At 42.5% G+C, this 66,244-nt stretch overlaps 1 long non-coding RNA gene across 3 annotated transcripts; it reads right to left on the reverse strand.

Moving 5' to 3' along the window:
* Positions 1–5,865: 5,865 nt before the first annotated feature.
* Positions 5,866–53,257, reverse strand: LOC120884849 (uncharacterized). 3 transcript variants are annotated; one of them, XR_013428809.1, is made up of 5 exons: positions 52,781–53,257; positions 17,711–17,847; positions 15,136–15,939; positions 11,388–14,700; positions 5,866–10,955 (listed from the first exon to the last, which is right to left on the reverse strand). It is a non-coding gene; the product is annotated as an uncharacterized LOC120884849 (long non-coding RNA). The 3 variants fall into 3 exon arrangements; XR_013428808.1 differs by having other exon boundaries at positions 5,866–10,303; positions 10,886–10,955; positions 11,388–15,939; XR_013428807.1 differs by having other exon boundaries at positions 11,388–15,939.
* Positions 53,258–66,244: the final 12,987 nt, after the last annotated feature.

Genomic DNA, 66,244 nt, shown 5'->3' on the forward strand with positions numbered 1-66,244 from the left:
ACATGACAGTGGAATGCATTTTGACATATTATGCATACATGGAGTGTAAGTTCCCATTCTTGGGGTTGTACATGATGTGGAGTGTTATGGTTTGGACATGAGGTGTCCCCCAAAAGCTCACATGTGAGACAATACAAGGAGGTTCAGAGAATAAACAATGGTTTTATAAGAGCCTTAATCCAATCAGTAAATTAACCACCTGATGGGGTTAATTGAATGGTAGCTGAAGGCAGGAGGGTGTGTCTGGAGGAGGTGGGGCATTAGGGGCATGGCTTTGTGGTATATATTTGTATCTGGCAAGGGGAGACCTCTATCTATCTATCTATCTATCTATCTCTCTATCCATCCATTCATCTATCTTTCATCTATCTATTATCTACCTACCTACCTACCTACCTACCTATCTATCTCCTCCCTCATCACCATGTGAGCTGCTTCTCTCCACCACAGTGTTCTGCTCTGATGCTCCGCCTCGGCTGGAGCCCTGCAGAACGGAGCTGGCCTTCCATGGACCAAGACTTCTGAAACTCTGAGGCCCTGAGTTAACTTTTCCTCTTCCAACGTTGTTCTTATCAGGTCTTTCAGTCATAGCAGCAAAAATGCTGACTGAAACACTGAGTTACACTGGCCGTGTATTGTTAGGGTCTGTGAACAAGTCAGGACGGCGCCTGGCATTTTGTCAGAGGGACTGGTTTGTGAGGTGGCGCCAGCGAGCCATTAAGTGTGGAGATTCCTTATTGGTTGACTGCTGTATCTAGTTTATGTTAATTAGATAAGCGGTGTGGAATGTATATATACCCCTCCTGTCCTACAATAAACGGCTCCCACTCCTGCTGTATCAATCTACACAAGTTGCTACACAATCTACACAAGTCACCCCCCGATTATTTTGCTGCAGCAGGACTGCGGCAGTGTATTCCTATATGAACATAGGGAAAGTTATGTCCAATTCATTTTGTCTTTCCTATTCCCATCCCTTTGGCTTCTTTTACTCAGTACTATTTTTGTAAAATTTGCCCATATAATTTCTCAAATCTGGAGTTCACTCATTCTCCATATCATATAATACTTCATGATACAAATATACCACACTTAATCTATCTTTTCTACAACTGTTGAAATACTGTAGTCAGTCTTCTCCAGTTTGGGGTTACTTTGAGTGATGTTGCTAAGGACATTCTTGTAAATGTCTGTAGGTACCCAAGTACCTGAATTTCTGTTAGGAAATTCCACCCAGAAGTAGAACACGAGAGATAGCACTACTAGTTTCTCAGCTTTATTATTGACATCTAGACTCCTCCACCAGTGTGTGAGAGTCTATTGAGTGGTCTGTCTTTTAATTTTTGATTTGAACTCTTTTGAGTACAAGTCAGTTGATTATATGAGTTTCAAATATCATCTATAATATACTTTGACTTGCATCTTGATCAGCATCTCTGGTAAACAGAGGTTCTTAATTTTTTTTTTTTCCACCAGAGATTGAACTCAGGGGCACTTAACCACTGAGCCACATCCCCAGCCCTTTTTTTGTATTTTATTTAGAGACAGGGTCTCACTGAGTTGCTTAGGGCCTTGCTAAGTTGCTGAGGCTGGCTTTGAACTTGAAATCCTCCTGCCTCAGCCTCCTGAGCCATTGGGATTACAGGTGTGCACCACTGTGCCTGGCTGAGGTTCTTAATTTTAACGTAGTCCTGCTTATCAATCTTCTTTCTGGATTAGTGTTTTTATTATATTGTGTATAGAATGTTTCTCTTCCCTTAGGTCATGAAATTATTTTCCTATTTCCTCTACAAGCTTTATTATTATTATTATTATTATTATTATTTTTTTAAAGAGAGAGTGAGAGAGAGGGGGGCACAGAGAGAGAGAGAGAATTTTAATATTTATTTATTTTTTCTTAGTTCTCGGCGGACACAACATCTTTGTTGGATGTGGTGCTGCTGAGGATCGAACCTGGGCCACACGCATGCTAGGCAAGCGCGCTACCGCTTGAGCCACATCCCCAGCCCCCTTTATTATTATTAAATACTTTTTTGATTATTATTTGCCTTTCACATTTAAATCTATGATTTATCTGAGATTTTTTTAAAATATAGAGTGAAGGTAGGGACCAAGTATCATTTTATTCCACATGGATATCTGAATTAGTTAAGTTTCTCCAAAGAATAGAACCAATAGGAGATATATATGTTTCTCCTATTGTTTCTTTATGCTTAAGTGTGCATATGTGTGTGTGTATATATTTCTAGAGAGAGAAGCAATATATATGTGTGTGTGTGTGTATATATATATATATATATATATATATAGAGAGAGAGAGAGAGAGAGAGAGAGAGAGATTACACGTATACATATACATGTATGTAGACATATATGTGGATGCACACACATATGCATTTATCACATGGGCTTACATAATCAGAGGCTGGATAATCCCAGCCATCTTTAGGCTGAAGAGCTGGTTCCCATGATATGACCCCAGTCTAAGACTGAGGGTCTGGAAGGCCCCTGACGGTCGCTGTATGAGTCTAAATTCAGAGACTGAAGTATCTGGAGCCTGACATCTACAGCCAATAGCAGCAACAAAAACCCTCCCTCTGGAGAAGGATCTGGGGTGCACAGGTGGGGGCTTCCCCTTCTGCTTAGTGTTCCATCTGGGGTCCCCAGCCAGACTGGGAGGTGCTGCCCACATTCAGGGCAGGTCTTCCCCACTCAGTTTGTTGACCCACGTGGCAATCCTAACAGAAGGCACCCTCACGGACACACCCAGAAGAGTGCTTTATCCACCCGGGAGAGTGGTTCAGGCATCTCTCAGTCCAGTCAAGTTGACAGCCAGGATTAACCATCACAACAACCCATTTCCCCAGCACAGCTTATTCAGGTGATTCAGCCGCTTTCTGCAAGGCCAAGCTGGTCGTCTGTATGTGTGCTAAGTCCAGTCTTTTGAATTTTCTGTTCTATTCCTCTGTTTATTCTGATGTTATACGACTGCAATTATTGCACTTTTACAATAAATCTTGATATTTGATAGAGAAATCTTCTTTTTGTTTTTCTTTTTCAAAGGTGTCTTAACCTTTTATTAGCTTTTTTATTTTCATACAAATATTTAAAACAAATGCATCAGCTTTTTATTTAAGCAAGAAATGCCTGATTGATTATAATTGTCTAGATGTCAGTTGGACAAAAGTAACCTCTTTACAATTGAGGCTATCATATCATGAATTCGACTATTTATCCCTTTTTTGGTCTTCTTCAATTTTTCCCAATAATATCTTATGACTTTTGTGTATCTTTTCTTAAATTTATTGCTAAGTGTTAAATTTTCTTTTTTAGAGAGAGGGAGGGAGAGAGAGAGAGAGAGAGAGAGAGAGAGAGAGAGGGAATTTTTTTTTAATATTTATTTTTTATTTTAGTTTTCTGCGGACACATCTTTGTTTGTATGTGGTGCTGAGGATCGAACCCGGGCTGCACGCATGCCAGGCGAGCGCGCTACCGCTTGAGCCATATCCCCAGCCCAGTGTTAAATATTTTTGATGTTATAAATACTATTTAAAAAATTCTAAATTTTTCTGTTTATTGCTGATATAAACAGAATTAATTTATGTATGATGATTTTGTATCTAGTAATCCTGGTAATTATATTTATTAATACTAATAATGAATAGACTTTTTGTGTGTGTGTGTGGGGGGCTGGGGATTGAGCCCAGGGTTGTGCATATGAGGCCAGCACTCTACCAACTGAGCTAAATCCCCAGCCCCACCAACCATTCGGATTTTTAACTGTATACCATCCTTATCATCTGTGATTAATGAAAATTTCATTTCTTCATTTTTAATGAATATACTGGCTTCTATTTTCTTGCTTTACCACAGTGATGAGGACATCTAGTACAATATTAAATAGAAGTGGAAAGGACTCTCCTTACCTTTCAGGATCTCGAAAGGAAAACATCCCTGTTTGACCATTAACCATGATGTTCACTATTTTGTAGATACCTGTATCAGACTTGACCCCATCAAACCCAATCAGAAAACACACAGTAATTTAAATGCAGTTTAAATGTTTTATATAAAGCATGATTGAACCATGGTAGGAAGATGACTATCAAGGTGTAAAGAGAATGTTAAAGGTTTCCCTAGGAAATACAAACTGGAAAGGGGACTCCCTCCCTTGGAGACAATGTCATTGCTGCACTCCACGGGATGTCAATGGCAGCATTGCTCAAGCTAGGATCACAGCGAATGGAAGAGGAAACAGGACTCAGGTGATCCCAGGCCAGCAGGTGAGCGTACAGAAGGTGCTAGGCTGCCACTGAGGCTGGGAGGCCAGGGAAGGGCTTTGCAAGGGTCATGGGGAGGTAGTTGTGGAACTAAGATGAGGCCACACCATTGCTGAAGATTTCTTGCTCTGGACCCAGAACTGAAACAGAGTACCCCTACCCCAAATGTCCCCACATGCTTACACTTCAGACAGCCTTTGCAGCAGGAGATTAAAAAGCAATATACCACACAGTGGAGCTGGGAAGAGAAGGCCACCTTCTCTTGCAGGTACCAAAGAGTGAATCTGGAACTGAGAGGGAATAAATTGATAACTGGCACAATATCCTTCATCAGATTAAAGAAGTAAAGAAGTTCTCCTCTGATCCTAAGTTGCTAAAAAATATTTTTCATAAGTGATTTTGAGTTTTATCAAATAATATTTCTACATCCTATTGAGAAGACCATTAAGTTTTTTTCTGTCTTTAAATGGGGTCAGGCATGTTACAAAATTTTTCATTAAGGTAAAGTATATATAAAATAAAATTTGTCGTGCTGGGGATGTGGCTCAAGCGGTAGCTTGCCTGGCATGCGTGCGGCCCGGGTTCGATCCTCAGCACCACATACCAACAAAGATGTTGTGTCTGCCGAAACTAAAAAATAAATAAATATTAAAAAATTAAAATTTGTCATGTTTGGGTGCATGTTTGTGAACTTCAAGTGTATTACATTGAGCAGCATCAATTACACACATACTGTCACTATTATCTAGTTCCTCAGTGTTTTCAATTTTCCAGAACAGAAACATTCTCTCTAGGCAATAACTCCTCATTGCTGCTTCTGCTAAGCATGATTGATAATCATGATTGATAATCTTAATCCTATTCGTAAATTTCCCTATTCCTAATTCTAGAATCAAATATGATATGACATGTGAAATATCTAATGGAATCTATTTGTCATAATCAGAGTCATATAATATTTACCCTTTTGTATCTGTCTTATTACACTTAACATAATATTTTCAAAGTTCATCTATGCTGTAGCATAATTTGGAACTTTATTTTTTGTGTGTGTGACCAAATAATATCTCCTTGTATATCCACATTTTGTTTATCCATTGAGGTAGTATACTTTACACTTATCCACTGGGGAGGTTAATTTTATTTTATTTTATTATTTTTTATTTTATTTTATTTTATTTTTTTTTTAAAGAGAGAGTGAGAGAGGGGGACAGAGAGAGAGAGAGAATTTTAACATTTATTTATTTTTTCTTAATTCTCGGCGGACACAACATCTTTGTTGGTATGTGGTGCTGCTGAGGATCGAACCCGGGCCGCACGCATGCTAGGCGAGCGCGCTACCGCTTGAGCCACATCCCAGCCCCTATTTTATTTTATTTTATTAGTTGTTCAAAACATTACAAAGCTCTTGACATATCATATTTCATACATTTGATTCAAGTGGGTTATGAACTCCCATTTTTACCCCGTATACAGATTGCAGAATCACATCGGTTACACATCCACGTTTTTACATATTGCCATACTAGTGACTATTGTATTCTGCTGTCTTTCCTATCCTCTACTATCCCCCTCCCCTCCCCTCCCATCTTCTCTCTCTACCCCATCTGCTGTAATTCATTTCTCTCCCTTGATTTTTTTTTCCCTTTGGGGAGGTAAATTTTATATGTCAACTTGACTGAGCCATGGGATGCCCAGATATCTGGTTAAACATTATTTCCATGTGGGTTGGCAAGAGTATTTAAACTAGCATTTAAATCAATAGGCTGAGAAAAGCAAGTTGTTTTCCCAAATGTGGTTGGGCATCATCCAATCTGTGGAACATCACAATGGAACAAAAAGGCAGAGGAAGATTGGGGTCACTCTCCTTTAGCCTGACCGCTGGAACTGAGATATGGATCTTCCCTGGACTTGGGCACTCTTGGTTTTCAGGCTTTTAGACACATACTGAATTCTATACCCTCCTCCTTCCAGCTCACAGGCCTCCAGCTACATCCCTGGCTCTCCCAGGGCTTCCTCTTGCAGACGGCAGATATGGAACTGCTCAGCTTCGTAACTGCGTGAACGGATTCCTTATCATCTCAGTGTCTGTATTTCTCCCCCACCACACACACACTATTCCTTGTTTCTCTCAGAACGTTTACTGTGGTTCATCTGTTGGTGACACGTAGGGTCATCTTTTGGCTATTGTGGCTAACCCCTCCCTCTGTGAATATTCCTGGACAAGGAAGTGAGTCCCTGCTTTCATTCTTTCAGATACACACCTGGGAGTGGAATTGCTTATGGCATGTGCTAATTCTGTGCTCAACCTTTTGAGGAGCCGCTGCCATCTCTTCCAGATGCTGAACACACCGTACCTTCAGTGACCAAAAGATAGGCTTGCTTATATCACCATTTTTTTAAAGATTTTTTTTAGATTGTTGATGGACCTTTATTTTATTGACTTATTTTGATATGCGGTGCTGAGAATCGAACCCAGTGCCTCACACAGGTGAGGCAAGCGCTCTCCCACGGAGCCACAACCCCAGCCTTCGGTTATGTTATTAAAAGACAAAGTGAACTGGACTTGGAAGAGTTAGAAAGCAGTTATCCCTCAAATCCCATAATGCTGCTCAGATGCCTCTGCGGGAACTGGCCGACGCCTCAAGGGGAGAGGAATGGCAATGTCAGGCTTCTCTCTCCAGATGATCGCCTTCAGAAACGACCCGGCGTTCTTCTTACCACCATCTCACAGCTGCTGCTGGTGTTTTGTTTAGCTTTAGTCCCTGGGAGCCTTGGGCCGCGTTACCTGTAGAGGGAGTCTGGTGGGGTTTTCACCTGTTGGTGGCGGCCTCTCCATTTCCATGTGGGGGAGCCACGGTGGTCCCTGGGCATTCGTGGAGATCCCCGCCAACCTCAGCTCCTCAGCCTGAACTCAGGATTCTCCTTCACCGCACACCCTCTCCCTGCCTCAGTCGCGTTGGGGTTATGTATTTATGTTTATTATTAAGTTGCTTTGGGATCTTCCTTCAAAAGGAAGAGAGAGCTCCTCTCTGGTTACCTGCTTCACATGCTACCTCCTGTGGCCTCCCATCCCTTCTCACCTGGCGTCACCGGCGGGGCCAGTCTGTCTTCCATCTCTCCTGGTCCGTGGATCTTTCCAGTCTGCTCACAAACATCCCCGGCCATCCCTCCTCCCAAACAAGCCTGACCTGAATCTCCTACCATCTTATCTCATCTTCCCTCCTTCTTTCCATTGCTATCCTTTCCTGAAAAGAAGACCCGTGGTTTCCGTTCCCAGGTCCACCCCACTCTGCTGACCTGCCTCTGTCAACCGTCACCAAGGACATCAGAGGCAGGAAGTTGAATTTTCCGAGTCATGTCTTTCACGGTGATTTCTTTGGAGTGCAGGAAACCACAGCCTCAAGTCTCCTTTTCCCCTGAGTCTAGGTTGTTCTTCTGTTTGCCTGACCCCTTTGCCTCTCTGCCTGTTACGTCTCTGCCACGCTGGCTGCCGGCTCTTCCTCACATTCCATATAGGAAAAATGGAATTTCAGGGTTTCCACGGCGTCTTTGGGTTGATGGATGGTTTTGTGGCGGGAACCCTGAGCATCTCACAGGTGGGCCCGAGGCATGTCCCAGAGCCGAGAAAGTGAAAAAGGGAACAAATTGATCTGCTGAAAAATGCAAGATGCTCTTTCAGGGACGGGCTGGGAGAGTTCCTGCAGGTTCTGTGGTCTTTAGGAGAAGGCTGGTCTTCCTTAATGAATATTAATGATCCTGAGGATCATTAATTGTCCTTGAGAGGGGGGTGTGAGCTTCTGTTGTCTTCTTATCTCTGTGACAGTTGCCAGGCCTCTCCTCACCTCCACAGGCCAGTCCTGAGCAGAGACTGAACCTGGGGTGGGAAGGCCCTCCTCAGCCTGCTCTCCTGAAGCCACCTGCACTGTCGTTCCAGACTGACCAACTCCCATCCGGGATACGTCCTAGGAGTCACTGTGTCCTTGGGTTGTACACCAGTATGAAGTGAGGGTAGCCCACGGTCAGAGGACCCACTGAATTCAGAACAGAGGTGAGACGTGAAGGTTTGCACAGGAAAAAATAAAATGCAAGTGCACCCTGAGAAAGGGCTGATGTTCTTCCTCTTCTCCGGGAGTCTGGGATGTAATCATTATATTTAGCAACACAGACATCAGCTTTCTTCTTTCCTACACTGTAATTTCCTCCCCTTAGCCACAAAGCCTTAACACAGCTCTTAACAGGATCCCAGCCTTTTTGAATAGTTGTGTGGATGAATCGGGGGCAGCCCCGTGAGAAGACCTGCCCATACTGCAGCACCCCTCCCCCACCCCAGGTGTGTCCTGGGGGGGAGCCTTAAGAGACCCAGAGATGCAGGTAATAACAGGCAGCGCCAGCCACCCAGGTGGTGCCAAGAGAGGCTGGAGGAGAACACGATGATTGAGTGAGAACCATACTCAGCTCTTCCTTTCCCCAATTGCACTAGAGTCATCATCCTAGTCTATTTTCTGTTGCTATAACAAAATACCTGAACCTGGATGATTTATGAAGAAGGGTTGTAATTAGTTCACAATTCTGGAGGGCAAAGGTCACGTCGCCAGCCTTTTCTTAGCCTCTGGCGAGGGCCTCGGGGTAGATGGCATTCTGTGGCAGAAGCTTGTACAAGAAAGGCAAGCAGGTGTGCGTGAAAGAGGAAGAATAAGGTACTCATTTTATAACCACTCGTTCTCACTGTAAATAATACAGTCCTTTGAGACCCAGCTCACTCCCAAGAAACCTAGCCCACTTTCTGGGGAAACCGTTCATGAGGATGGAGCCCCAATAACCTAATTGTCTCTTAAAGGTACAACCACCTCCACACTGTTTCTCTGGGAATCATATTTCAGTACAAGTTCCAGTGTACGTGGGGACAAACACAGCAGACAGAATTCCCAAATTCTGTCTTGAACTCTCTTTTCTGTTCTCCTTTCTACCACGTCATCTTCTTCCATGGGCTTCTGTACACACATGGAACTATCTTCTCCCTCACTCTCTTATCCGTTCCAAATTTTCATCTCGTGACTATAACTTTTCTAATGAGCTCTCTTTTCTACCCAGGGACTGTAGGGACGCACCATCCATACAGCGAGCTCCCCACGATCAAGGGGAACGTCGCGTCTTGGCTTTCCGTCCACAGCCCTCCTCTCCTGACCGGCATCTCCCCGTCTCTCTTATTCTCCTTCTCATGGTAGGCAGAGCCATTTCTAGTCGCTCAGGCTTGGAATGCGATCTTCTCCTTGGCACCCTGGACCCCTCCATGCCCTCCTGTCAATTCCTGGCTGACTCCGGCTTTTGACTCAAGTTCTCGGTGACGGCCACCTTCTGAACGTGGCTGGCCCCTCACTTTATGCGCTGAGTCCTGTGACACCCTCCTGGGTTTGGGCCTCTTTCCCAGGAATCTGTGTCTCATCACTTGGTTTCATAGCTCCATGATCATCTGTTCAAGTCACTCCTTGGTTAAAAGCGTTTAATGATCCTGTCACCTGCCCAAGAATGGCTTCAGGGCCCAGCTGGCACCGCACATGTCCACAGCCTGGACCTCCCACCTTCCCAGCTTCATGTCCCACTTCTCCCAGGAAGGGCCTTGCCTTGAGCAAAGCGGATCCTGCTTGCTGCCCTTCTCCCTCCCTGTGCCTCCTCACCGTGTTCTTCCTGTCTGGTTCCTTCTCTGCCCCCTTTGACCTTAGACACATCTCTCAGCCTCCACCTCCAAGGCTGGCGGAAATGGAGGCCACTCCTTCTCTGTCTCAGCCTCCAGCTTCTGGTTTACTGACGGTTGGTTGTGGTGTGCTTGTCTTCTTTTCTGCACCTAAAATGAAAGTCTGGGGAGAGTGCAGATGGGCTTTGTCTCTCGTGTATCCCCCCAGGACCCGTGGAAGACTTCGCATGTGATTAGCGTGAGCTGGAAGAAGCAGTTGCATGAAGGACGAATCAAAAGGGAAGTGCTGATGAGGAAGCGATTGTAGAAGTGGGGAGGAGGTCGCCTCCTATCTTCAATGGGAACAAAAAGGAATTTCAGAGTTGTTCAGAGCAATATGTATACATTAATTTTGACCTCTGTATTCTTGGACTTGAACGCACAGGTCCATGGAAAATGTCCAAATGGCTTTTCCCTGAACAATTTTTTGTTTTTCTTGCTGATTATGTAAGAAGGTCAGATGTGAATGCAAAATGAATCTAGCTTTCCAATCAGAGATAGGTCTTCTGCAAATACTATTAAATTTTGTTATTTTTCAAGCTATTGGTGCATCTGGCTTAATCTACAAAGAACTATTAGCAAACATGATTTTTAATGTGATCAGATTTTTTTCCCACAGTGATGTAAATTGGGTTCTCTAAAAATGAAAGTAGAGGAAAATGACATCATCCAAAGCAGAGACGAGTCTTTGCCTTTTAATTTTACAGCACCAATACAGTTATTCCGCTCTGCTCAAATGGAGTTGTAAGCAACATAGAGCGGGCACCAAATAGCACGTTAGAATCTCTTAAAATAATTGAGTTTTGTTTGTTTTGGTTGATGAAAGTACATTTTAGTTCCAGAAAGCAATGGTTTTCTACTTAACACTAACCTTGAGAGTGTTTTGATGTCAGTAAGTATACGGCTAGATGTTTTTGCAATTTTGCCAAATTGCTTGGAATCTAGAGGAAAAAGAAAATCCATGAAACAAAATTTTAATTGATGAATTAATATTAAATGCTGCAAATTATCTTTGCCTTTTCGTTTTAATGAAAGGAGAGTAAGCACTGAAATATTCAGATTCAAAGCCTTGCATGGCACAGATTCCAAGCTGGCCAGGTATCTGTCCCATGTCTGTCATGCACACGCACACAGAATGCTCTTACGTAAACACGCGCGCGCACACACACACACACACACACACACACACACACACACACACTTCTGATCACCTTATACTTTTGGAGGACAATCTTGGACTTTGCCAAGAAAAATGAGACAATCTGTGGGATGATCTGACTTTTCTGAGACTGAAGAAAAGCATGATCCTGGAAATCTCCTCATGAGCCGACAATCTGCCCCGACTGGAAGACGGAGCCAATAGCACTGCTCACCTCCCAGGACCTGCAGCCTTTCTGTTTTGGTGACAATGGACAAGTAAGAGAAGAGGAGGGATGTGGCTCTTTCAGGGAAGATCATCCATTCAATGAAGCAAATACTGGGCATCAGTGGTGGGCCTGCCTCCCAGACGGTCAAGGGCCCAGCTGCTCCACTCTGCAACCTGCCATGGTTCACGCCAAGGCCATGTCCCCCTGGACTGCTCTCAGTCGGGCACTAAGGCAGGCCTCTTCCTGGAGCGGGGCTTCTTTTTGCAGCCTGGTTGCCTGGGACTTCCCCAACCTTCCCTCTTGCTCCTCTTCGTCTGATGCTCTCCGTACCCTTCTTAGCTTCCTTCCTACTTTCTCTCCCACAGGCAATCCCCCTCACGAAGGCCTCCTGTATTTAATCCCGTCTACGTCTCTAATGACCGGGATTGACACAGCATCTCATGTGAGCGAAGTCCTCTTCTGTGATAGATTTGATGAACAAAGCTGTCAGTCATTTGGGATGGAAGAACAGCCCACTCGCATTCCTCTTTCCTTCTTCTTGGAGAACTGAAGGGTGGGTTCACAGGGGTGAGTGGATACAATGTGATACTTAGCATGAGCTCAACGAATACTTTTTGAGGTATATATTCAGTTTGTCAATGACTCTGTCAATTAAGACATCTTAAGAATCTTGATATCAGTAAAAGCATCTTTTTTTAAAAAAAATTTCTTACCTACATGACAATAGTGGAATGCATTACAATCATAATTATCCGTTCACAGCACAGTGAAAGCATCTTTAAGCAATGATTTATTTGGGTGGTGGATGCAAACTAACTCGTCAAGAGTAACCACCACATACCCAAAACAGCACACTGGGGATTCAGAACAAGATGGGCACATTTTGACCTCTACTCCTAAGGAACATTTAATCTAATTAGGAGGACAAGATTTATGATCACAAAACTATATGTAAGAATGAAAGAACTGAATGGGACCTGGTGAAAATATAGAAAGGAGACAGCTACCAGAATGTTTCTATACTTTTAGTCTAAATTTCCATCTGGAAAAATATTCCATCTGGATTTGGTTTGCAAAGATTACTCCCCACCTAGAGACTTTTATAGCTCTTGGTGAGTGTGGCCCTTGTCTGTTATGATAAAGATGACCTCTCTCTGACTGGCTTTCTGCCACTGTGGAGAACTGACTTAGACAGTAAAAGCCTGCATTAGTCTTTTCCCCTGTCTCTGCCAAGCATAAGCAAAACTCTTGCTTCATGTGGAAAGCAGGCTCCAGGAAGTTATCATTTAATATAAATTGTTTTGGAGATGAAGAAATGGAAAAGTGATGAAGATAAGTTATTTGTCCAAAATTGCTGTCTTAGCCTATTTTCTGCTGCTATCACAAAATACCACAGACTGGTAATTTATAAAGAAAAGAAGTTATTAGTTTACAGTTCTGCAGACTGGAAGTCCACCAGTCAGTGTCTACAATTATGAAGAGCCTGTGCTGTTACAATACGGTAGAAAAGTGGAAAGACAAGCGAGTACATGCAAAAAAAGGAGGATACATCCCTGATATGTATTCTGGTCCCATAGAACTGCACTAATAGGTCATAATTACCCAATCACCTCTTAAATGTCCCACTATCTCTCATCATGATTATACCAGGGAACAAGTTCAATATGCATTTTGGAGGGGACAAACCATAGCAATTTAGAAATATTTGGTTAGAAACAGCAATTGATATCAGTTACTCCAAACAAATAAACAGAATTTATTATCAGGATTTAGGGGTATTCCATGGACTCCAAAGGGAAAGATTCTCTCTTGGCATCTCTCACCTACCACTTCATGGTGTTTGACTGGTGTTTTGGGCTGTTTAGAGAGCATCTGTATTCACTTCCAATTCTAGTTGTGAAAAAACTGGGTGACTCTCTTTGGTCCCTAATCCAAGTTTTTGGAGGAAATAATCTGATTGGTCCTAGTCTGAAACAGTTTTCCAACTTAGTTGAATTAGCTATTGCTGGAATCATGGGCTCATATAACATAAACTTAACTACATACCGGGATGAGGACACAGAAATTGGCAGAATTATTGTGAATTATTCTGGCACCCCCAAAAAATATCTGCTTAAAATTATAATTTATCAGCCAGGCACCGTGGCACACTCCTATAATCCCAGCAGCTTGGAGAATCATGAGTTCAAAGCCATCCTCAGCAAAAGCGAGGCACTAAGCAACTCAGTGAGACCCTGTCTCTAAATAAAATACAAAATAGGGCTGGGATGTGGCTCAATGATTGAGTGCCTCTGAGTTAATCTCTGGTTCCCCGCCATTAAATTATAACTTTTCAGCACATTGGTTCTAGAGCTGTGCAAAACATGGACACATCCATACATGCAACACACACACACACACACACACTTACACACACATATACACATATACACGTGTATGCATGCATGCCCACATACACACCGTACACATGGGTGCACATGTTTACATAAAGGGTGATTGTCAGGTGGTATGTACAAAGCAGGATAGATAATGGATCCCTCTGGGTCATGGTACAGATATTTTCCTCTGACTTTTTTTTTAAATATATTTTTTCTACTTATTGATGAACCTTTATTTTTATTTTTTTATATATGCGGTGCTGAGAATCGAACCCAGTGCCTCACACATGCTAGGGGAGCGCTTGACCACAGAGCCACAGCCCCAGCCCCTGATGTTTTTTTTTTTTTTAATCTTGAAAATAGCTAGCAATTTTATCACTTTCAAGATAAATAAATAGAATCCTAATTTACATTTCATACCTGATTCCGTAATGTTTCAACAGGTTTAATAAGGTCCCAAAAGTCTAAGGAAATTTTCTCTAGAGTATTGGAACACATTGTCCCTCCTCCAGTTTCCTGGCTTTAGGACTAATAAAGACAATGAAGTAGTCTGAAGATCTAACATGAGCCTTTTTCACCATTTCTGGGGTGCTCCTTTATGTAGAAGGCCAGGTTAAAAAGGAAGCTGCGAAACAGCAACAGTGATCAGAACAGAGATAAAGAGCAGGGAGATTAGCGCCGAGATAAGACAGGAAAACAACAGAATCAAGGAAACCAAAAGTTGGTTCAGTGAAAAGAGCAACCCGATTGACAAACCTTAAAATAGATTAAGACAAAGGAAGAAAGAGAAGATGCAAATAACTGAAGTCAGAAATAAAAACAAGGCCATTACAGGGGGCTGGGGATGTAGCTCAAGTGGTAGCACGCTCGCCTGGCATGCTTGTTGCCCGGGTTCGATCCTCAGCACCACAAACAAACAAAGATGTTGTGTCCGCCGAAAACTAAAAAAAATAAAATAAAATAAAAATTAAAAAATAAGGTAATTACAACTAATTATGAGAATATAACAGCTAGAACACCAACAAACTAGATAATCTAGACAAACACCCAGAAACATACAAATTATCAAAACTGATTCAAGAAGACAGAAAAATCAGCAAGCCTGTAATAGGGAGATTGAATCAGTAATCAAAATCTTCCCAATAAAGTAAACCCTGGACCAGATGGCTTCCCTGGTGAATCCTACCGCACATTTAAATGGAATGAACACTAATCCTACTCAAACTCTTTAAAACAGAACCATTTCTAACCCATTGTACAAGGTGAGAACTGGTGTGCTGTCAAAGCCAGGCAAAGATACCACAAGAAAACTACAGACCAGTCAGTACTCCTTATGAACACAGACACCAAAAAATCCCGGGAGGGGGAAATCATACCTATAGAGGAAGAAAGCAGATGAGGAATTACCAGCCAATCTCCCTGTGCTGCGCTTGGTCCTGTGATTCTTTCCCAGCATCCTGCATGGCTCCCTCCCCAGAGCCTGCACCATGCTGTTTGGACATTCAGCCTCCAAAACTGTCAGCTTTCTTTCAAAAAAGAGATGAAGGAAGGAAAGAGGGAGGCGGGGTGAGAGAAAGGGAAGAGTGATTTTTTTAAATGGGTTTGCGTTATTTTTATAGGGCAATAAGGCAACTTTAAAATGAGGTAGAGCTAGTGACTGCACATTGTGAGTATACTAAAGACCACTGAATGTATACTTTAAGACGATTAGTAGTATGTTATGTGTCTCTTATGTGAATAATGCCAAGTTAAAGAACGTGTAGAATTGTGAGTTATCATGCCCATTTTTAGAATATGTAAATGCACACATATAAGTGTATGGACAACATAGATTAATCCTCAGATAATCAAAGGTGGATTACTTCAGACTTGGTCATTTACAGCCGTGCCGAAGGACATAAGCTGCCAATGTAGTCCCCTAGAGTAAGAGGTGCTCTGAGCCATTTTCTTCTGTCCTGTCATGATCGAAGCCTCTTAGGAGTCCATTAGCCGTTTTCCTTGTGCAAGGAAGAGGCTGGTGACTGAGACCGACCGGTAGCTCTCTTCTGGCTGTGTTTACTCTTCTGCAGTTGGCAAAGAACCTTCTATTGGATTTGCTGCAGCGCTTCTTTTTTGAAGCCTGGTGGTTTTGTTTCACAGATGCTCTGACACAAGCTAAGTCGCCGAAGAAAAGTCAGCACCTGCAAGAACAGAATTCTCTGGAAAGAAGGACAACTCACTGATGAGATCATCACCCTGGGCAGGGGCTCCGGTGTGGAGCTCAGTGGTAGCACACTAGCCTAGCACGCATGAGGCTCTGGGTTCAGTCCCCAAAAGTAAGCAAACAAATACAAGCCCAGGCAGTTCTTCCAAACCCTCACGGCATCTTATTTTTTAAAAAAACATTTTTATTAATGTATTGTATTCATACATAATAGCGGGTTCATTCTGACATACATAGAATACAATTTGCTCACTTTAGTCCCCAGTACTTTACCTTTCCTTCCTCTTTTCCCTCCCTTTGTTCTCCTTCCTCTACTGGTCTTCCTTCTATTTATTTATATCTTTTTTTTTTTTTAATTAGGGCTTTATAGATATACATAAAGGTAAAATTCACCGTGGTATAGTCATCTATGTACAAAGCATAATTTGACCAATCACATCCCTGTTTCTCCATTTTCTTGTCCCCCTTTCGCTCTCCCTCTCTACCCTTTCTCTACTCCACTTATCTCCTTTCTGTTTTCATGGAATCCCACTTTTCCCCGTTGTTTTGCTCTCTCTTCCACGTATGAGGCCAAGAAATGGCAAGAACCGGCGATGATGACTTCTCCAATTGGCATAAGCTATTCACATCCTAATTTAAAACCAACTCCTAGAACGCTGAAACTTAAAGCTTGCCACGTCCACCAGGTTGCACTCAATAATGGTTCTCAAGAACTTGCCTCTGCGGGCTAAAGCAACTTCCTTGCTTGAGACAGTTCCCAGATACTGAATTTGCTTGAATCTAGTGTATCTGCTGGACTTGGTGACCCTGACAGCCCAGACCCTATTTTATGGTCAGGATAATCCCCTGAATCAATCAAGCAAGGAAATACACACCTGCCTGCAGGCATCCTCCCCGCCCTCCCCTCCCGTCCATCCTCTGTTTTTTTTTTATCTTTATCTTAAGTAATTTTATAAAAGAAGAAAAAAAGAAATGCTAAGCGATTTACAATAGTCCAGGAATTGTTTAAACAATAAATAGTTTCGCATAGTTGTGATGTATTAATATTTTTTGTTCTACTTTCTTACTTAATGTTCCATTCACAATTTTTTTTTTTAAATGGACTTTCACTTCACCTCAGTGGTAAAGGGGATCTGACAGGGCAACCTTTCCCCCAGAACAATAACAATGGGTTACTAAAATGGATGTTTGAAATAATGGAGATCAATGATCAAACAAATTTGGGAGACAATAAGTGAAATCTAGTATTACACAGTATTTTGTAGCAGACTCAATATGCATTTGCATTGTAAGTGTTTGAAACAAAAATTTGAAAAACTTCCCAAATTTATTTGATGAAGGTATTATTTTTTGTGTGGACTGAAAAGAAAATAAGAAAGTGGGAGACGGGCAATGAAGAAATGAAAGGCAGAGACTTGAGAGTTTATTTGTCAGAGCTGACAAATAAAGGGACATCCCTTAAAATTTTTTGTTGTTGGACCTTTATTTTATTTATTTATATGCGGTGCTGAGAATCCAACCCAGTGCCTCACACCAGCTAGGCAAGTGCTCTACCACTGAGCCACAACCCCAGCCCTCCAAAAAGAATTTTGCAGCCATTCCTACCATTGCGTATTTTAAGTTGACATTTAAAACTTTCACATGAGTTTAGATGGATGCAAAAATTGAACATCAAAAACAAAAACTGTTGCATCATTCCTTTAAAAGTTTACAAAGGAATTTCAAAATTATAATAATTTAATACTTACCAATATCCATTTTAAAAATGAACAAAGGTAGAGTTTCCTTGAAATTGTGTTTCCAATTCACTTTTTCCATGGCTTTTTTCTTCCTGTTACACAAAAGCTCGGTACTTGTCTTTGATGTCCATAACGAGGACACGGTTCTGAGGAAAGGAAATGGAAGTTTTATTGCTTTGCTTGCAAAGGAGAGAAACAGGGGCCTCCTGTCCCAGAGACTGTGAATCTGCCCATCAGGGGGAACAGGGAATTTTTAAAGAGGTGATTCAAAGTCTACATTCCATGAATACTGTCTGGAGTTGTAATTTATTTGTTAATTTGAAAGATAGTCATTTCTGAGATATTCTGGTGCCATCCCCAAGTCTGAATTACTTCATTCTTGTGGTGGGAGTGTGTCCAAGGACAGATAACTCTGCCTAGGATGGGGAAGAAAGGTAATCTTGTTTTCCCTGAGTTTAGGGAGGGGAAGGGATTATGAAGGGGGAGGGAGAGAGAGGAAGAGAAACATGTCATTTTAAAAAATAAGTCACAATGGCAGAGCAACAAGGGCTATAGATTCAAAGTATAAAGTTGAGCACTTTTATATTCATAATATATCGTTACTCTTGAAAGTGTTTTATTGATTATCCCACCATACAAAGTGAATCTATGGAAACTGGAATTTTACCATTTCAATGAAACCATAGTTCATAAATATTAGATTTTTTTCCAGATTGAATTTTTATTATAATTATTATTTAAAACATTTATTATAATTATGGTATAATTTATATAAAATATAAATCTTTTATTGATATAATATTTCATATTATATAAAATAATCATGATATTAAAATAATTATTATTTTGGTACATAACTGATCACAACACAAATATATTACCAATTTTAATATGTAACAAAACATAAAAGGCAAAATTTTATTGGAAATTAATCCCTAAATCAGACTAATTATGATCAAACATTTCCTATGCATTTAATGAAAACTAGAAAGCGCCAAAAGTTTAGTAACAGCTAGCATCGTATTTACAGCTGTTAGGAGGTAACAATTGTTATTTTATAAGACAAAACAAAGTCAAAGTTGTACCTACTTGAGTAAATATTTCATAATACTTGTAAAAGCAGTTTTTAACCATCACTTTGAACAAAAAGATACATCAAATCTGAAAGAAATTGTTCTGACAATCTTGTGTGTGGGTTTTAATCAATAAATCATAAAAACTTTGGCAGTCCCAGAAAACACGGTCATATTGAATGTCACTGGTGACATGAACCTCAACTTCTTCAACTATTTGAAGGTACGTTTCTTTCCAGGTATGCCACATTCTAGGGATCAGGATGGATAAAGTCCAGGAAGAATACCTTATATTTAATTACAAACATAAACTCTTTCTGATAATCATTATTTCTGAGGACTGCTGTCTCTTGCTTCGCTCTCAAAGGATTAATTCTGGAGAGGAAATTCTGCTCTAGTGGTAGTAAGGAGCATGCACCAGGACTCAGCGATGCACTTTCTAATCGAGGGAATTGCCATATCAGATAAAAACTATTTGCCATTTTACCTCCCTTGGGTGTCTCCATCTATAAAGTGATCATATGGGCCTATATGAGTCTGGCTGAAGATGCCATAATTCATATAAACAATTTCACTTCATGAGCATGTGCAGCACTTCCTATCTTTTTAACAGTGGTAACAATTTTTTTGTGTGTGTGGTATGATTCCCAAAGCTTTGGAATATTGAGTTAGAAGTTAGGAAACAAATTTGTTGCCCTTATTATACATAGTGACACTATTATACATAGTGACACGCTGTTGTCCAGAAAGATGGAACCAACTTTGAACTGACCACACTGGGTATTTACTCCTATTTGTTGGCTTTGCGGGTACTTGAGGGTCTCATGAAATTTCATATTTACATTTCTAAAGCTTCTGCTGTGCATTGAGTCATTGCCTTTGCTTCTGTGTCAACCCTCTGCCGGCTTTGATCCCGTATCCGTGAAACCCAGGTATTGATGTTCATATTTGCATTCACTCCTGGTGTTTCCCCCTCCCTCTGCACACAGGTTGTTGGCTTGCCATTGGTGCACCAGGGCCAAGGGTCTCATTATCAAAGGAGAGGCTGCCAGGGCACAGCTGCTGTGTCCTTGAGCCTCTTTGAAGTCTAAACAGAAAACATTTCAGTGCTTATTTAGCACAAGGTTAGTTCTTTCTGTGTTGTGGATAAGCAGAGTTAACTCCTGCCCTTTGCATCTTATCAGTCCTTCCTGGGACCACTTACGCAATGTTCCATGTTTGAGAAGTCACCCAAATTCTCAGCGCCTGTGAATTCTAATCACCTACTCCCCAAAGCCATTTTGTTTTTGTGATACCTTTCTGTTCGTCCAGTTCAGCCTGACTTATCCAGAGTGAAAAGTGAGAATCTGCCCCTCCCACAACCCCTCCAGTCAACAGCCTGACACCATCCCTTTGATGCGGGCACCCAAGCTCTGAGCTCCACCATGGGCTCTTCCAGTCTTTTCCATGTGGACTCCATCCTGGGTAACAGGAGCTGGAGAAAAGGGAAAGGGAAGTTGGTTTCCTGTGCCCGGATGTGGGCTTGCCACTTGTTTGTGATAAAACTCTGTAGGGGCAATAGGGCTTAGGGAAACTTTTTCTTTTCTTTTTTCTTTCTGTCTTTTCTTTTGTCACAGGTCCTTGTTTGAACATAGAAAAAGAAAAGAGGTTGAGGCATTTTACAATACAGTACATGCATAACGATGTTTTGGTCAACGATGAAGCACATTTACAATGGCGGTCCCCTGAGATCATATCACACAAGATTGTATTACCTAGCGATGTCCCATCTTTGTCCATGTGAGCACACATTATGCTGTTTGCACAGTGACGAAGCTGGCGAAGGATGCACCTAGTTGAGTGACACACAGCTGCACTGTGTCTTTTTCAGTCACATGCAGAAGCATGTGAATCTACGTCCAGATTCCACCCTGGCCCCTCCTGCTTTCCAGAGGAATCCACTTGGTGCAAGGCTGGCTCCTGGGTGTGTCAGTGAGGGCTTTGGTCACCATGATCAAACAGTGAGGACCCCGGTCCCCTTAGAATATTTTAAAAACAAATCTCATTAGTAGGAGTATTTAGCCCCATGTCACATGAAACCCCCTGCACCCCAGAGGGCCTCTTCCAGGGGGTGGAGATGGAGGTGGACCTCCTAGGAATCTGCGGCTGAGTCTCTGGCTCAGCCTCAAAGGATGACTGTGGCTTGAAGTCCAAATTCAGATTTAGTCTCGTTTGTCACTGTCTTAGGCTTCTCTAGAGAACCACAACGTGTCTATGTGTGGGTGTGTGTGTACATCTACTGTGTTAGTCCACTTTCTGTTACTGTAACAAAGTACTTGAGAGAGGAAAGGTTTACTTTGACTCGGTTTTGGAGGTTTCTGTTCATGATTGAATGGCGCCTTCATTTTTGGACCTGTGGTGAGGCAGCGCATCATCATGGCAGAAGCATGTGCAGACAAAGATGTTCACTTCACGGCTTGGAATTGAAATAGAAAATGGAGAAGGAAGGGGCTGTGTTCCCTTCAAGGCATCCTCTCAATGATTTAGACTTCCCCTAGAGCCCACCCCTTGAAGGTTCCCCCTCCCAACAGTGCCAAGTGGGAGACCAAGCTTTCACACATGGTCATGTGGGGGACATTTAAGATCCAATATCTAAATACATAAATATAAATCCCAAATCATGCATACGACATTTTGTTTTATACATCTACCACACGGAATTGGCTTATGGAGTCACGGAGGTGGTCAGCAGACTGAGTTGGCAGGCTGGAGACCCAGCAGGGCTGAGGGTATAGTTCCAAGGCCTGAGAACCAGGAGAGCCAATTGTGTGAGCTCCACTCTGTAGGTGGGCAATCTCTAGGCCCAGGAAGAGCTGATGTTTCAGTTCAAGTTCAGAGACAGGAAAGAGCTGAGGTCTCGATTTAAATACAGTCAAGCAGTAAGAATTCTCTTACTCTGAGGAAGTCAGCCTTTTTGTTAGGCCATCAACTGATTGGACAAGGCCCACCAACACTGGGGAGAGCCAGGTGCTTTTCTAAGTCTACAGTTGAAGGGCTCATCGCTTCTGGAAATACCTGCACAGACTCACCTAGAATACCATTAGAACAAATGTCTGCACGACCTCTGGCCCAGTGAAGTTGAGACATGAAGTCAGCCAGTTGACAATGTCCAGCCAGATTGTGACAGTGTCTTGAGAGGAGTTGGGGACTCTTCACGGCCTCAGGATAGGCTCAGGAAGGTTCCTCACCTGCTGATGTGTGACGGCAAATGGACCCAGCTTCCCTTCACAGTGAGGCATGTGGTTTAGGGAAAAAGTGAATGTGAGAATAACATGCTTTCTTCCTGGACAGCAGAGCCATGCCAGCCACAAAGCAGAGGGACTTTGAACTCTGACCCCTGAAGGCACCTCCCACGGTGGGTGGGTGAAGACTCGCTCTGTAGCTCCTCCTGGTGGCTCTGGCTCTGCCAGGGTCCACGTGGGAGAATCATCCAGGAAGGAGGGGACCAGAGTACCTCTCCAACAAAGGAAAAGTTTGGTTTGTGGCTGGGAAGCTCACAGGATTCTGCCTTACATTGCGTTATTTCAGTAATCATCCCTCCCCGCTCCAATTAATCAGAAGCTGCCAGGAAGCCACATGGCAGGGGAAGCCGACATGAAGCGCTGGTGGGCCTGGGAGGAGCTGCTCCCAGGAGAGCGGGAAAGTTCCACGTGGACCTCCAGTTTCCCTTGGGGAAACCACATGAAGATGATACCTGGTGTTTCACCAACCAGAAAGACACGGAAAGAGTTCTCTTTGTTCTTAGGGCTTAATTTAAAACATTCAAATGAAAAAAGAAAGTCTGATCTTTGAGGAGAACTATTTTACAAGAGGACGAGTTCTCTCTCTTCTCTGTGGATTAAGAGTTTAACAGGTCTAGGAGGAGCGTTGTTCTTGCTCTGTTTTCTCCCTCCCTAGCATCCTCTTGCTAACTCACCCTCCTTTTTTTTTCAGCCTCCTTCCCACAGTCAGCCCAAGACACATTTCCTAGCTGTGCGGCCTGACTGGGAGATGCGTGCTTTGATAAGGAAGGGTGGTCGGTGTGGGCAAAGATGTGGGGACACTGACAAGTGTCACAGCAAGGGTCAGGAGGGCGTGGAAATGGAGCAACTCATCTCACCTTCTCTTCTAAAGAGGAAATGACCCCTACTCCCACCCCCAGAGTGGAATTTTAAGTAAGAATCTGGATACGGAAAACCAGAGAAACAGAGCTGTAGCCGTCTGCATTCACATTCAGAAGCGGCCAGAGGACTTTGGAGAGAAGCATAGTTTTAAAGAAATAAACTATTAGGGATTCACTTCTTACGGATCACACTGCTTAAATAAATATCAAGAGTGGTGGGGAGGGCTAGGGTCCCACGTGAATACCCGGGGCCCAGTAGACAGCAAGAGACAAACAAGTAAAGATCATGGGGCCACAGCCCAAGCAGGGTTCAGCTGGACCAGAACCGGCCTACGTCACTAGAAGAATTCAAGGCTAAGAGCCGATGCCTGAGGATCCTGACAGTCTGTTTTAGATCTTTATCATTTATGTTAAAAAGCAGGTCTCCTTACATGATAGAGGTCATTCTTAACTTTTTAAGGTCTCCCTATTTGTTACAGTCGTTTGACCTTCTCAGTTTAAATGAAAATGTTAAATGGAATATTCTAGAAATAAAAAATTCATAAGTTTTAAATAACTTTCGTTATAATTTATTATTATAATTGCTCTATTTCATTATCATTAATTTCTTACTGTGCATATTTTATAAATTAAACTTTATCATATATATATAGATAGAGATAGAGATATATGAAAAAATGTAGTATATTTGGGTATTATTCTGCAGCTTCAGACATCTACGGGGGGATATTTATTTACCATTCCAGTGACAGGCCTGGTCCTCACTCTGCTTGGACGGAGTGCATGGATCCATTTAGATTCTTCTTAATAAGCATAAGACTTAAGTAACAAAGGACACAGAATAATTGAAAACAAAGTAAAAAGATCTCTTTTCCCAAAGATGCTCATAATCCTGACGGGAAGTGGGAGGTGGCCTATGGGTTCCCAGGATTCACGGCACATACCTGAGTGCCTTGTGAGCTGGGGGGAAGGTTTTCAGGCGCCAGGTGCCAAAAAGGTGCAAGGGGAAGGATGGTAGAGGAGGGAGAATGACAATCTCATTGTCAGAGAACACTGAAAATGTCACGTGGGGACCCAGGCAGGAAACGGGCAAGTCTCATTGACAGGGGAGGGCTGTAGTTGGAGGCTGCAGGGAGCAAGCAGCCCTAGCAGTCTCAGCATGCAGGAACAGAGGACACTTAGGAAATTTAACTTACCTAAGGCCCTGATAGAGGAGGGAAAAAAAGAAATCAAAGTAAGATTAATTCTGAGGGAGGGGGGAGCTATCTATTGTTATTTTAATGCTTCAAGCTGTTGTGGCCGCCTTGGGGGATGTCAGAGGAGCAGAGAGACCCAGGATTTACTCCGACAGAACAAATATGCACAGGTGTGCGGAGGGGAGGCTAGGAGGTAAGGTCAACTGCCCTGGGCCGGGCAAACAGCTGCGCTCTGCAAGGGGAAACAGGGGGGTGAGGGAGAGGAAGGGATGCCAGTGTTCAGGGGTTTGCAAAGTCAAACTAGAAAGTCATATTTAGACGGAGGGTGTAGCACAGTGGTAGATCACATCCTTAAATGTGTGAGACTGTGGGGTTAACACCCAGCACCAAAAAGAAAAAAAAAGTTACATTTAGTTATCGAAGCGCGTTGATGTACCACATAGAGATATTTCAGTCAACGATGGATGTAAGGGCAGGCAAAGGTGGCGACCAAAAGGAGGCAGGTTTAAAAAGGCCAATGATGGAGGCTTTTTCGAGATTCCACTGGGGGGGGCACTCTATGGGACCGATAGAGCGGATAGGAAGAGGGTCTGAGGAGAAACCTCACACTGAACTGGAAGGGAGGGCTTGGGACAGGAAAAGGGGTTTTTAGAGTCCCTGTCCTACTGGGATTGGTCAGGGGTAGCTGGCTGAGATCCAGGATCGGCCAGGAGACCCCACTGATTGACAGGCAGTTCCCACGGTGCCCGATGGGTGTTTCTTTCCAGCACCAGACTACGGGTGCTTTGCTCCTAAGTCACCTTCATCCACCTGACCACGGACTCCATACACAATGGTGGTCCCATAAGATTATATTGCCTAGTGAGTTGTTGCCATCTTAGTGTGTAGACAGACACCGTATGAAGTTCACCCAATAAAAATGCCGGGTGGCACGCTTCCCACAATGTATTTCTGTCATTAAGCAACGCAGGCCTGTAGCCCATGTGGCAAAGGGTTTAAATTTAATGGCATTCCCTTCGTGTTTGCATAATTGCTTCCCACGTAGCTGCTGAAACTTCTTGAATCTGAGATGGAAGGTCAAGTTGCTACCGTTAGAGCGATGTCTGCGGGGGCCCACCAGCTCCTCCTTTTCATAAAGTTGCTGGGAGCAAATACTCAGAGCTCAAGGAGCCAAGACAGACATTCATTCATCTGCTCATTTACTCATGCACTATTTATTCACCAGTTCCACAAATATCACTATAAACTAGGTCCCTCCCAATGGTGGTTTAATGCAGCCCATTTTTTGCCAAGGATAGAATTTCTGTGAACTACAAATGTAGATGTATTCCCTTTGCTCTTAGGTATGGCCTCCAGCAGGAAGGAGAGGATGAAGATGGAGGGGTGTCCTCCCTGGCTTTGTCATCTGGCTTCATGGACTTTTTCATCCCCCCTGGTCAGACATCTGCCCTCCTGCCTGGTGCTCCAGCCCGTCCTAACCACTGAGAAGCCCACATGCACACAGGAACTAGGAATAGCACAATCACCACTGTTTATTGAGAACTTTCCATGTTGTGGGGGGCCAAAGCCAGTTGCTTTATGTTCCAGGTCACCTTTACTGCCCCTCCTCTCATTGCCTCTCTATGCAGATGAGGAAAAGGGGTTTTGAGAGGTTGAGTAACCAGCTCAAAGTGAGTGGTGTTTGCTGCAGCATTTGAAGCAAAAGAAAAAACATATGCTTTCATAAAAAAAAGAATCAACCAAAATGGGTTTGAGTTTGTATTTGTTTCCAAAGACTCTGCTGTAACAAAGCACTGCAAACCTGTGGTTTACAACAATGGGAATCAGTTGAATGGAAATCAGTTCTGGAGGCTGCAAGTTCAAGATCAAAGTGTTAGCCGGGCCATGGCTCCCAGGAGAGGATTTGTTTCAAGTCGCTTTCCTAGTTTCTGGCAGTTCCTTGGTTTGTGGCAGCAAATCTTCAGTCTTTTTTTTTTTTTTTTAAATATTTACTTTTTAGTTGTAGTTGGACACAATACCTTTACTTATTTATTTTATGTGGTGCTGAGGATTGAACCCAGGTCCTCACACACTCTAGGTGAGTGCTCTACCACTGGGCCACAACTCCAGCCCAAAACTTCAGTCTTTTTTTTTTTTTTTGGTGCTGGGGATTGAACCCAGGGCCTTATGCATGTGAGGTAAGCACTCTACCCACTGAGCTATATCCGCAGCCCCTCAAACTTCAGTCTTTACATGTTGCTATTTGCATAAGGATGCTCGTCATATTGGACCAGGGTCCCACTGTACTCATTCTTAGCTTCAATTAACATACACGTTTTGAGCGTGTGCACGTCTGCGAGACAAACCACATCCAATCTGTAGCAGAAACTCCGTTTAGATGTGGCCCTTGCTGTGTGTGGGGAGGACTCTGGGTCAGTTCCCATCTATTGGAGTGTCTGGGAGTCTTCAGTCTCATGGGACACTAAGAATTATCAGAGCAGGTAAGAGGTTTGTTAACACAAAGCACTGATGCTTCGTTTCTCTCTTGGAAGATCAGGGAGGACTTTATAAGAGAAGTGTGTTAGTTGGACCTCGGAGAAGAGGTGGAGGCCAGAGAAGAGGGACCAGTAGATGAGCTCTTGGGAAGCTGGAATAGTGGACTGAGGCGAATCCCAGAGCATGCATTGCTCAATTTAGGTATAGAAAGTGCATTAGTTCATTTTCTGTTGCTATAATGAAATGTCCAAATCTTGATACATTATAGAGAATTTATTTAACGAGCAGTTTGGGAGCACGAAGGTCCAAGAACAGGCTAGCACATCTTCTCAGGTCTGGTGAGGGCCGCTGTCTTCATCACCACACAGTGGAGACGCGGGAAGGGAGAGAGCTACACGCAGAAGACGCCAAGTATGTGGGGTGCCCCTTCGTGGGAACTGAGACCAAGCAAGATCCACCTTCGTCCTGTCTAAGGGTGGCACCGCTAATGATGTCATCACCTACTATGCCCCGCCAAAGGTCCTACCACCTCTCCACACTGCCACCCTTGAGATCAAGCTGTGAGTGTGCACATTTGGGGGACAAATCACATCCAATCTGTAGCAGAAACTGTATTTCAAGCAGGGACAATTCAAGCGGAAGAATTGGGCAATAATTTTGAAAAGATGAATTTCAGGGTCTTGAGTGACAGGATAAGTAAGGACTGTGGGCTTTACCACCTCTTGAGAAATGTCCTCCCTCAGTTTTCTTTTTCCTCCCTTCTAAGGAAAACTCAGGAGTCCCTGAACCTATGAATGTGTGAGCTTATGCGGAGATAGATTCTTGCTGATGTGATTAAGGTGAAAGGATTTGCACTGTGAAAAATTGTTTAATCACATGAGTCCTTAAACTTGGCTGCAGAGAACCAGAGAGATGGCAACATGAGAAGGACTTGGCTTTGAAAGTAGAGGAGGAGGCTATGAGCCATGGAGTGTGGGTGGACTCCAGAAGGTGGAAAGAGCAAAAAAAAAAAAATGCAGAAAGGAATGCAGCTCTGCCAAGAACTTGATTTTAGCCCAATGAGAACTGTCAGACTTCTGACTTCAGAATGCTAAGAAAATAAATTTGCACTGTTTTCATCCAGAATTTGTGATAATTTGTTATAGCAGCAATACGAAACACATACAATCTTCCATAATATTTATGAGAGTTGAGAGGCAAGAGTCTGCAGGAAACTTTGGGGGGGTTCTGATTCAACCCATTATTTTATGACTGAGGACTCTCAAGCCCAGCTCACATACCATTGGTCATGCTCTGCTTGGAGCCAGCATAGTGCTGTGCTTCCTGCCCTCTGTAGCAGGTGGGAGTGGAAGTGGCCCAGGGCATTTTCCTTTGTACCCCACCTAATCTGGGACTGCATTAACAGAAATCAGCAGACAGCCATCCTATTAGTTAGGAAATGTCCATGGTAGCAAAGTAAAATGCAGCCTTTCATAGCATCTGCATTGAAGCCACCTCTGTCCATTGTTTCCTATGTCCTAAAAATAAGACAGTATAATAGTTTAAAAAAAAAAAAAGAAAGAAAGCAAAAAGAGAAAGAGAGAGTGAGCATCTATACAGATTCTCATAAAGATCAAACAAAAGGACCAGGATCATGAGGCCAAGGACATATTAAATTTCAGGCCTGCTGCCCAACATGCTTCAGATCCAAAGTCACAAGTCACTTTCTCTTCCTGGCTTCTATATATAGGTACACCAGTTAGACCAGTCTTCTCTCCAGAGGCCAGCCCTACTCTGCAGTAAATCCCACCCCGAGAGATTTTGAGAAGATGGAGGCTGCTCTCATTTGCAGTTACCCTTTTCATATTTGGTGTTATAACCAGCTTGGAAGTCACAGATTTTTTTTTTTAAAGATAGTTAGTTGAAGTGTATAATAAAAAAAGATTGTTTTCAGTGCCTGCAGAGTTCAACTAAGGAAGGTGTTTCTATTTAAAGTAATGATAAAGCTATGGCTCTGTGCATATATTTACAAACATATTATGACTAAGTTTCTAACTCTTGGCTAATAATACAGCCATGAATGGTTGTTAGCTAACCCGGATATTTGCTGATGGCCAACAGAGACAGACATGTCTTGTTTAGATGGCTCTTGTTATCACTGGGTGCCAGAACTTTCTGACAACTCTATTTCTCTCACTCTTTCCCCAGCCAACATGCAAACCTCCTGTGGTCACAGCTTTCTTTTTCTTTAACCACTTGTTTCCATTTTACTTCTCACACCGTGTGTTGGACATTTTACTAGGTCTTCTCGTGAAGTTTTACTGCCGAGAGCTGGAAACTAGGACATATATACACCAACTGCATTTCCAAACTACACTGATTGGAAAATTTGTTGCTTTGGCAGATCAAAAAAAAAAAAAAAAATCCTGTGAATTCTTCACTCTCTATTTCTTTCCAGATCCAGTAAACATGGAAGAGCTAAAATTTATTCATTAATTGGGAGGAAAAGGCCATAAACATGTTATTTATTCAAGATACCAATAAACGTACTCTGAGGCACAGGATTTTAAAAGCGAGGAATCTGGAAAAAAATCTTTCAAAATCAAAAGGGTAGCACTTAACATTACCGAGAAGTTCATCTGTCCAAAATTAGTGAATCAAGCCTCTAGGTCAGTGACCATTTATAGGAGATTCAGGAGAGAGATGAACACATTGAAGAGCAGTGAGGAGTTGCCATCCAGGGAGACTCTATAGGACACATCCCCTTGTCTTTCCAACATGTGCGTCAACCTCTGGATTCTGCACCTGGGGATTTAACCAACTCTGGATTGAAGATATTTGAAAAAAGTTGTTTGCTTCTGTACTGAACATGTACAGATTTTTCCTTGTCATTATTCCCTTAATAAGACAGTAGGACACTATTTACATAGGATGTACATTATATTAGTTATCACAAGTATCCTAGAGATGATTTAAGGTATGTAGGAAGATAGATGTAGATTCTATACAAATGCGATGCCATTTTTTTTCTGGGGGGAGTACCGGGGGTGGAACTCAGGGGCACTTAACCACTGAGCTACAACCCCAACCTTATTTTGTTTTTTATGTAGAGACAGGGTCTCACTGAGTTGCTTGGAGCCTCACTGTTGCTGAGGCTGGCGATCCTCTTGCCTAAGCCTCCTGAGCCACTGGATTATAGCAAGGTCTCTTCGCCCAGCACTATGGTATTTTACATAAGGAACTTGTGCATCTGTTCTTAGACTGTAGGTTTGTAGACATGTGTGGACCTTATTATGGAGACAATTGGAAACTTATGTTGACTGGGTACTTGATCATGTTAAGGAATTCTTGTTAATTACTGTTAATCTTTTTTTTTTTTTTGTACCATGGATTGAACCCAGGTGTGCTTAACTACTGAGCCACATCCCCAGCTGTTTCTATTTTTTACTTCAAGTCCGGGTCTCATTAAGTTGCTTAGAGCCTAGCTAAGTTCCTGAGGCTGGCTTTGAACTTGCGATCCTTCTGCTTCAGCCTCCTGAACTGCTGGGATTACAGGGGTGCACCCCTGTCCCCGGCAGGAATTACTGTTTGTTTGTTTTTTTTTTTTTAAATATCATTTTAGTTGTAGATGGACACAATACCTTTATTTTATTTATATTGATGTGGTGCTGAGGATTGAACACAGTGCCTCACACATGCTAGGCAAGCGCTCTACCACTGAGCCACAACCCTGGCCCTAGGAATTACTGTTGATTTTTAAAGTTGTAATAATTTTGATTTTTTTTTAAGAGAGAGAGAGAGAGAGAGAGAGAGAGAGAGAGAGAGAGAGAGAGAGAGAGAGATAATTTTTAAATATTTATTTAGTTAGTTTTGGGCGGAGACAACATCTTTGTATGTGGTGCTGAGGATTGAACCCGGGCCACACGCATGCCAGGTGAGCGCGCTACCGCTTGAGCCACATCCCCAGCCCCATAATTTTGGTCTTTAAAGTTGTACTGTGGCTATATATTTTTAAAATCTGATTTAGAAATACTGATATATTTTCAGAAGACAGATCCTGGGAGGTGGGTCGCAGGGGTCTTAGAAGAAATGAGACAGATGTGAAGTGTTCCGTATGGGAGCAGGGGTGGGGTACACCGGATTTTGTTAGATTGTTCTATCTACTTATGAATATGTCTGAAACCTTTACATGACAACAAACAAACAAATCAAAGATAGCATTGCTTAAAGCAAAAATATGGAATCTAGTAATTTCCTTAAAACTTTCCCCTGGTAAAGGAAAATATGGAAGTGGCACAGGAGTCTGTACCGCTGCAGGAGACGCCCCATCTCACTTTACTCTTCTAGTGCCATAGGTATGGCTGTGCAGGAACAGATTTGCAGTAAATGGGCATGTGAGTTAGGGGTGCAATAGCTCTCACCAAGGACCAGCTGTCTCCGTGGTTCTCAAACCCCTTCCTGCTGCCCGGGTCCTCCAGCTCCTGGGTGCCAGTGGGACTTTTTTTTTTTTTTAATATTTTAATCCAAAGCAATTTCCTTTTCTTTGCTCATTCCAAGCCTATATCGACATTTCCCTGAGGGCTTTTTACACAAAGCTCAACGTTTTTCCCAGAGGAATAACATCTCAGTTTTTAAATAAAGGCAAAAGATTGTAAAAGTGGCCACAATACTCTGCAGCTTCTCTTGTCCAAAGGTGAAGTCCATTTCCTGACCCCTGGAATCTGGAATGGCCTGGCGACTTGGAACTGACACAGTGCACGTTCTGAACCAGGGATTGGAGGGACTTCAAGCTTCCTCTTGACTTAGTCTGGAATATGACCTCTTGAAGTAGGCTTGCCCAAGTCTGAACTGAGTGGAAGACTACATAGAGCGGAGGTGAGCCCGAGGGATCTTATATCACCCAGCTGCCAGCTAACTTGCCAGCTGACCACAGATGCACAAGTGATCCCATGGAATCAGCCAGAGCACGTTACAGCAGAACCAGCTGACCAACCCCAAGAGCTATGAGCTAGACAGACATTAGTTGTTCTATGCATTAATTTGTGTTTTTTTTTCTTTAAATGCAGGAACATCTAACTCATATAGACAACCACGACTTTTACTGCATAGTTCCTGGGTCGGTGACACCAAGCAGTAGCAGACATTTGACCAGTGTGGAGATGGGGGCATGGAGGAGGGAATTCACCATGATTTTGAGGTCAGAGAGGACTTTCCAGAACAAGGGATATATACGAAAGAGTTGAAGGTGAGTAAGAATTAACCTGGGAAAGCAAAGACTTCCAGGGAGAAACAATTGTTCCCAGGAAGGCCCTAGAATGAATAAATAATGAGTAGATGTGTGTATGGATGGATGAATAAATGGACAGATGCTGGCTGGCTGGATGGATGAGTGACGAGATAATGAATGGATGGATAAATGGATGGATGTCAATATGATACCTTTCAGTCAAAGACTTACAGGAAAGAACAGATGTGTTCAAGGATGCTATGAGATGAGCCTTATAGCTTTCATCTGAGTTATCTTTAGATATTTTGTCTTTGAGATCCTGGAGTTTAGGTCTCTCAGTAAGAGAAAGTGATGCTTTAATTATGGGCTGCTTAGCATTGTTGATAACCAAGCACTCACTTTCTGTTCATTGTGGGAGAATAAGTTTCTTAGGGGGCAATGGAGTCTTTATTTTAATATCTCTAAGCCTCCCAGCTACCTAATCCCAAGTGGACAAGTAAATGAATGAATAAGCCAACGTATTACTCAAAAGGCTTTAGAGTCCTTGGAAATTTCAAATTACCAGGAAAAATCTCACCATACTTTTCATTAATACAATAGGACCAATTTGCTCATGCCCTGCCATCAGTGTCTGCTTAGACCAGAGTGTATAAATACCATGTTATCAAACTACCTTTGCTTCAGTTCTGTTAGCTTTCAACTCTCTCCTGCTGAGTTCACTTTGATCATTGTTTGAAAGTTTTGAAATCAGCACCTCTTGAACTCTTCCCTGGGAGGAATTCGGTCCTTCCACCGGCATGCTTTTCTGTGTTGGAAGGTGATTAGAGGCTGCAGGGTCCTGCACCTACATTACGCTCAGTGTGGTTTGAAGAAGGCAAATGCTTCGATAAGGTTCAAATAGGAGACACGTGATGTTGCAACCTATATAGAAATATGCTGGTTTTCAGCAAGGAGCAACCAATTTATAAATCCTTCTGAAAGGCAGGATAGGAAGCAGCTAAAAAGAGTCTCTTACATACTTTAAATTAAAGAAAAGACCTATGATAAATACATAAAAATTAATTTTACCTACAGTTTCCACCTGTGGATTTTACTTAGATGAAACCTTGAATCCGCATGTATGCATTTATCATGATAGAATGACGAGCCAAGAAAAAAAGAATAATAGACATTTTGACAGGTTGGAAACATCAATTATCATCTAGTTCTATACACCTGTTCTTCTACACACTCATTTTTGGGGAAGAAATGGTCACAAACACCAAAATCTGTGAATGCTCAAGCCCCTTTTATAAATTTGTATGAAACCTGTACACATCTTCTTCTAGTCTTTATATCATCTCTAGATGACAGGGTACCTAATATACAATGTAAATGCCATGTAAATCGTTGTTATACTGTATTTTTTAGAGAATAATGATAAGGGAAAACATCTATACATGTTTAATATGGATGCAATTTTCTTTTCAAATATTTTCAATTCATGCTTGGTTGAATTCATAGAAATAGAGCCCACAGATACAGAAGTTTGACTGTGAGTATTTAAATATGTCTATTGACATGCTTCTTGCCTCAATAAAACTTTTTAAAAAAGAACATAGGCCAAATAAGGGGATAAAAATTAAGCCATTACCTTTAAATTTAAAAATCTCAGATATGAACACTTTTATTTTCAGTACTGAGGACTGAACCTAGGGATCTTCTATTACTGAGCTGCATCCACAGTCCTTTTTATTTTTTATTTTGAGACAGTATCTCTCTAAATTGTCCACGCTGGACTTAAATTTGTAATCCTTCCCATCTCAGTCTGGGTTTACAGGCATGTACCACTATGCTTGGCAAGATGGATACATTCTTCTACAAGTTGATTATTTGAGTCAATAAGAGGGAGGAAAGGGGCTGGGGATGTGGCTCAAGCGGTAGCGCGCTCGCCTAGCATGCGTGCGGCCCGGGTTCGATCCCCAGCAGCACCACATACCAACAATGATGTTGTGTCCGCCGAGAATTAAGAAAAATTAAATAAATGTTAAAATTCTCTCTCTCTCTCTCTGTGCCCCCCTCTCTCTCACTCTCTCTTTAAAAAAAAAAAAAAAAAAAGAGGGAGGAAAATTTGTAAAGGAAAAGCAATGTAAAGGATGTATCGAATGCAATGCATTCATTTGAATCCAGATTCAAATAACTCAACTATAAAATAACATTCTCGAGAACATCAAGAAATGTATACAATAGCTGAAAATTTGATGGAATGAAAGGATTACTGTTTTTAAGCATCATAGTAGTATTGTAGCTTTGCTTTTTTTTTTTTTTAAAAAGTACTCATTTTATAGAGAAAGAATTATTTATAGATGAAATGTTAGGATATCTTCAAAACAATCCAGTGAAGGCCTTTAAAAGATTAAGAAATGATTGATAAGACTTTTTTGGTGTGAACTAGTGTGCTGGAATATATATATATATATATATATATAAATATATATATATCCAATATATATTATATCCATATGTATATTTATGTAAGTTTTTAAAATCCCAAAGCAAAGGTTTATGCTTGGAAATATTCTAAAAATGTTCTTTTTCATTAGTGCATTATAGTTATACATAAGAGTTGGGTTCGTTTTGACAAAACCGTACATCTGTGTTTTCAAGATGCATAATGACATCTGTGCATGTGAAAAAACAACATATCCTGGGTTTGCTTCAAGATAAACTGGGCAGAGGGGAGTTGGCAGCGGTGGTCACAGGTGAGGTTGTTGTGGACACGTGGAAGTTCAGCTGGAGATTGCTTTCTAGTTTGGTATATATCGACATTCTCCAAAGTATAAAATTCAAAAACTAACTTTATGATACTATTGATTCAGCTCTAGTTGATCAATTCGTGTCACCCTATTAACTGGATGGTTAATAGGGAACTGGATATGTGCCCCAGAGGTAGTGAAAGGGATCACAGATAACTAGTGGAAGAGGGAGACTGCAATTATTAAAACGTCCCTGAGAGCCATGCTCTGAATATCCACAACAGAGTTAACAAGGCTGTCAAAAGAAAAAAAAAGGTGCCCTTTTTTCTTTCTTTCTTTCTTCTTTTTTATTTCAGTATTAGGGATTGAACCCAGGGCACTGTATCACTGATATCCCCAGCCTTTTTTTTTTTTTTTAAGTTTGAGAGAAGTTCTTGTTAAGTTACTTAGGCCTGGCTAAGTTGATTGGGCTGGACTTGAATTTATGATCCTCCTGCCTCAGCCTCCTGAGGTGCTGGGATTAGAAGCATTTACCTGGCTCCAGTGTTTTTAAAGAGAGATTAAAGCCATCTAACTTCCAGTGTCATCAAAAGAATTTGCGTGCTGATATTTACTATGAAATACATATGATGATATTTAAAATTAAAAAAGACACCTTCAGTCTATGAAGCAAAAGTTACAAGACACGGTGAAGTGTTCTGTTCCTGCAGTTTCTGCCTAGGTCAAGGGTGATGTTTTTCTCAGAGAAAACTGAAGTTTGGATTGTTCTAGTTCTGCATCACATCCTGCTTTAGGCTGTCTTGACATGAAACAACAACAACAAGAACAACAAAGAGACCACCAAGCCTTCAGTGTGCTCTTCTAGGTGTTCAGAGGGAAAGCCCCGACTTTTCCCTGGGCTAGATTTCTGGCCTGGGCCTCCTTTGTCAATATGTTTATCATCTTCCTCACTTTCAAACTGCGTTTCCTGTCCAGATACTCCACATCAAGGGTTATATTTAGTTTTGCTCACAGAATCCCTCCCGTGGCCTCCAGGAAACGGAGCCCTGTGGAGGCAGGGTGGGACCACAGGTCAAGATGTTTCCTGAGTCACAGCTCCATCAGTGCTCCCTCCAAACTCCCACTCCCCCACCCTCACCCCCACTCTCTTCCACGTCAGAGCTGATGTGATGAGGAGCAGCCACCCGCAAATGAGGGGTCAGTGTGATGGGAGGAAATCTGCCTCTCCCTGGCAGGGGAGCTGGGATTTGTTGACCTCTGGCTCACACATGCATGTGGACCATGAATCACAGCATCAGGCCGCCTGCAGAAGTGATCTCTCCCCCTTCAGTTACTGCCTTTACCACTCGTCCACTATAGGTGATGCTCCAGGAGAGACAGTATCTTCTCCTCTGAATGTGTTCCCAACTGAACGGGAATCAAGTAGACAGAGATTGATGCCTATTGGTTTTATTACTGGTAAAAGCTAGGTTGGAGAGATGGGGGTATAGCTCAGGGTTAGAAGGCTTGCCTAGCATGGGCAAGGCCCTGGGTTCAATCCCTAATCTCTCCTCTCTCTCTCTATCACACACACACACACACACACACACACACACACACACACACACACACACACACTAGGTGAGTGTTGGCCAGCTCTTCATCACTGTGGCAAAAATACCTGAGAAAAACACCTTAGAGGGTTGATTTTGACTCACAGTTTCAAAGGTTCTCATCCATGGTCACTAGGCCCTCGTGGTGGCCAGGGTGGAGGGGGAGGAAGAAGGGGCTAGGGACAAGATGGAGTCCCCCAAGGGCATGCTCCCAAGGACCAACGTCTTTCAACTAGTTCCACCTCCGACCATTTCCATAACCTCCCAATGTCCATGCTTCTAGGACTCCGTGAGATTAGAGCCCTCGTGATCCAATCCCTCCCCACAGCCCTACCTGTGAACATGCAGAATTGGAGAACCAGGCCTTCACCACATGGACCTTTGGGGTCCATTCCAGAACTGAACCATAACGGTGCCTTCATATCACACTCTCCCACCCTCTTCCACAGGTGTCCTCCCCCTAAATCCAGGTGATGGAAAGACCACGTGAGGAACAGCCTTTGTTTGCCAGTGCACTCTCTTGGCCATCACTGTGCCGTCCACTGGTTTGCAGCAGAGAGGATAGAGAGGTTGGTGCTCTGGGGGATAGAGCCTTTTAGCAGACTAGACCCCCCCAGTAGAGCACATGGACCAATGGCGGTCACCCGTGAATCCTATAAGCCATGGAGGAAAGAGCCAAGGACAAGAACAGGTGACAAGTGACAGGAACCTCACTCCATAGGTTACAGGTGTGATCGTGTCTTCCTAATGAGAGGGTGGATGTTAAGAGGTGGGGAAGGGGGGGTAATCCTGAAGGTTCAGGGTGAAGGAATTTAAAAAAAAGAAAAAAGGAAACAAAGAGTCAAACTCCTGTTCAAAAGATCACAAGCTTCACAGAGGGATAAGAGCAAGCAGTGGCTGGTGGCAGCTGAGTTATTTATTGGTTCAAGTCAATGACTGAGTCTAAACAGGTCCTGAGTGTGTTGTTTTAACAGGAGAGCCAGACGAGAAAGAGGAAACCTAATTTTTAGTTCAGGACCTAAGAGTGAAATTGGATAACTGACCTGTGCTGACCTCTGTAGTAAGTTGATATACAGAAGAAATGACATTGTTTTGAGCCGCGTTTAAAGAGAACTTAAATGTTCATGGTCTCACTCCAATAGAAGGTACTAACTAACAGAAAAAGGAAGTGATCTGCTTATATACTAATCACTTTGGTTACATATAAAATTAGATAAAGTCTAATGTGTAAGTTTCAATGTTTATTGATTTTTATGATCAGAAAATGTCTGGAATAGCTCCATGCAAGAAGGGATGGTGTCTGTGTTTGCTTACAATAACATTCCTGATACTTAGAGAATACCTGATATATCAAAGATTGTTGAATGAAAGAAAGAATAGCAAGGTAGTGAGTGGAGATAGAATATATTGTTGAAAATGGAATGGAGAATTGAGCTTATCAAGGAGGACAATGAAGAAACCAAAGAATTTTATTTACCTGCAGCTAAAACAAGATATAAACCAAGAGTCTAGCAATTTAGTCTGAGCTTGGAGAAAAAGGCAGATCACCAAGATGAGAAAGAGATGTGAGAACAAGTTTCCAGTCTGGTTAATACAAAGACCTGTGTTCCCTAACTTTGTTCAGCCGTGTGCATTGACCTTCTTTGTTCATAAAGTCAGAAGCTTCACCTAAAAACTAAGTACAGTGAACCTTGTGATTGAGGGACATTTAGAAACAGGTGAACTTCTACTTCTGTCCAAGATATACTAATAATCCTTCCATTTGAAACAACTAAAACACAGAGAAAACATGTTTTTAAGACTGTGAGCATCAAGAAATGAAAGCAGTGATCCAAAAAAGGAGAAAACAAACAAAATTTGGCCCAATTTTCTACCTTCAGTGAGTGTCCAGGCTGGAAAGAGGAAGCCATGAGTCGGAGTCACCGAAGCCAAAGAGATTAAATTCTCAGTGCAGAGTCCTGCAAGCCAAAGGTGCACACAGAAAGAGCCCTTGGGGCCTGCAGGATGCCTTGCAGGTGTCCACTGAGTGTTAATCAGCATTAGCATATGTGGAAACTACTTAGGTACACATTACCCAGACAGACTAGAGGGAACAACCTTCTGTGCTCACACAGGACCAGGAAAGCTCCTGTTCCCTTCACCCAGTGTGAGGATCTTACAATTCAGAAGCACCATTAGGTAGAGAACTCAAGAGTTTTGCCTTAGTAGTGGGACAAAATTATGCCAAGATTATTCGATGCTCTAGCTCCATCTGCTAAAGCTTCAAAGAAAGATCTGAAAGGACAAACTGTCTTTAGGTAACCTAACTATATCTCAAAACAAAGATCAAGCACATTTATGGGAATATGAAATTATGCAGCACTTAAAAATGTAAAATTAACAGGCTAGTATCCAGTTAAAAATTACCAGGCACACAAACAAGCAGGAAAATGTAACTCGTAGTGAGGTGGGAAATTAACTAATGGAAACAGAAAGGTTGCAAATGATAGAATTATTAGACAAAAAAATATTCAAACAGTTTTTATAGTTGTGTTCCATATATTTGCAAACCTGGAAGAATATCTGAACATAAAAAAATAGGAACACAAAAGACATAAAACCCAATGAAGCCTCTAGAAATGAAAACTTCAGTGCCTGAGGTTAAAAAAAAAAAACTGGATAGGGTTAATTAATGGTTAGATACTATGGAAGAGGAGATTAGTGAACTTGAAGACGCAGTAATAGAAATTATCTAGGGTGAAAGAGAAGAGAATAAAGACTAAGGAAAAAAACTAAAAAAAATAGAACATTAGTGAATTGTGGGACAACTTAAAATAACCAATATGCAATAAATTAGGGTCTCAAAGGAAGCATGGGATAGAAAAAAATATAGATATTTTAATATCTTTGTTTTACTTATTTATTTTTGTATGTGGTGCTGAGAATCTAACCCAGTGCCTTACACATGTGAGGTGAGTGCTCAGCCACTGAGCTACAACCCTAGCCCTGAAAATATATATTTTTAAAAAATATTTATTTTTTAGTTGTAGTTGGACACAATACCTTTATTTATTTATTTTATGTGGTGCTGAGGATCAAACCCAGGGCCTTGCATATGCTAGTGAGCGCTCTACCACTGAGCCACAGCTCCAGCCCTAGAAAAAATATTTCAAAAAATAATGGCCAAATATTTTCCAAGTTGATGAACTTTAACACACAAATCCAAGAAATTCCACAAGAGAACCTCAAACTTTGACCAGCTACAAAAAAAAAAAAAAAAAAAACAACAAAAAAAAAACCCATGAAGTAAACTATACCAAGGCATATTATAACCAAATTGCTTTAAATCATGGATAACTAAATAATATTAAAAGTCACCAGGGGCCAGGCACGGTGGCACACACCTGTAATCCCAGTGGTTTGGGAGGCTGAGGCAGGAGGATTGAGAGTTCAAAGCCAGCCTCATCAAAAATGAGGCACTAAGCAACTCAGTGAGATCCTGTCTCTAAATAAAACACAAAATAGGGCTGGGGATGTGGCTCAGTGGTCAAGTGCCCCTGAGCTCAATCCCTGGTACCTCCCTCCCCACAAAAAAAAGCCACCAGAGGAATAAAACATTATGTATCAAGATAAGAATGAGAAATATCTTGTGTTAAATAAGGGAAGCTAGAAGACAGCTGAGCAAATATCTGAAGACAAAACATTGTCATCTTAAAATTCTACATCAAAAGGAATATATGTTACAATAAACAAAAGGTGAAATAAAAAAAAAACTTTTCCAGTCAAATTAAAGCTAAAGACAATGTCACCAAAAACCCTGCACTACAAGAAATGGTGAACTATGTCCTTTAGGTGCAAGGAAAAGGATACCAGATGGAAATCTGGATTTTTGTAAATGAATGAAGAGTGCTGAAAATACTAATTATATGGGTCATTATGACAGTTATTTTCTTGTTATTTTAATCTCGTTAGGAGATGATTAACAGGTCAAGGCAGTAGTAATAATATATTGTGGATTTTCAACATGGATAGATAGAGTGCACTTCACCAAGAGCAAAAATGCAGAGAGGTAGAAAATAGAAGTCTACCGTTGTTTCTCATACCATACGTGAAATGCTACAATGTCACTCGAAGGTGACAGGCTAAACCATAGCTAATAGGTCAATAAAGGAGATTACAGGGAATTATTTTTAAATGTTCAACCCTAATCCAAAGACAGGCAGAAAATCAGAGAACAAAGACCAAACAGTATAAATATAAAACATGTAGCAAGGTAGTAGATTTAAACCTGTCCATATATCAATAATCACCTTATATATACATTGTCTAAATTGCTCAATAAAAAGGTAGAGATTTTCAGAATGGGCTAAAAAACAAAAAAGACAGATGCTCTCTAGTTCTTGAATTCACAAGGTGCTAGGAGCACCTGTGCAAATGTGTGTTTTTCTTGGTGTTCTTGCCATCTGAAACAGTACTTTCTCCTCTCACTAAGCCTCTATTCTTGAAACCATTTATGTACCAATATTTGGTTTTAAGTCTCTCCTTCTGCATGGACTCCTCAGCTGTGATCCATTCAACTCAGATTTCATTTTAAATAATTGTATTTTTGCCCAACTTCTTTCTGTCTATTGTTTTTTGACCATCGACCATCCACTTTCTTTCTGTGACAACTTCTATCCACATGTCGTGACAACTATGTCCAGATTCAGGTCATCAGAGCACTGTGGTGTGGGACTGAGACTTGTGTGAGCCATCTATCAATCTACTCAGCTTTAGCTGCCTGTGGTCCTTGGGCCTCATGCCATACCAGATGTTCTCAGCAAGCACTAAGAAAGTTTGCCACACGACTCAGCAGTGAGCCTCTCTAGTTGCTCACCTTCCTGTGACCTTGAGCCTCACTTCTCATAACTCCTTGAAGTCCTCCACCAGCTAGCTCATGACCCAGTTCTAACACATGATTCTGAACAATGTTTGATTCTTGCTCACTGGATTTCCTGGTGCTGCTTAGAGTTTTAAGAATTTTTCAAGCCTGGATTCTCCGTTATAACATTCACCCCAGATGTCAGCTAATAGCCATTAATTTCTCAAAAAGAAAAGAAGGAAGGAAGGGGGCGGGCAGAAAATGCACCTTTTTTTCCCTCCAAACTTAAGACACTTTTGGCATCAAATGCATGCCCCTGACACACATACATTGTGACATTATCTGATACAAGCTGGATGTTCAGCCATTCAAATAGTTTGACACTATGCATCTGAGGTTAGCACAGCCCCAAAATGTTAGAGGCTCAGTCCCAGAAGACTGCTCCCTTCTTATTTCCAATGCTACTCTTCTTTGGGGGTTATTTTCCAGATTTAAAAAAAAATCTAGGGGATGGAGAGAGAATAAGCAGAAATGGTTTTGTCCATGAACTTTTGATGTCTTTCCAAATGATGCATAATGTAGAAGTGCCCACACTCTGCTTATGTGTGATGCAGGATAGGAAGGTCAGCCAATACCCATGAGAGAGCTCATTTTAAACACAGCCCATGATGATCCAAAAAGTCAGCTACAAAGGACAATTGCAGTCTGAAGTGGTAGAATCAACCTCACTGTCCCCTGGGTGCAGAAAACAGTACAAATTTGGAGTGAGTCCCTCTCAGCCACACGTATGCACAGATTCGTCATTAAATTTATAGTGAGTTCGCGTAACTACTGTTGTAGGGACAGATGGGGCAAAGCACCCAAGACAGCAGGAAACAGTTTTATTTGGCTGCAGCCAGGTTCGGAGGGCACAGCCTTTGCTGTAATCAATCAATTCCCTGAACCCCAAGTTCAGGGAGTTTCAGAGTTTTATACCCAGCACGTAAGGGGAGGGGCTCAGAAGTTCAGTCTGCAGAAGTTCACATAAAGAAGATTTTTTCTTTCACTGTTCTGGGCAAGTTAACCCTTCAAGGACAGCATCTGAGAAGGGGGGAGCTTCTTCTCCCCTTTCTTTCCTCCCCCTGCCAGCTGTTACCATGGAGCCCAGTTGTAACTTCTCCTATCTTTAAAATGTAGACATCTCGGGGGCTGGGGATGTGGCTCAAGCGGTAGCGCGCTCGCCTGGCATGCGTGCGGCCCGGGTTCGATCCTCAGCAGCACATACCAACAAAGATGTTGTGTCCGCCAAGAACTAAGAAAAAATAAATAAATGTTAAAAAAAAATGTAGACATCTCTGTGAAGCCCAGCTCAAGGCCAGAGGCCTTGTTTACACATTTCTACAAACTACTATCCTGGATACATGTTTGTGAAAAACGAGTAAGGGGGTGTCCAGCACCTGGAGTGCCGATTTCTTCCCGGCCAGTGGCCAAGTAAAACAGGGTGACAAGAAAAGAGGAAGTTTGTCTACCTTGAACTCTTTTGTAGAGACTCTTGCTGACAGTCGTAAAATCAGCCATGGTGAAGATTTCTGGAGAAGCCCAGTGAAGACTTTTCTGTGGAGGAAGGGGGTGCCACTACACTACTAGAGAACTTTTTTTTGGTCTGGCCAGAGAAGCATAGCATATAAAAGGAAGTTATTTTAAAAGAGTCTACCCCATCCTTCCCCACCTCCACTGGAGGAGAGAATAAGGAAGAAATGAACTGGGGCCACTCTAGCAACACACATCAATGGGCGATTGGCCCCGATCCCTACATATGAGGGAATTCCACCCATCAGGTTTCTTATTTCTAGGACCTGGACAAGACAGTGGGAGTTGCCCATTCTCCATGTGGAAAGAGAGTAAGGAGTGAGGAGGGGAAGGGCTGAGAAGAAAAGCAACATCCTCTCATTCTCACGTCAAAGGGCTGTGAGGGAGCAGTTTGGGGGAGTTTTATGGGACCCCAGAATCCTAGTCATGTCTATATTTTTAAGTGCTGGGGAGGTGGGAGAACAAGAAGGAATTATGTTTCACCACGTGAGTGAAAGATGACATGGTTAGAAAGCCCCACATTCGAGATGTTTCCCCCAAGGCAGGACAGGCTGCCATTCTGTCTTGCGCTCCTGTGTCGGGGGGCAGGAGAGCTGTCCCCTGGACACAGGTGACCTCCCAGGTTGTGTTCCGATATATGTGATGGCTCTGACCTGCCCGATGGGAAGCACCCAGCCACCTGCAGCAGCGTTCCTAGACGGCAGCACATGAACCACGGTAAAGTATCAAGAGGTGGTGAGGCTTGTGTCCCTACCAGGAAGGCTTCAGGGAAGAGGTGGTGTGAACCAGCCTCAGGGTGTGTAGGGAAGGGGCATTTCACCTCTCTAACCCTCATTTCTTCAAACTTTTGAGTCTTTGGCATAAACACTGTCTCCTTACTGATTTGTTTAGTAATGAAACAGGTTAGGACTCACCCCATTTCTATTGATTAGTGGTGAAAGGTCGCTCCCAGGCCACAAAGCCGTAGAGTAGGGTGATTAAGGACTCAGGCACTGGTGTTCCCTGAGCCGGGCTTCACAGCCCAGTGACTGTGTGTAGCTCCTGGAAGGCGACTTTCCCAAAAGTCTAATGCAAAGTTAATGTGGATGAAACACATAGGTGGGAACCAGGCACCTGAGAACTTGGGAAGAGTTATTATCATTCATCTTTTAAAAGTACAGTTATGCCAGATGCGGTGGGTAAACCTGTTGTCCTAGCTATTTTGGAGGCTGGGATGGGAGGATCATTTGAGCCCAGGATTTAGAGACCTGCCTGGGCAACACAGTGAGGCCCTGTCCCCAAAGCAAAGACAAAACAAAACTAAAAACAACAACAAAAAAGCCTACAGTTACAGGAGTGGTAAAGTGGTCATGGAAAATCTTGTTTTCTATCTCTTAACTGAGGATACTGTAAAACAGTCATAAATGTTAACACACAGAAAAGATAGCTGCTAATACATTGGAAATATATAGATTAATATATGCCTGTAATCCCAGTAATTTAGGAGACTGAGGCAGAAGGATCACAAATTTGAAGCCAGCCTCAGTGACTTAGTGAGATCCTGTCTCAAAAAATTAACAGTGGTGAGCAGCCCTGGTTCCGTTTCCAGAACCATGAATAAATGAATGAATAAATAAAATGAATAAAATAAAAATGACAACATGAATTTTTAACTTCTCAAAGTATATTTACTCTACTCTTGGACAAAGAACCTTAAACACTTAACTGTACGTACCTTTCTACCTATTTACATGTGTGTCATATATTTTAACTTTTAAAATTCTATCCCAGAGTCAATATTATTGTTTTATACCAGCAGTCTTTCTTTCGTTCTAGTTACGTGGTCTCTATTTTCTTTTACTTTTTTCCTCTTTCATTAAAGCAATCCCATCTGATTGCACTCTTCTTCATGCATTAGAATTCATAATTCATACTTGTTCCTTGGAAAACTCGGTTCTTCTTTCTCACCTTGTCTTTACCTTGCCCACTCTTTTGAAAGACGTTTCCTCTGGTTTCAGAATTCTTGCTTGGCCCTGCCTGCTGTCAGCATGTCGAAGACGTCATTCCACTGTCTTCTGTCTTCCATTGTTGGTGCCAAATAGTCAGGCAGTCATTCCACCGTGTCTTTAAAGGTAACATGTCTTTTGTTTCTCCTGCCCTTTTAGTTTTTGTTTGATTGCAGTGTTCTCCAGCTTCACTATAAATGGGTTTTGGTATAGATTTCTTGTACTTTATCCTGTTTTGAGATTGGTTGGATTTCTTGAATCTGTAGATCAGAGTGTTTCATTACTTGTGAAAAATTCTCAGCCATTATCTCCAAATATTTCTTCTCATTCTCTCATTCTTCTACTGAAAGTATCACTAAATAGATATTAGATGGTCGCTCTACTTTCCAAGTCTTTAAATATCTCTTCATGTATTTTTCTCTTCTTTTGTTTTATTTGTTGAGTTTTTATATTCAATTTTCTAATTTTCATTTACAAAGGTATTTTTGATTATTGTTAAAATTGGTGGCATCACATGTATAGCTCCTTATTTCCTACAGACATGAGCTTTGTAGCTTTTGGGGGAAGGGGTACCGGGGATTGAACTCAGGGGCGCTTGACCTCTGAGCCACATCCCCAGCCCTATTTTGTAGTTTATTTAGATACAGGGTCTCACTGAGTTGCTTAGCACCTCACTTTTGCTGAGTCTGGCTTTGAACTTGGGATCCTCCTGCTTCAGCCTCCCGAGCCATTGGGATTACAGGCATGGACCACCACGCCTGACAGCTTTCTAGCTTTGAATAAGCTTTTCTTTGAAAAAATACACCAAATATTGCTTCTTTATTTATATATGATACTTAAATTATATATTTAAATATATTTATATTTTGCTGCTGATACATATGCAATATATATATATACATATATACACATACACGCTAATTATACACACACATGCACATACACAAGTTATCTGAAGTTCTTGAAGTTTAGTTTTTCTAATTTACCATTTCACTGTTTTTGCTCAAGGTGTCTGGTTACCTCACTTGCTTCTTTGTTTTAGCTTATGTGTTGACTGACTGCTGTTTTTTTAAAATTATGTTTGGGGTTTTATCTATTCTAGGATGAAGGTGATCTCTTCTGGAGAAAATTTGTGCTTATTTCTTCAAAAGTCTTAAGATGCTACTGTTCTAGGAGAACTTTAAACTAACTTCAAGGCTTGTGGTGCTTTGGATCACCCAGGAGCTATGGTTTTGGTCTGAAGATCCATACAAAGACGGGTTTGTGGTTATGATTCTATAGGAAAATTTTTATTTCCCATTCCCTATGAGGTGTTGATTTCCTTAAAGTCTTTTTAGTTTACTCAAGGAACAGCCTTCTCATATCCCATCTTTATGGAGGGAGAGTCTCCCCTAAGACCAAGTCCATTCTGATCATTGATTTTCCTATGAAATCGAGAAAATCCAAGCTCAATTCACTCAATTTTGGTCAGATCTCTACTTATCTGAACTCTACTTATTCATGTAGGTTTCCACTTAGATTTTTTTGGTTTGGTAGTTCCTTACTATCTTGTCAGCTCTTTGAAACATTTAATATGTTTTTAAAAATATTTCATATATTGTTTTTCATTGATTTTTAGCAAGAGAACCATTTTGAGTAACCTACCCTGTCCTATTGCCAGAAATAGAAGACCCTGTATCTTTTTTTATAAGACTGATTCTTACCCATCCAGTAAGACATAGGCAGGTACCAACGCCACAAAGGATGTTCTGATCATCCCAGCCCTTCTCATATGGCACCGCCCCAAGCCCTTCCATCCAATTCCTGTGCAAGGGTGCTTCCAAAACTTGTATGCAAGGGCACCCTGCCATCATTGTACATAACACTTTGTGTTCTTTTCTAACTTTTAAAGAAAAGTGAGATATAATGTATTTACAAACAATATATTACATATAAAATATAGCTTAATAATTAATGTAAAACAGGGGTTGGCATGACCAAATGAATTTGATCCCGGAATGCAAAGTTAGTTTAATATCTGAGAATCATATGGTATGTTAATGGAACAAATGACTAAAATCTTCTGATCATCTCAAAAAAATGAAGAAAAATATTGACAAGATCTAACATTCATTTAAAAAATATTTTTAGTCGTAGATGGACACAAACTTTATTTTACTTAGTTTATTTTTATGTGGTGCTGAGGCTCAAACCCAGTGCCTCATATATGCTAGGCAAGCACTCTACCACTGAGCTACAACTCCAGACCCTCATTTTTTTATTTAAAAAAAGCCTCTTAATATATTAGGAATAGATGGGTTGTATAATAAGCTTTTCTTTGAAAAAATGCATCAAATATTGCTTCTTTATTTACATGATACTTAAATTGTATATTTAAATATATTTATATTTTGCTGCTGATACATATGCAATATATATACATATATACACATACACGCTAGTTATACACACACCAAATAGTACACAACTGGATAAATAGCATCTGTGAAAACTTCATAGGCAGAATCTTATTTACTGGTATTAAAATGTGAATACCTTCTCCCTAAAATCAAGAACAAAACAGGAGTGCCCACTCTCATCACTTTATCCAGTTTTTTAAAAAAATATATTTTTTAGATGTTGATGGATCTTTATTTTATTCATCTATTTAAATGCAGTGCTGAGGATCCAACCCAGGGCCTCATACATGCCAGGCAAGTGCTCTACCACTGAGCCACAACTCCAGCCCCACTCTAACCAGTTTTTAAAACCAAGTTTTAGCTAGAAAAGTGGGCAAAAACAAAACAATAGCAACAATATGAAAATTAATCCAGATTGTAAAGCCATAAATCAAACTGACTTTATTCTCAAAAAACATGTTTTTGCATGTAAAAAAATGCCTAAGAATCCACTTAAAACTAATATGAGCAAATAAATGAGCTAAGCAGGGTTGTCAGACACAAGATCAATATGGAAAAATCAATTATGTTTTGGTGTATTAGCAATGACAAATTTGGAATGAAATTAAGAAAGCATTTATGTTTCCAACAGTACCACAGAAAATAAAATACCTATGTATAAATTAATAAATGAAGTACAAGACTTGTCACATGGAAAAACTACAAAACATTGTTGAGAAAAGTTAAGAGCTAAATAAAGATGTTCTGTATGTACACTCTTGGAGGCTAGTATTGCCCAGATGGCAATTCTCTCCAACTCAATCTATCAATATAACACCATCCCTACCAAACTTTCAGCAAGCATTTTGTAAGAATTGCAAGCAACCCTAGTGAAAAATATATATATATGAAAATGCAAAGGACCTTCAATGGACAAAACGTTTTTGTAGGGGAACAAATTAGGAACTTTCATTATTTGATTTTAAACTTACTAATTAAGACAACTTGGAGCACAGGGATAAGAACAGAGATCAATGGAACAGAAACAAGAGTTTAGAAATAAACCCTCACATTTACAGTCAATTGAGTTTCTACAGAGGTTCCGGACCATTCTATTCAACAATGAAGGGGTAATCCTTTCAGCAAACATTGTTGGGTAGCCACATGCCAAAACCAAAACAAGATACTTACACTCTTATCTCATACCACAAACAAAAAAATATTAACCCACAATGGATCACAGACATAAGTGTTGAAATTATTAAACTTAGGGAAGAAAACATAAGACAAAATCTTCAGGACCTTAGATGGGTTACACATTTTCACAAGTGACACCAACAACAAGATCCTAAAGAAAAAGAAAAAAGAAAAACGGATAAACTGAACTTCATCAACCTTTAAAATATTTGTGCTTCAAAAGGTACTGGTAAGAAAGTGAGCTGGATGTGGTGGCTCAGGCCTGTAATCCTAGAGGCTCAGGAGTCCGAAGCAGGAGGATCACAAGTTTAAAACCAGCCTCAGCAATTTAGCGAGGCCCTAAACAATTTAGTGAGAATTGAGACCTGTCTCTAAATAAAATATACACACGGGCTGGGGATGTGGCTGAGTGGTTGAGCACCCCTGGGTTCAATCCCTGGTACCCCCAGGGGAGAGGAGAAACAAGCCATAGACTGAGAGAAAATATCTGCACTTCATATATCTGATAAAGAACGTAATCCAAGCCACGTGAAGAACTCTCCAAACATGTTCGATAAGGAAACAAATCACCCATTATAAAAATGGCCAGTTGATTTGAATAGACATTTCACAAAATATCCGTGACTACAAATGGCTAATAAACTTATAGACTATCAGATATTTGTAAATAAAGATGTCTAATAAGCTTATGAAAGGGCATTCGAGACCATTTGTCACTCACTATTGCAAATTAAAGCCACAGAGAGATACCAGTGCACATCTATGGGGCTGACCATCCTCTAAAACAAACAGCAACAACAATTCAAAAACAAGCCCTAGACCATTCTAGTGTGACGTGGGCAGGGAGCAACTGTAACCCTCATCTGTTGCCGGTGGGTGCACCTTTTTAAAATCTTGCAGCCGTGTTGGAAAACACTCTGGTATTTTCTTAGAAGCTCTACTTTCCACTTGACCTGGCCATTCCTCTCTCCTAGGAATCTACTCAAGAGAAATGAAACCACAATAAGATGTACACGCAAAAGCTCAGCGCGGTATTATTCATAAACAGTGAATAGAAACAATCCAAGTCTGCACGAATTGGTGAAAGATGAACTAAATGTGTCTCATGCAAGCAACAGAATACTCCCTAACAAAAAAAAAAAAGGAAAAAATAAATGAACATAAATGAACCTCAAACACATTATGCTAAAACACAGTAAAAGAAACTGCATGCAGAAGACTACGTAGTATATGGTTCTTTTTATCTCCAATATCCAGAAAAGTCTTTTTATACACAGAAAGCAGATTAGCAATTTCCTGTGGGTGGGGAGAATTAACTACAAACAGGCGTGAGGGAACACTGCAGGGGTTAATGGGAACCTTTAAAAACTGATTTGTGGTGACAGCTGGACAAGTCCACTAATTGGTTAATGATCATTGAAAGGCTTTCAATGTGCGAATTTAAAGGTCTGTAGATTGGGCCTTGAAAACATGAAAGATAGAAACCTAAAATCTAATTGCAGTCCTTTGGCTCGATCGTGAATCACTTCCAACACTGGAGTTGTTGGAATCTGGAATGATAACATGAGTTCCACGCAAGAAGACGGGTTTTGTTCACCTGATGATATTCAAGGAATAAAACCTGGTACATTTTGTCGTCTATTTACAGCAATTGACTAGTTGCTCTTTTCAGAACTAGCTGCTTCTCTGCTCAGGGGGGTATTACTACTCCATATAAGCACTAATTAATTAAGAGCTCAGCTCCTGCACAGGAAGCAAACAGAGGGCAAAGGAAGCCAAACAGATGTCCTCTATGAATCTGGTTCTTCTACCAAGTCTCCTAATGATCACTAATACACACTTGCACCCTGGGTTGGAAAATACTCTCTTCCTTTCAGGAACAGCAGTGAAGATAATCAGCCAGAATACACTAAACCAAACCAAAACGACAAAATACCCTTCAAATCGTGCATACTCACAGTTGAAATGTGTAGATATAAAACCAGTTCATGCATTGAGTCAACGTTGATCGTTGTGGCTGAAGGAGGAGGTTGTTTGATTGGGACTGTTAAAAAAAAATACTATGCGTTGGGAGGAGGACAGGTTTTCCCTATCAAATATCAGCTCTTATTCTGGAACCCTACTAAATTCCTTGATATCATGATACATGGACAGACCAATGAAATCAGCAAGCCAGAAACGGGGACATACAGTATTTTACAACAGTATGATTTTAAAAAGAAGTATTATACTGCATTGAAATTAAATGCTTCTATTCAAAAACAGCAAAAAAATATAACAGAAACTAAGTTAGAAAACAGTCAACAGCCAAGGTCAGCAAACTTTTTCTGGAAATAGTAATACTTCAGGCTGTGTAGCCACATCTTTGTGGCTACCCCAACTGCTGCTTTTATTCTTCCCTATCTCCTCTTCTTTCTTCTACCTTTAAAAATGTAAACTTTAAAAAGTGTAAAACGCATTAGACTATGTTAAGATTAGCTCAGGGGCACACAAAACTAAGCCATGGGCAAGGGGCCATCATTTGCCAACCCCTGATCTATAGTACTGGGGCAGATAACGGATGATGCCAACCAGTACAAACAATAAAGGGTTAGTAGTTAGACTATAAGAGACCCATGAGGAAGTCAATGAGAATACAGACCATCCAACGGGAAGACGACCAAATGGCATAAACGGGAAATTGAATAGCTCACAAACATACAAAAATAAAGTCTTGCATGGAATGAGAAAAGTAGAGATTGAAACACCAATGAGACAGTAGTGCACCCCCTTCAGTTTGAAAAAAACAAAGGAAAAAGAAGTCTTAAATCATTTCTAAGGAGACGGGTCAACTTGAATTCGTACACAGTGGGAGCAGCATAAATTGTTGCGGCTACATTGCGGAACCATTTTGAGCCACGGAGTAAATTTGAGTAAATCTGAAGACATACATATCATGTGACCCAATGCCACTACTAGATGCAAGGAGTAAAATGAGAAACCTCCCGACATTCATTATTGGGGAAATGGATGATCAGTTATGGCATATTCATAAGTTGAATGCCTAAACAGAATAAAACCTAAATAAATAAGTAAACGGCAGTGCGAGCGAATGATAGGTGTTTAAAGGGACAAATCTATAAAAAATTTGTTCCCTCAAAAATCATACTGCAAGTTAGGAACTGAGAATAGATGAGAAGACACTGTGAAGAGAAAGATGGAGAAATTTCTCTTCACAGCAAGATTGATTCTAAAGTTCTGATGGTGAAGACAGTATGGATTAGTGCAAGGATAGACAGACAAACTGATAGAACAGAGACACCTAGAAACCCAGCCAGGTACATACAGAAAAGAGCAACTCTACAGGTCAACGGGCCAATAAACGACACTGGGACAGATGATTAAAATGTGTGGGACTAGATCCTTGTCATACCCCATAGACAAACGCCAATTTCAGGTAGATCAGGCACACATGAAAGGTCAAACTTTAGAGGAGAGTTAAAGACAAATGTATCTTTATGGTGATGTCACAGGAAGATTTTCTTAAATAGAACCCCAAAATGTTGACCAATAAAAGAAAATGATCAATTTGATTACATTAAACTATGGGTTGGGAGGAGGAAAGGTTTTCCCTATCAAATACCAAGTTTCTTCATCAAAAGAACATTTCTTCATCAAAAGACGTGATAAAAAGTGAAAAGGCCAAGCCACAAACCAAAAGTAAATACTTGTAACATACATAACCACCAAAGATTAATGTCCACAGTACAAAAAGAGTTCTTGCAAATCAATAAAAACAGATAAACCCAACAGAAAAAAAAGTGGACAAAAGATGAAACAGTGTCTTCACAGAAAAGGAGTTGACTAGCCAATAATCATATGAAAAGTTTATCAACGTCACTAATAATTAGATAAAGGGAAACTTAGGCTCTAGTAAGAGCCTATCATTTTGTCCCAGTAGACTGGCAGGAAACACAAAAGACTTAAACACTAGTGGTAGAAGTGTAAGTTGGTCAAAACTATGGAGGGGATATAAACTGTTACGACTACTTTGAAAAATAATTATATAATACAAGGACCCAGAAATCCCTCTCTTAGGTATTAAACACAGAAATTCTTGTGTGGATGTATGTGTGTATGAAAAATGCAACTGTGGTATTTAATCACTATCATGGAAAATGGACTAATACACTAAACACAGCAATGTCTATAGTAACAAAAACAAATGTCCCACGGCAATACAAGATGTGGTGTGTTTACCCCATGGAGTACTATACAGCAGAGCATAAATCAGTGAACCACAGTCATACTCATCAACATGGATGAATCTCACTGTAGTGGTTCAGGATCTCCAGAGGAACGAGCTAATGGAATGTGTATAATTTTAAGAGGAAAGTTATCAGATTGTTAGACTGACTGACAGGATCAGAGGCTGGATAGTCCAACGTACCCACCATTTGAAAGTGGTAATCGCTATTTACTATGTGCAAAACACTTCTCATGCATTACTTTCTATGACATCTACAACATTGCAGTCCTGCTGCTGCTGTTGTTGTTGTTATTTCAAGTTTTCATATAGTTTCTTGTACTTTTAGGCTTAGAAATTTGCCAAGAGCACACAGAACTAGTGAGGGGTCCCACAGCCACTGCCCCGCCCCCTGCCCACCCCAACCCCCATCTTGCCCAGTCCTTGGTGGGCTTGCCTGGCCTCACCTCCACTTGTGGAGCACATCCGTGACTGGGTCTTTCTTCAGCAAGGGGCCCACGTCAGCCTGGGCTTGTTATCTCCTGGGGCAGGCGATTCTTCTACTTCAGTCAAATATGCTTCCCTTGTCACTCCCAGCCCCAGCCCCAAGTCTCTGACTCTCTCTACCGTGTGTGTGTGTGTGTGTGTGTGCGTGTGCGTGCGTGTGTGCGTGCGTGTGTGTGTGTGTGTGTGTGTGTGGAGCACGCAGAAACTGCTTGCCAGTTGACTGGTCAGCGTTTTCCTCTAAGGGTGTTCTGGAAGGCAGCCGTGGATTGGCCCCTCACACCAGAGCTCCTTTCAACCAAAGTCCCCCCGCGGTTGCTGGTTCTCATAGTGGAGTGCTCCAGCAGAGAGAGCAATCCTGGGGTTCACCACGGACATCATCCCCGCAGCCCCAAGACAGCTTTCTTGCGAGCTCTTGTAGGCACACACCCCACGCCCACACTTAGTGCTTATTTTTCAATGCCCCGAACACAGGCCCTTTTTGTCCTTTGGAAGAGCGGGGAAGAGCCCCTTCTGCCCCAGAGAATAACAAAAAGGACCCGTTGGCTTCCTTTCAAATATGCTAATGGCCCAGCTTCCAAGTTTCAGTTCAAGGCCCATTTTTATGCCTGACTTAAAACTAAAGCCCTGGTACTGCGGTCCTCAATGGAAACGCTGACCACACTAACGGGAGGGACAAACGGCGGGCATCCAGGGCACACCCTGACCTGCTTGACGGGGGCCAGCAGTTTGCAGGTGGCAGCCTGGGCCTGGAGCAGGCTTCTGGCCCCAGAGAGCCAGACCAAAGCCTGATCTCTTCTTTGGCAGTTTGAGGAAATGTGATCTGATCTCTTTCTTCCCTTAGTTTAAATCCCGTTAGGCTGGGGTGGGTCGGACACCTGCACTTGGGGTGACTCCTTCGGAAACTCCAGATGATAGGTGTGCATGCACGCACCTGGGGAGCCTCGGGTGTAGCTTTCCTAGTCCCACCTGCTCACTCTTTGAAGGAGTCGAAGTGGCATTTAAAACAATAGCCACAGATAAACAGGGCTTGCAGACCACCGGGAACAGATACGCATGAACATGACTGAGCCCCCTTTTACCGGATGGAGAGTCGACATTATAATCCACATGATTTGGGCCCCAACCCAGAGTTGAACAGCCGTCTGCCTCTTACTACCTACAAAACCACGGGAAAACGGTCGCCATCTCTGAGTCTCGGTTTATGTCTAAAATAAGGGTGATGCTACATCTTGGATTGCTCTGATGTTCCACACATGCACATTTACACATATATGCACAGGTACACATGCATCCTTAAACAGCTGTCCTTTAGCACCCACAGTGGCTTGGTTCCAGGACCCTCCTGTGATCCCCAAACTCAGAGATGCTCAAGTCCCTTAGATAAAACAGTGTCATGTGCATCTATCCTGCGCTCATTCTACCGTCTATTTTAACTCCTGTCTAGATTATTTATAACACCTAATGCAACGTAAAGGCTATATAAATCGTTGTTATATTCTGTTGTTTAGGAAATAACAAGTATAAGTTTTTGTGCATGCTCAGTACAAATACGATTTTTTTTTCCTGAATATTTCCAGTATGGCTTAATTGACTCTGAAGATGTGGAACCCATGAAAATAAACTGCAGATGAAGATCACAGGACACCCATAAGTGGCCACTACTAAATAGTCGTGTGCATCTTAACTATACCTCAATCTGCGGGCACATTGAAAAAGGGTTTTCTTTCACACAGTAGAAACCACCCTGGCCGGTCCAAGGGGTTTATGAGGGAGTGTTCCACGTTTTACAAAGTCACTGTAGGAGCTGGAGAAGTCCACATTAGGGGGAAAGTCCAGGGACGATTCCCAGCAGAAAGCCATCTGTCAGGCAGCGGTGACCACAGAGCTCACTGCCTCTGGGGCAGTCCCAGCCTGAGTCATGACGGCTGTGCCCTCTCCCAGGCCCTCCTGGCTCAGGTCCAAGTTGAAATCTCCTACTTCCTTAGCTCATTGGTTGAGTCCGAATCATAATCAGAGGCCCAGTTGCAAGGAAAACTGGGGAACGTATTTTTTTTAACTTTCCAATGGCTACAGAACAGAACACTGGGGAGGGAGTTGGAATGGGAGGCAAGGACAGTTCCTTTAGTGTCCACCATGGGAGCTGCAGGCCTTCACCCTGCCCTAAATCGGATGATCTGATCCAGGAGTCAGGACCTCCTTCGGGGGCAAGGACTGCTATGTAGGGATGGGGGCAGGGGCCAGCTGGGGATAGAGGTCAGCAGTGTGAATAGATGGAAAGCAGAACGTCCCCAGGAGCTGCAGAGCAGCTGAGAGATAGGGGCCGTGTGGGACTTGCACATGCAGCGGGAACTGGGGGACGGCTGGCAGATCTCCTGGGGGGTCACAGGAGCAGGCCATGCTTTCTCTCTGTGCTCTGTCTGCCCACTCAACTCCATCCAGCACTCAGCTTGGAACCCGAGGTGCATCTGGGTCCCCAGTCCCCCCTGCAGTGCCCAACTTGGCTAGCCTGCTTTCTTTTGGCCATGCTCCCTGATCAGAGTTGGCTGTGTCTGGACCCCACTGGCGCCTTCTGGCCACGCGTTTCCAAGTCCTGGAAGCAGAGGATAGCAACCACAGGTCAGAGGTGCTAGTCAGATGGTCTTTAAGATCCTTTCTAGCCCCACAACTCAGTGCTGCCGTGAGAAACAATGACTTCAACTCCCAAAGAGGCTCTCTCCAGGAGGTTAGGCACTGGGGCAGACTGAGAGCGAAGATCCAGAGGTTCTTTGCAACCTGCCGTTTATTTGAATCTGTGATGCCTCTCTAATTTGCTTAAGCACCTGACCCAGGGGCTTCTTAGAAAAAAGGAGACAATACTCCCATCTCTTTTTGAGACAATGAAAGCCATGTTCCACATTCCGGAAACAGTTAATTCTCTTCCCAAGGGGGCCTGGCCGAGACATAAAAACAATTTGGGGAAATGCCCACTTTCATGCACAAATCGGAGTTGACATAGAAGTAGACTCGTTCTGAAAATCCTCCATCTGGGTTTATGGACCAGAACTGGTGGGGGAACCTCGAAAACAAACACAAACCGTGTGTTGAGTAGATAGGATTATGATAAATGTCTTCTCTTTTATTTGCATTTTTTTTTTGCTAGTATTTTAAATGAAATTTCTTTGGGATTTCAGAACATTTGAAATCACGATTCTGAACTTGAAGGGCATTTTGTAAATCACTATACCAGGAAGATGCAGAACATGTTCCTAAGTGTGTCTTATTTTGTCTTTGGTGGCTCAAACTGAGGATCTAAAGGTTTGGTGTCATATATAGCCTGCCCATGTTTTTCTCATCTACTAATTCGACCAACTGTGGTATTTAATTAGCCTATTAGAAAGTGGAGTGATATACTACCACAGGGTCTAGAAAATAGTATGTGTTCAAGAAATATTTTTAATCTTCTGCAGTACTTCTTAAATGTTTATTTTTGTCTCTATAATCTTGTAGGAGAAAAGAGACAAACCTAATAGTCTATTTCACCCTTTTTAATTCACAATTCTTATTAGTGCTTAAATAGACATTGGTATGCTGTAGTCAATGGTGCTGTGTTATCTCTTCCGTTTTACTACAATAGAAGGGATGCTGGGGTAATGCCTCTCATGGGACCTGGGCATCCAATCAAATGCCTGCCGGGTCACAGGGCTTCTTCCCTTAGGTCACTAGACCATCGCTGAAACTGGTTCAAGTTGACGGTAAGCTGTGAGTTGTATACAAGATGGTGCAACGTGTGATAATGAGTGAGTTTGATTTTAGCTTCAAACGCTAGGTCTGGATTCGAGGCCATGATTGACTGTCAGTGATGCGGTCTGAACAGATGGCTGTTTATTTGTGCATGTGTGGGCTAGTCCCTGGGCTCCCAGCCTCTCCCCATCAGAGCCATGCCTCTGCACCAGGACAGTCCCACCGCGGAGGCTCTTGGGCTTTCCCCTGACCTTGGATATTTTGTGCACTGTCTACCATCTGTTGGTGGGATTGCCCCTTGTTTGTACCCTGCTCTTTTCCCCGACCACTAAAGGTGTATATTTTGTGCTGCTAAGTTAAATACCAGAGACTGAATAATCTCCCCAAACAGAGATGTATTTCTGACGGTTCTGAAGGCGGGGAAATCCCAGGTTGAGCAACCTGGATCTGGCGAGGCCTCTGGCCGCCTTATCCCAGGGAGAAAGGTGGGAGGCCCAGAGAGCACACAGGGAAGAGAGAAGGTGGGGTGGCTGAGCTCATCCTCTTATCGGAAACCACTCTTACAGTCACACCTTCACTCTGGTGACAATGGCTTTAGGTCATTGGTGAGGACTGAGCCCTGGGGTGACCCAATCACCTTTTAACGCTGCTGCTGCGTTAAGGATTAACTCATGGACTTTAGGGGCCACATTCAAATCACAGCAGATGGTTTTAGAAGGTGCGGCCTTTGGAGGTAATTAGGCTTAGATGAGGTCATGAGAGGGGAATTCCTTCTCCTAGAAGATAAGGAAGAGAGATCTGAGACCCCCTCACCCCGTCCCCCATGTGAGAAGCCGTCCAGGGACAAGCCCTCACGGGGAACCAAATTGGCCATTCCCTTCATCTTGCGCTTCTCAGCCTCCAGAACTGTGAGACATTTCTTCTCTTTAAACCCCCTCGTTCTCTGGTATTTTGTTACACCAGCACAAGGAAATCAAGACAGTCCCTAAAGACACAATGCCCGTAAGTCCCTGGTCTGGGGACCTCCACTTCTGCTCCGGGTCCCAGAGGAAAATAGCTCTGGAGTTGACTTTTGTTTAACCTCTCTCTGGTGTCACTTTGTTGTCTGCACCAGGGCTCATCAGACAAAAATAATCTGCTCCTCGTCTCACTCCCTAAAAGAGAAAATTAACCTCTCACTAGAGAAAACGTTCATTGAACATGACTTCCCATGCCCAGACACAGGCCCGGTTCACGCTTGCTGTCATCTCAATGCCCACGGATCTCTGTGATGTGCCCCGATTCACTGAGTCAGTCCCCGATTGTTGTTTCCAAGTTTTCACTCCTGCAGACAGAGAGACAGAGCATTTTCATACACATAGCTTCCCTCTCCCTTGTAGACTTCCTCAGAGTTTCCAGGTGAACAAGTCTGTGAGTTATGGCTTCTATAACTACAGCCATATGTGCAAGAAGCCTGCTCTACCTGGCCACGGCCAGTACCAGGCCTTGACATCTCTTTTTATTTGAACTAGTTTCGTAGCTACCTAGTCTGATGAGCTCTTAGATTTATTTCACTCTTCATCCCCTTCTATGTGCTGTTCATGTTGTAATTAACAAAATACTAACACTCAGAAATGAGTTATTGTTCTGCCGTCATCCAGACATCCCTGCCTGAGGACCACAGTTTCAACCCTGATGGCTCGAGTATAAAAGTCCTTCATTTTTTTAAAAAAATATTTTTTTTGTTGTTGGTAGACCCTTATTTTATTTTATTTTTTTTTTAGAAAGAGAGAGAGAATTTTTTAATATTTATTTTTTAGTTCTTGGCGGACACAATATCTTTGTATGTGGTGCTGAGGATCGAACCCGGGCCGCATGCATGCCAGGTGAGCACGCTACCGCTTGAGCCACATCCCCAGCCCTAGACCTTTATTTTATCCATTTCCCTGTACATGGTGCTGAGAATCGAACCCAGTGCCTCATACATGTCAGGCAAGTCCTCTACCACTGAGCCACTATCCCAGTCCCAAGTCATTGCTTTTTAATATCAGTTGTGCTTTAGGGGACTTACAGGGACACACGGCAAAAGAGAAGTAAACAACTGAAGGATCTGCAAGGAAGGATTGCCTTTTCCCAACAGGCCTCCTGGAAGTCACGGTGTTGGTCGCAGGCCATCTAGTGGATCCACGTGGGAAAAATGGGGCAGGCTCTCAGGACAAGGCGGCTCTGAGTCCTGTGTGCTCACAGGAGGAAGAGTTGTGGATTCCCCAACTCCTGGGTGAGTTCTCGGTTCACATTTCCTGGAGCCTCTTCCTGGCGTGGGTGTGTGGGAACCAGCAAAGAATGGAAAACAGTTCTTACATCTACTTACTAAACGGCACGAAATCGGGGACTCAAAGGCATGACTTTCAAGCCCTGCAACCCACCCCCCCCCACACACTCTTGTAAGCTGACGGGCCAACATGACAGGCGAAGTGCCCAGGGCCTGAACGATACAAATACTGTGGTTATTGTGCAGATGGTTATTCTGCAGATTCCAGCTGGGTCTGAGAATCCAAAGAAGGGAAAAGACTTAGCTGTGAAGCATTGGTTATGGGGAGAGGTAGAAAGACACGAGGAGCGTGAGGTCCCTGGGCAAGAGAGAATCTGAGAAGGGTCCATGTCTCCCCTCATGGGCTGATTGTTGACTTTCTGTAACCAGAATAACACATGCTTATAAAAATTAAACAAAGCAAAAATGTGAACAGTCTGCTCATCCCCCTACGCCCTCCCATCCCTGATAGGTAACTAGGTTTTGGAGTTTGCTCAGTATGATTCCGGGAGGTAGATTTTAAATGGGGCCTTAAAGGATGGGAGGATTTGGACAGTGGAAAGGACGGGAGCAATAGCGGGAATCCTTTGGACTGGAAAGAGTTAACTCTAGATAGGCACTCAGCCCATTATCACTGCGAGAGTCTAATTTCCTAATACAGTCACTTCTCATTATCTACAGGGAGTTGGTTCCAGGATCCCCGGGGATACGAAAATCCAAGTGATTTGATGCTCAAGTCACTTACATGAATCAGTGTAATACTTGCATGTAAAGTTCATAATCTTCCCGTATGCTTTAAATCATATCTGGACAACTTATAGTGCCTAGTACAATGTAAATGCCATGCAAACAGTTGTTATATTATATTATTTAGAGAATACTGAAGAGAAAAAGAAGTCAGTTCATGTTCAGTTCAGGCTTTTTTTTTTTTTTCAAATATTTCTGATCCCCTCCTGGTTGAATCCATGTTCGTGAAACCTGCAGATATAAAGAGTTGATTGTATTCTCGGGTCTCTTAAGTTTCTAGTAGTAATCATAATTTTCTTTTAAAAAAAAGGAAGGAAGGAAGGAAGAGAGAGAGAGAGAGAGAGAGGAAAAAAGTTAGTTAATTCATTCCAGATACCTGGCTTCCTTCTATTTTTTTTTTCTTCTTGGTTTGACCACAGGGTGAACCCAAGATTGTGAATCATAAGGCTTCACCTCATGAATGTTCTATTCCAAGACCTTTAACATTCAGAACTTTTTATGTTGCATTCAGAAACTTGGGCAACTTGATATTTCCCTGCACTCACTGGCCCTTGAAAGAAATCATCTGTAATTGTGGGGCACATTTGCTACACAGAAGCAAATACTCAACTCTGATTCAGTTACCAGCTGCCTCATTCTCCCAGATAATCTGTACTTCTCTCTACCATCCATACTGTAGGTGGCAATTAATTATCTGGTTATGTGAAGACCATCATGCATGTGAAACTGAAATAGGCTCAGTGCCTCCTGTCTCAAATATTACAGAATGAATGCGTGAATGATGACCGTGTCCTGCTAGAAATGACCTGTTGAAGGAGTGGCTGAGAGCCAGAGTCTAGCCTCAGGACCCAGGGAGCAGCGAAACTGCACTCCCCACACAGGAAGTCGGAGCCGTCTCCCTTGTTGATAACCAACTGGTTCATCCGGGAGGAGAGTTAGAACTCTCTGGGGTCAAATTGCTCAGTGCATGGCACACATCCTCCCGACCCTTTTCCTGCTACCTCTTCCCCTGACGGTTGTGACCTGCAGTCAGCACACGCCACAGAATCATCTTTAGCACGAAGTCATTCTGCGCCTGTGATGGCCACTCCTATCCGGGATACTCAGCCCAGCCCGCTGCACAGAGCATGGAAATCCCAGCCACAGACCAACTTCCTGCCGACTCCTTGTTTCATATTTCCTGTTTCTTTTCCTTAGCTCTTTAGTTCCTCGTCAAACTTGCCCCCAGGGCCTCTGAATTAGCCAGCAGAGGCTAGGTACTTTGATAGTAACATCCAAGCCCCCAACATGACACAATAAGTGTTTAATTCTTGCTAGTGCTGCATGCCCAGTATGGGTTGGTGGGGAATTTCTACAATCATTTAGGGACTCAGGTTGATGGAGTTTTCTTCTCTCCCTGCAATTCCACGATCACTATAGCACAAGGGAGCAGGCAACATAGTGAACTGCACACAAACTCCAGAAGTTTCTATGCCATTGACTAAGCAAGTCAATCATCCGTGACTAATTTCTGTGGGTGCAGAAAAGTATGATCCTACCATGGGCCAGAAGGAGAAGAGAACTGGATTATTTGAGAATGACTTCGATGACTCTCCTTGGATTGACCATGCATGTGGACTTGTTTGTCAGCCAGACTGACCTTGGCTGTCCTTCCTGCCTCTCAGTATTGCTTGTTCCTTCCATGTTGATACACCCACAGTTGCAGGGGGAAAGAATCTCTCTGGCTGAGGAAACCAACCACTACTTCCTGCCAGAGGAAGGAACTGATCATCATTCATGGGAGATCAGAGTCATATTGTTAAACAAAATTCCAAGAGAATTCCCAAACATCCTCTTAAGCCAGAAATTTTTATTCATTTAGCCAATTGGGTCAGTTCCACAAACATTTCTTCAGCCCATGTCTCGTGCCCAGGACCCTGAGAGGTGAAAGCACTGGTAGGAAGGAGTCCCAGTGTATTCCAGCAAATTCAAAGACATCTAAAACAAGTCTGGCCTCCCTTACTAGCTCAGTCCCTCAGGGATCCTGATGTGTCCCGAAGGAGGCATCTTGGGGAGACCGTGGCGAGACTTGGCGCTCATTGGATCCTCCTGAGCTCAGGAATAAAGCCACCGATCGTGGAGAGATGTCTATTGTGTCCGGGAATCTTGACATTGCCCTCCGTGGGGCAAGATCAACAGGTGATCAACAGGTGCTGCTTATAGCAAATCAAGACCTTTCTCTGAGACGCTGGGTAGTGAAGGGGCTGGTGTTGTTAGTGTGGGGTTGAGCAGTTGGCATGCAGCTCTCTTGATAAGCCATCGGTATCTGGAACTCAAAGGGAGAAATAACTTTCTTGGCCAGGTGAATACTTATCTCAGAGTAGAAATCTGACCCCACGCTCCCTGACTGCCAGTCCTCCCCGAACTTGCTGGGGAGAATTATGCCAAGTCTGCTACAAGCTTTCTGGTTAAATTCTTCACCAAGCAACCAGCCAGAACTCAAGCACAAACAAAAAGTTATAAAGTCTAGTCCAAATGAACACAGGATTGATTTAACACTACGCATACCAGCTGGGGCTGTTTAGGTTGCTGCCTGCCTTAGTCTCCTTGGGTTGCTATAAGAGGTGGCCTATACAACAGATGCTTGTTTTTTTACAGTTCTGGAAACTGGAAGATGGAGATCAAAGTGCCAGCCAATTTGATTCCTGATAAAAGTTCTCTTCCTACCTTGCAGATGGGTGCCCTCTCACCGCGTCCTGCATGGATAGAATGAACTTTGTGGTCTCTGTCTTCATGGGCCCCCACCCTCCAGGACCTAATGATCCCATCCAGCCAGGAGTGAGGGGTTGAATGTAAGAACTGCGGGGAGCAAACATCCAGCCCATACCACCATGATAGGCTCTGTGCTGTGACGCATTTCAGGCCTTTTGAGATTGTACGGCTGGAAAGAACCTTGGAGATGTCACACTCCAGTCTCCCATTCGGAGTACACTCTTCCCCCACGTGTTTCCATTTAGTTAAATCATTGGTTGCACTGGCCACATGAGGGTCATTTATCCTATACTTGCTTCAGGGGCCACATCACAAGCTCCAGAGCCGGGGGCCTAGGTAGGGGGCTGGGCTGGCTGGCTGCCCCTCACAAAACTCATGGCTATGGAACATCACATTCAGAATACAGAGGGAGTCATCCTAAAGGAACTGCTGTGGTTTGTTATATATGATTTAAGGCACTGCTCATTTAGTACTTAGTTGTGTTTCTCAAAACTGTGAATCTGGCCACCCCTTAAAATACATACCCGGACTCTTAGTTTGAGAAACCTTTTGTTAAAGGGTAAGTGACAACTATGCTAACCTGTTCCCATCACATACAAAAATGAGGCTGGTCCCTGAAACCTTTGGGGAACATTTGGTTTTCCAGATGATCCTGAATAGGCCTAGTAGAGTGTTTTTTTGATCAGTGTTCTAATAATATCAATAATAATACAGCCAGCCCTGTGTCCACAGGTTCTGAAGACAAAGATACAACCAACCAAAGATCAAATATTTGGAAAAAAGTGCATCTGTACTGAACATGTATAGACTATTTTTTTTCTTGTCTGTTAAATACAATATAACAGCTATTTATCTAGCATTTACTTTGTGGTAGGCTTGAGAAGTAGTCTAGACATGATTTAAAGTATGTGCGAGGGTGTGTGTAGTTTATTTGCAAATACCACATCATTTTATAAAATAGACTTGAGCATTTGTGGATTTTGGTAACCTCCACATCCTGGAACCAGTTATCTGGTAGATACCCAGGTGTTGTAGTTTGGATCTGAATGTCTCCCAAAGACACGTGTATTAAACATGCTTGATCCTCCCAGCTTGGTGCTACCGGGAGGTGGGGGAAACTGAGAAGTGGGACCTTGTGGGAGGACTTCAGGTCATTGGGTGGGTGGGGGCATACCCAGGAAGGGGATTGTAGGACTCTAGTTTTTTCCTCTCTCATTTTTACCTCCTGGACATGATTCGAGTGATTTTTGCTTCATCACATGCTTCCGGCATGGTGTGCTACCACAGGCCCAAACCAACATGGTCAACTGATCATGGACTGAAACCTCCAAAATGCGATCCAAGACAAACTTTTCTCTGTATAAGTTGATTGTCTTCGGTATTTGTTACAGCAACAGAAAGCTAACTAGGAAAGTCTGTAATAATAATAGATAACATGTGTGTATGTTTCTCCCTCTTGAGTTTCTATGGCTGATCCCAAAGAATTAAGAATCCATATACCCCAGTTTTTATGCAGATCTTTCAAAAAACATGAAAAAGACTACACCAGCATTCTCAGACTTTTTGGTCTCACTCCCTATCATTACTGAGAAGCTCAAGAGCTTTGCGTATGTGCATTCTATCTACTGGTATTTACTGTTAGAGGTGAGAATTTTAAAATCATCTTTATTTATTCATTTTTTTAAACAATAATAAATCCATTAGTTAAGACAAGGGACACATTTTTATGAGAAAAAAAGATGCACTAAAGAAACTTTAATGGGAATAGAATTGTTTTATTTTTTGCAAATCTGTTCAATGTCTGGCTTAATAGAAGACAGCTGGATTTTCACGGCTGCTTCTGTATTGAGCCAGAGGCGATGTCACACATCGTGTGGCTTCTAGTACACTTCTCTGTATCCTGTGAGAGAATAAAAGTGAGAAAAGGCAGATAACAGCATCATGTTCTTGTGAAAATACTTTTAACCTTGTCAGTGCCCTGAAGGGTCTCAGGGACACTCGCCACCCACAACACACCTTGAGAACTGCTCATCAAGTGACTTTTTTTTTTTTGCCCCCCCCCCGTGAATATCTCACACAGTGAAACCGCTCTGGGGTTCTCACTGTGAGTTCATACTTGTGCCGATGTCCTCCTGAGCCACACTGGCCGTGTTTTCCTGCCCTCTCTCTATTCTTTCCACCTGGCAGAGTTGAACTTTTTTCTTTTTCTTTTTCCTTTCCTGGTGCTTCTCCTGTCACTCAGATGGTCACCCCTAAAGGGGAGCCCAGAGCCTTCCTGCGTCTCCTTCTCCATTTCCACGGCCTGTCTGTCCTGTGCTATCGTCCTTTCCTGTCCCACCGTTCTGTGTCATAGAAGGTCTGGTACTGGGTGGAAGCGCAGTTCTTTCCTTCAAGGAGTGGGGTGTTGAGAGCCACAGGGGAAGGGGCCCCAGCAAACTTCCAGCTGCCAGCAAACTTCCAGCTGCCAGCTGATGATTGGCTCACAGCGGCCCCAGCAAACTTCCAGCTGCCAGCTGATTGGCTCCTCTGCGGTGATGCTCATTGGGCTGTTTCCCCGCCCTTTCAGACCATGGAGCTGCTCATTGGGGGACTTTTTTGGCTCCGCCCACACGACCTCAAGAGCAGGAGGATTGGGGGAGGTGGAGAGGCTTGTGGGAAGCCGGTGGTGGCAGTTGGGCTCTGAGGGTTTTCCTGAGGAGCTGTTTTGCTTGGCGTGTGTGGTTCTAAAAATAAAGTTCGTTTCCTTTGACAAGTGGCTCCTGAATTGTGCCCAGCCAGACTGCGGCAGTGGGGAGCAGAATTGGAAGCTAAGGAGGCAAAGACAAGATTCTCTTAGGGGAGACAGAAGTGGGAGCGATTTGATCCATCTGCTTTCTGTCAAAAGGCTAAACCCTAAACTCCATGTTCTCAAAGTTCTCCTTGCAGGGACCCTCCCGGTATCCTGTGGGTACCTCAATCATATTCTGTCCATCTAAGTCTCATGGCTCTTTCTTGCCTTTTCCCCCGCACCCCAGGAGGGCTATCTGTCACACCGCACCTGAGGTCCCTAGTGGGAACGAATGAATAAGGGCATAAGCAAACGTGAGATAAATGGGGGTTTCAAATCTGTGATTATTAAACTGCTTCCTAACTTACCTGGGCCCCCACTTTCAGCCCACTGAGTCTTGGATCCATGTTCACCCATGAACAAGGCATGGCACCTGGTAGATAATTAGTAAATATGTATGGAACGATGAGAGGGTTAAATATTTAATAACTCACCTTGGACCCTGTGTAGCCTATTGCAACACATTACCAATGACTGCCCAGTTTTTCCAGTCGTTGCTACAATAGTTTGAATGTCCTTCAAAAGTTCATACGGTGCATACTTAACCCCCAAATTCATATGTTAATGTTTGAAGGTGGGCCTTTGGAAGTTAATTGGAATTAGATGAGGCCATGCGGGTGGGTCCCCATGATGGCATTAATGGTTTTATGAAAAACAGGAGGAGAGACCAGACCTAACACACTTGCCCTCTCTCATCATTTGATGCCCTCTGCCATGTTATCGTGCAGCATGAGGGCCCTCACCAGATGCTAATGCCATACTCTTGAACCAGGAGTCAAGCAAACCTCTATTCTTCATTAATTACTCAGACTCGGGTGTTTTGTTATAGCAACAGAAAACCTTGCCACAAGCTGAACTCCGCACAGGCATCTGTCCCAACATGCAGGGGTTCTAGTCAGAATTTGAGCAGAAAACTATGCAGACAGCATCTGTATCATAAAAAGAACTTGAGAGACACAGAGGAAAGGGGTTTAAATGACAGCCCCTACACACAAACACCTTCTCTTATTCCCATCCCTCCCCTTCTTACCTATAATAGAAACCAGGTGGCTAAACAGAGTAGCCAAGGACCCTCCCTCAGGGAATCCT

Source organism: Ictidomys tridecemlineatus, chromosome 12, assembly GCF_052094955.1.
Source record: "Ictidomys tridecemlineatus isolate mIctTri1 chromosome 12, mIctTri1.hap1, whole genome shotgun sequence".
Taxonomy (NCBI): domain Eukaryota; kingdom Metazoa; phylum Chordata; class Mammalia; order Rodentia; family Sciuridae; genus Ictidomys; species Ictidomys tridecemlineatus.